Source organism: Meles meles, chromosome 17, assembly GCF_922984935.1.
Source record: "Meles meles chromosome 17, mMelMel3.1 paternal haplotype, whole genome shotgun sequence".
Taxonomy (NCBI): Eukaryota; Metazoa; Chordata; class Mammalia; order Carnivora; family Mustelidae; genus Meles; species Meles meles.
Window position 1 is genome coordinate 20,373,188 of NC_060082.1, and position 72,089 is coordinate 20,445,276.

At 34.4% G+C, this 72,089-nt stretch overlaps 1 protein-coding gene across 1 annotated transcript; it reads left to right on the forward strand.

Annotated features, from left to right (window-relative positions):
* Positions 1 to 30,356: 30,356 nt before the first annotated feature.
* RGS18 (regulator of G protein signaling 18) lies at positions 30,357 to 49,650 on the forward strand. The gene is made up of 5 exons (XM_045981919.1): positions 30,357 to 30,650; positions 31,370 to 31,471; positions 32,543 to 32,604; positions 46,521 to 46,687; positions 48,189 to 49,650. Exons 1-5 carry the CDS (start codon positions 30,532 to 30,534, stop codon positions 48,444 to 48,446), a joined length of 708 nt encoding a protein of 235 aa, XP_045837875.1. The 5' UTR covers positions 30,357 to 30,531; the 3' UTR covers positions 48,447 to 49,650.
* Positions 49,651 to 72,089: the final 22,439 nt, after the last annotated feature.

Here is a 72,089-nt window from a genome sequence, read left to right on the forward strand (position 1 = left end):
TGAAATCGTATGGTATTTGTCTTTCTCTCTGACTTATTTCATTAGCATAATACACTTTAGTTCCATCCACATTGTTGCAAATGGCAAGATTTCATTCTTTTGATGACTGAGTAATATTCCATTGCATATACATGTAGTTATATACATATACTACCTCTTCTTTACCCATTCATCAGCTGATGGACATTTGAGCTCTTTCCGTAATTTGGCCATTGTTGATAGTGCTACCATAAACATAGGGGTGCATGTGACCCTTCAAATAGGCACTTTTGTGTCCCTTGGATAAACACTTAGTAGTGCAGTTGCTGGGTCATAGGGTAGCTCTATTTTTAACTTTTTGAGGAAACTCCATACTGCTTTCCAGAGTGGCTGCACCAGTTTGCATTACCACCAAAAGTGCAAAATTGTTCCCCTTTCTCCAATATCCACATATGTTGTTTCCCGAGATGTTAATTTTGGCTATTCTGACAGGTCTGAGTTGGTATCTCATTGTGGTTTTGACTTGTATTTCCTTGATGATGAGTGATGTTGAGCATTTTTTCATGTATCCCTAAGTCATTTGTATGTCTTCTTTGGGAAATTTCTGTTCATGTCTTCTGCCCATTTTTTAAATGGATTATTTATTTTGGGGGTATTGATTTTTATGAGTTCTTTATAGATTCTGGATACTATCCTTTATCAGATATGTCTTTGCAAATATCTTCTTCCCATTCCATCAGTTGGCTTTTGGTTTTGTTGATTGCTTATTTCCTTTTCTGTGCAGAAGTGTTTTATCTTGATGAGGTCCCAATCATTCATTTTTGCTTTTGTTTCCTTTGCCTCTGGAGATCAGTCTAGTAAGAAGTTACTGTGCCTGAGGTCAAAGAGGTTGCTGCCTGTTTTCTCCTCTAGGATTTTGGTGGTTTCCTGTCTTACATTTAGGTCTTTCATCCATTTTGAATTTATTTTTATGTATGGTGTAAGAAAGTGGTCCAGTTCCATTCTTCTGCATGTCACTGTCCAATTTCCCCAGCACCATTTGTTGAAGATACTATTTTCCATTGAATATTTTTTCCTGCTTTGTCAAAGATAAGTTGACCATATAGTTATGGGTCCATTTCTGGGTTCTATATTCTGTTTCATTGATCTATATATGTCTGTTTTTGTGCCAGTACCATACTGTCTTGATGATACAGCTTGAAGTCTGGAATTGTAATGCTTCCCACTTTGCTTTCCTTTTCAACATTCCTTTGGCTATAGGGGTCTTTCCTGGCTCCATACAAATTTTAGGATTGTTTGTCCTAGCTCTGGGAAGAATGCTGGTGTTGTTTTGATTGGAACTGCATTGAATGGGTTGATTGCTTTGGGTAGTGTAGACATTTTAACAATATTTTTTCTTCCAGTTCACGAGCACAGAATGTTTTTCCATTTCTTTGTGTCTTCTTCAATTTCTTTCAAAAGTATTCTATTGTTTTTAGCATACAAGTCTTTAATCTCTCTGGGTATGTTTATTCCTAGGTATCTTATGGTTTTTGGTGCAATTATAAGTGGGATTTGTTCCTTGATTTTTCTTTCTGTGGTTTCATTATTGACATAGAGAAATGCAACAGATTTCTACATGTTAGTTTTGTGTCCTGCAGTTTTATTAAATACATGTATCAGTTCTAGCAATTGCTTTTGGTGGAGACTTTAGGTTTTCTACATAGAATAACACATCATCTGTGAAGAGTGAAAATTTGACTTCTTCCTTGCTGATTTGGATACCTTTTATTTCTTTTTGTTGTCTGATTGCTGAGGCTAGGACTTACAGTTCTATGTTGAACAATAGTGGTGAGAGTGGACATCCTTGTCCTATTCCTGACCTTAGGGGAAAAGATCTGTTATTTCCACATTGAGGATGATATTTGCTGTGGGTCTTTCATATATGGCTTTTATGATTTTGAAGTATGTTCCTTCTATCCCCACTTTCTTGAGGGTTTTTATTAAGAAAAGATGCTGTGTTTTGTCAAATGCTTTTCTGCCTCTATTGAGAGGATCATATAGTTCTTATCTTTTCTTTTATCAACGTGATATACCACATTGATTGATTTGTGGATATTGAACCACCCCTGCAGTCCAGGAATAAATCCCACTTGATCATAGTGAATGATTCTTTTAAAGTACTGTTCAATTCAATTAGCTAATATCTTGTTAAGAATTTTTGCATTCATGTTCATTAAGGATATTGCTCTGTAATACTTCTTTTTATTGGATCCTTGTCTGCTTTTGGAATCAAGGTAATGCTGGTCTCATAGAATGAATTTGGAAGTTTTGCTTACATTTCTATTTTTTTGAAACAGTTTGAGAAGAACAGGTATTAACTCTTCCTTAAATGTTTGCAACATTTCCCCAGGGATGCTATCTGGCCATGGACTTTTGTTTGTTGGGAGATTTTTGATTGGCTGATTAAATTTCTTTGCTGGTTATGGATCTCTTCAAATTTATTTCTTACTGTTTCAGTTTTGGTATTTTATGTTTCTAGGAATTTATCCATTTCTTACAGATTGCCCAAGTTGTTGGCATATAATTGCTCATAATATTCTGTTAAAATTGCTTTTATTTTTGTGATGTTGGTTGTGATTTCTCCTCTTTCATTCATGGTTTTATTTCTTTGGGTGCTTTCTCTTTTTCTTAAATAAGTCTGGCTAGGGGTTTATCAGTTTTGTTAATTCTTTCAAAGAGCCAGATCCTAGTGTCTTTGCTCTGTTCTGTTCTGTTTTTGTTTTTATTTTTTTTTAATTTTTATATTATTTATTTCTCCTGTAATCTTAATTACTTCCCTTCTTCTGCTGGTTTTAGGCTTTATTTGCTTTCTTTTTCCAACTCCTTTAGGTATAAGGTTAGGTTGTGTATTTGAGACTTTCCTTATTTCTTGAGGAAAGCCCGTACTGCTGTATATTCCCCTCTTGTGACCACCTTTGCTGCATCCCAAAGGTTTTGGACTGTTGTGTTTTCATTTTCATTTACTTCCATGTATTTTTTTAAATGTCTTCTTTAATTTCCTGGTTAACCTATTCATTCTTTAGTAGGGTGTTTTCAACCTCCATGTATTTGTGGGTTTTTTTCCAAATTTTTTTTTCTGTGGTTGACTTCAAGTTGCATAGCATTATGGTCAAAATATGCATGGTAGGGGCGCCTGGGTGGCTCAGTGGTTTAAGCCGCTGCCTTCGGCTCAGGTCATGATCTCAGGGTCCTGGGATCGAGCCCCACATCGGGCTCTCTGCTCGGCAGGGAGCCTGCTTCCCTCTCACTCTCTGCCTGTCTCTCTGCCTACTTGTGATCTCTCTCTGTCCAATAAATAAATAAAAATCTAAAAAAAAAAAAAAAAAAAAAAAAAAAAAAAATGCATGGTATAATCTCAAGCTTTATTTTACTGATTGAGACCTGATTTGTGACCCAGTATGTGATTTATTCTGGAAAATGTTCCATGTGCACTCAAAAATAATGTGTATTCTGCTGCTTTTGGATCAAGTACTCTGAATATATCTCTTAAATCCATCTGGTCCAGTGTGTCATTAAAAGCCATTGTTTCCTTGTTGATCTGCTTAGATGATCTGTCCATCGCTGTTTGAAGAGTGTAAAGTCCCCTACTATTATTGTATTATTATCAATGAGATTCTTTAAGTCTGTTATTAACCAATTTAAATATGTGGGTGCTTCCAAGTTGGGGACATAAATATTTACAATTACTGATTTCTTGTTGGACAGACCCCTTTATTATGGTATAGTGCCCTTCTTCATCTTTTCTTATAGCCTTTGGTTTAAAATCTAGTTTGTCTGATATAAATATGGCTATTCCACCTTTCTTTTGATGTCCATTAACATGACAGATCATTCTCCATCCTCTCACTTTCAATCTGGAGATGTCTTTGAGTCTAAAATGAGTTGTGTAAGCAGGATATGGATGAGTCTTCTTTTTGTTGTTGTTGTTCATTCTGATACCCTATGTCTTTTGATTGGAGCATTTAGTCCATTTACTTCTAGAGTGATTATTGATAGATATGACTTTAGTGCTATTGTATCACTTGTAAAGTCACTCTGTTCCCTTCTGCTATTTATTGATTTTGGTTTTTCTTCCCCACTCAAAAGGTCCCCTTTAATATTTCTGGCAGAGCTGGTTTAGTGTTCACAAACTCCTTTAGTTTTTGCTTGTCTTGGAAACTCTCTCTCCTTCTATTTTAAATGACAACCTGGCTGGGTATAGTATTCTTGACTGCATATTCTTCCCATTTAGCACGTGGAATATATTCTGCCACTCTTGTCTGGCCTGCCAAATTTCTATGGACAGGTCTTCTGCTAAACTTATATGTCTACCCTTGTAGGTTAAGGACATTTTTCTCTAGCTGCTTTCAGAACTCTCTGTATCTTTGTATTTTGATAGTTTCACTATGCTATGTCTTGCTGTTGACCTGTTTTTGTTGATTTTTAAGGGAGTTCTCTGTACCTCTTGACATGAGTGTCTGTCTCCTTTCTCAGATTAAGGATGTTCTCAGCTATAATTTGTTCAAATAATCCTTCTATCCCTTTTTCCTGCTCTTCCTCTGGGATTCCTATGATAATGATATCATTGTGCTTTGTGGAATTGCTGAGTTCCCTAAGTCTAAATTTGTGACCTAATAGGTTTTTTTCTTCCTTCTCTTCAGCTTCATTATAGTCCATAATTTTATCTTCCATATCACTTATTCATTCCTCTGCTTCTTCTATCCTTCTGTGATTACATCAGATCGATTTTGCATCTAAGTTATAGTATTTTTTATTTCAGCCTGACCCGGTTTTAGGTCTTTTATCTCTGCAGCCAGGGTTTCCCTGGTGTCTTCTATGTGTCTTTCAACCCCACCTAGTATCCTTATGACTGTTGTTCTAAATTCTACGTACTGCTTATATCTGTTTTGAGGAAATCCCTGCCTGTGATTTCTTGATCTTTCTTTTGGGCAGAATTCCTCCGTCTTGCTATTATGTCTAGCTTTCTGTCTTTTGTGTGTTATGAAAATTTGTTATATTTACTGCTCCTGAGAGTAATACTGTGTTACAAAGTGTTCATAACACTGTTCAGAGCCTGGCACTGCAGAAAGTGTTTCTGGTGTATGCTGTGTGCACTCTGCTGTTGTGTTTTGTCTGCTCTTTCTCCAGGTCAGGGTTCTGCAAATTTCCTCCTTGTTTGCAATGGGGAATGTTTGGCCTTTTACATGTGCTTTGATGTGTTTGTTAAGATAAATCTGATTTAAGCAAACAAACAAACAGATAAAAACCTGATCCAAGAAAAAAGGAAAAGGAACAAAAACAAAACAAAACAAACAAACAAACAAAAAACCCCCAAAAAACTATAAACCTGATTCCAAAGAAAAAGAAAGAGAGAATGAAAAAAGAAAAGAAAAGAAAAAAAGCAGTCTGATCTAAAAAACAAAAAAAGGAAACAAACCTACAAATGAATAAAAAACTATAGGCCTAAATCCAAATAAAAAAGAAAAAAATAAGAAAAAGAAAGAAAGAAGAAAAGAAAAGAAAAGGAAAAAGAAAAAGAATGACCAAGCCTGGTCCTATTTCCACCAAAACTGAAGCTGACACTTTGGAGCACTCTATGATCAGTAAATTTGTTATATTAAGGTGACCATGTTGTTCTTCTGGAGGAGGGTCCCACTCTAGTAGCTCACAGTCAGACCTGTCCTAGTAAAGATGCCCCTGCTGGGCACAAGAGAACTGGGTTTGGTGTGAGTGACTCAGCTTCCACTGGAGGCACTCTGTTTCTCTCTGAAGTCCAGCTGTAGAGGGGATATGCAAGATGGCATCATTCCACCTTCTCATCCCCTGAGAGGGGAATTTGTGGCTGTGCTATTCAGGAAGCCCACAAATAAAGGGACCATCTCCCCTCCTTTGTCTCAGGCTTTTGTCAGATCCTTCCCTTCAGCCTGTGTGTATCTAGGCCACTGGCATACCCAGCACCAGAGTTCTCCTATGTAATACCTCTGGCTGGCAGCTGGGATTCAAAATTCTAAATCTTAAAGGACCTGGCAAGGTGTGGACCCACTCCCCTCCCCCCAAGGAGAATCTTGAAGCACTGTGCCTGGCACTGTTCTGTCCCAGAAAAGCAGTTACATGCCCAGAATGTATGATGAAGGACAACAAAAAGCTGCTACTAGGTTATCTGTCTTCTGCATGTGCCTCTGTCCCCTGCTGTTGAATGGTCACTCCATCGCAGCTGACAGGCCTTTAGTCCTTGGAAAGGCAAAATACCCTCTTCCCAATGTACTCCAGAAGGGGGAAGTCATCTCCTATGTAATCTAGGGATTCCCCACACCACAGTGTCTTGTGTGAACACTACACACTACTCTTAGTCCCACTCTCTCCTTCTCCCTCCTACTTCTCTCCATGAAAAGAGGTCCCTCACCTCCACTGCAGTGTGACTTTTCTCTCCCTCATTCACATCTCTGATCCTTGCATCCACGACATTCTCTCCATCTAACTGTACAGATTGTTTTAATCCTCAGATCAATTTCCTAGTTGTTCAAAATGATTTGATGTTGACCTAGCTGTGTTCAAAGAATGAGGAAAGCCCAGGGTCCCCCTACTATTCCACCATCTTAACTTCATCCCCTAAAACATAATCTTTATAAGGATTTAACAGTGGAAGATGGTATTCCTTGCAAAAATGCTTTATTCCAACTCAACTACCATGATCTTTCCTTTATGTAAAGTTTCTAAAAATTATTTTTGACTTGAAACTTTTTGATGAGACAAACATAGGTTTTCTCTGGTGACAAATAAAATGATGTTATGTTGGTTCTTCATCACAATCATATCATCATAAAAGTGTTGGCACAATTAAGGTTTTTAGTAGAAGTAAACTTATAATGAATATTCATGTGAATTTTGATAAATTGCTGAAACATTTCCTATGAGTAGTAGACTTAATTCATAGGTAAATTCATTCAAAACATGTAATTTTAACTTTCAGCACTTCAACTTACATTGCAGTTAAAATGGAATATTTAAGCTAATCTTTCTTAACATTATAAATAGATCACTTACATCAACAAGCAGTGTCTATGTTAATTCTGGCACCACTGACTTCCCCTTTATTTAAATGTAATAATATTTAAGAGTTATTTCACTGTAGAACTTTTAACCAGATGATAACAATAATTTCTTGTGAAAACAAATTTAAGATGAAATATCAAAATTCCATTCTATCAAATTTTGAAGGATTTTGACTAATGAGTAGATCTCCTGACATCTTTCCCTATATGATATGTTTGGGAAATGACTGAGACTTCATTTTTGTTTCTCTCAGGATGGATAAGGTTATGTTATGGTAACAAGTAATTCTCAAATCTCAGTGACTGAAGCCTAAAATGATAGTTTTAGCTTGCCCTACATATCTATCAAGTGGCGTAATACGTGACTTAGCTTATCACTATCATCCTAAGTCTCATACCAATTGAGCCATCTCCATCACAACTAGTCATAGTATCTGGGAATATTGCTTGACCACTGTCCACTTATCTCCTTCAAATATCCCTTCCCCTGAAGTGAATTTTTTTTTGGCAATTTTTTTATTGGTTTTTTTTTTTCCTCCCTCATTCCCAGTCTTTCTTCCTGTTTCTAACTTTATAGTTCCGTCATCCCCGATTTAGAATTTTCTGATTTACTTGTGATCTTTCCTTTCAGAAGTTTCCAGTTGTTACTGAGAATAGAAATATTCCATATTTATATCTGAATCTGGAAGGATACAGAGAGTTCTGAATTTGTTTTTGCCATCAAATTCTCACTCCTAGAATGACATATGTCACTTCTATCTGTGATTCTTTGGCCATAACTAGTTATATGACTGCATATAGCAACAGTGACTTAAGACATAGAATACTATTGTAAAACTGGAATGAAGAGAGAAAGAAATTTTTAGTGAACAGCATTAATGCAAGACAGTCCACTCTCCAGTCATTTACTTGGTTCATTTTTGCTTCCAAGGCAAAAGACACTCTCTCCCTTCCAAAAGGAAGTAACTCTAAAGTCCCATAATGTAAAGACCCAGACCTCAAACTCTAAGAACTCTGATGAGCAGTAATCACTACAGCAGGTCTAGTTATGATCTTCTCTTGATTCATAGATATACTAGAAAACTGCATCCCCACCTCCAAAAAATCTACACTGATTAAACAAAAATAGAACTATCAAAATAAGCACTCCCATCACAATGGTAACAAAGGAAAGTACACAGATGTTAATGGTCCACAACAATTCTGATATCCCATGGGAAAAAGCTAGGAGAAGACCCTACACTATTTGTGGCAAGTATGTCAATTAGGCCCTGATTCCAATGAAGTTCTGTTCTTTGGCCTCTTTGATTTTTATTTCTGCCTCCAAAGATATCTTCTATCTTCTATTATTCTGGCACATCTGAAGTAGATATTGAGTATTCTGATGTCTTTAGGGGACAAGAAAACATAGTTTTCTTAATCTACTTCTTATTTGTAGAAAATTGGAGACTTAAAAATTAAGTTTCAAATAGTCACAGATGTTTTTAGCCTAGGCTCCGTGGTTCCTTGGCAAGGTAACTCTCTCAAGAAGTTAGCTTCAATTCTACTTGATTCTAGCCAATCCCATGAGCCATGAACTATATCCAGAGTTAATTTTGAAATATGTCTCTCTCTTGATCTAAGGAGATGTTATGAACCTCAAGTCTTTCAGGCTTAGTGGAAGAGTCATATTCTTAACTCTTTTCCCTGAACCATTTTGTCCATTCAAATGGATATACCTCCTATCACCTTAATCCATGATGTTTTAACAATGGATGTGACAGCCAAACCTTTGATTGCATTCTTTCTGCATGGCTGAGTTTTAATTAACCTTTGTTGTTCAAGGAATTTCTCAATAGTATCTTTTACTGGTCAGGATTGAGAAGCAATTGTTTTTTCCAATCCGATAATTCCTTACATTTTTGGACTCTCTCTATGTTCTCTCATTTGTGCTTACAAAACAGCCAATTATTTTTTAATGCATTTCTTCATCTCTGTGTTTCTAAAATGCAGCCAATGATAGCTAACATACATTACTAACATATATTTTCCAAACTCATTCCCTAAAGTTACAAGGTCAGAAGAAAAATTATTTGTATTACACGTTTTACTTATTTATCTCCATGTATTTCTTCATTACATAACATGGATAAATATCTTTCTAATCTCTAAAAATAGTTTCCTTACCATCTAGACAAATTTCTTAATATAAAATATGTTATTTTGTTATTATAGACCTTGGCTTCCAGTGCCAAATTTTCATCCATTAAGATAGACTATTTTAGGATGTGAAGAACAAAAGATGGGTGGAAGGAAGGAAGAAAGAAATTAGGGAAGAGAGGAAGGACGGGAGGGAGGGAGGGAGAAAGGGAGAAAAACTCCCAAATATCAATACTTTAAGAAAATAAAGTTTTAGTTTTGTTCTCATTATATGTGCACTGTGGTTTGGCAAGAGTACTGTATATGTAATCTTAATTCAGGGAACTAATCTGTCAAAACAATCTCTTAAATATTGCCGCTTATGTTTTAATCTTGTATTGCTTTGTAAAAAATTACCATAAACTCAGTAATCTAAAGTAACATTTTAAAACAATGTACATTTATTATCTTATGGTTTTTATGTGACAGAGAAATAGCACAAGTAAGTAGAGCAGCAGGCAGAGGGAGAGAGAGAAGCAGGCTCACTGCTGAGCAGGGAGCCTGATGTGGGACTCAATCCCAGGATCCTGGAATCATGACCTGAGCCAAAGGCAGCAGCTTAACCAACTGAGCCACCCAGGCGCCCCGCAATTTTACTTCTTAAGCTTCTTTTTATTTATTGGTAAATTGTCACATTACTTCCTCCGCATACCTCACTCTCAGCTGATGACCCAACACACTCATTGACGTTTTGAGCTTACTGTTCAGTCTGCATGGGTGATTTTCTCCCCATATGTGCATGGCTGGTTTCTTCTTGGGACCTATCCACAGAGCCAGTTAAGAATAGGAGTCTGAGCAAGGTGGAGTCACAGTTGAGTGAAGCATGACCAAAAGCCAAAATGGTATACATCCAAACAAACCCCCTGAAGTTAAAAAGCAACACAACAGCTTCCTTACAAAGTAAACAATAGTTGAATAGGCAATGCTAGAACTAAAGATAAGGCATAATAACACCTTTGTCAGAAGATTGAGAATGACTGAGAAGAAAGTTGGCCAAAGTTCTTATTCTCCAGCAACAGAGATGAGCTATGTGAATCCCACCTCAACAATAATGATCTGCAATGCAAATGTTAGTAATATATAACTATATTTATTGATCTAGAAAAATGTCCCTGATAGGTTTTCAATGAAAAAGGCTTCTAGAAATCTGTATAGTATACTCTCCTTTTTTAAATGCTAGAAAAACAGTGGAGGTCCATATCCCATATTAAGTTTTCACATACAAAAGCTTAATAATTTGGAGTAGAAAATTATGAGTAGTTTATTCATTTTTCATTCTGGAATTTCATATTTTGCTTTAGACCAAATCTATTAATTATGTAATAAGTAATAGAGAACCACCAGTTTGTAATAAACCATTCAAATAATCCATATACATCCTGGCATATGAAAAATATACATTGGGATACAGCAGATGAGAAGGACAAATCAAGATCAAGAGTCATAATCCTCATTGTATACATCAGATATCTCTGATAGAAAATAATATCCATGTGGCCAGCCTGAAGCATAAGAAAATAACATGTTCATTTTGTACAGAATCCTAGAAAGTTCCACCAATATAGTAACAATAACAACAAAAAAGGCATTTTCCTAAAGGCATTCAATGCCCATCGTTTTTATAAGTATTAATGCTCAAAATAAGCTTGATAGATCTTATAGACAGATAACTAATCTGACAAATTAGTGTTTGTTTCAGTTCTTCATACTACCAATTCTGAGAGTTTACTTAGTTTAGGGTATGTTTCAGGGATGCTTTCAAAACCTAAAAAATGGGGGCGCCTGGGTGGCTCAGTGGGTTGGGCTTCTGCCTTCAACAGAAGTCGTGATCTCAGGGTCCTGGGATCAAGCCCTGCATTGGGCTCTCTGTTCAGCAGAGAGCCTGCTTACCCTTCTCTCTATCTGCCTGCCTCTCTGCCTACTTGTGATCTCACTCTCTCTCTCTCTGTCAAAAATCTTTAAAAAATTAATTTAAAAAACCTTAAAAAATTATATTAGAATTATGTATTAATTAATGTAATTTTATTTGTAGACATAATTTATATACTACCTGTTTTTTTCAATATAACTATTTACAGGATGCTTGGAATATAAGCTAATACTAGAGAGTGTTGTGACAAGGAGCTAAAATTTTATAGCCAGGGCTAGTTCCTTGGGAATGTGACCTATGCAGTGACACAGGGTCCAGTGCTCAGAAGATCCCCACACTTGGTTTAATGCTCTGATGTTTTCATCTTGAAATTCTTAATAATTTTTGAGAAAGAAACATTTAATTTTATTTTTCTCTGGGCTCCACAAATTATAATATCTGATCCTCCTTATAGTATCTTATAATTTGTGATCTACGTTGTTCTGGAATGAAATGGGAGAAGTCACACAATCAAACACAAAAGATTAATTCATTGGACATCAAATATACAGATGTTAGAAATAACCAAATGAGGGGTGCCTGGGTGGCTCAGTGGGTTAGGGCCTCTTCCTTTGGCTCGGGTCATGATCCCAGGGTCCTGGGATTGAGCCCCACATCTGGTTCTCTGCTCAGCGGGGAGCCTGCTTCCCCCTCTCTCTCTCTCTGCCTGCCTCTCTGCCTACTTGTGATCTGTCTGTCAAATTAAAAAAAAGAAAAAAAATAACCAAATGACTATTTGGGTATTGACCAAATTTTCTTTTGAAATTGCTTCAATTATTTCCTGATATAAAAGAATTTTTATTCCAAGATCCTATTTATTTATTTGACAGAGAGAACGAGAACATAAACAGGGGGAGCAGCAGGCAGAGGGAGAAGCAGGATTCCCACTGAGCAGGAAGCCTGACACAGAGCTGGATCCCAGGATACTGGGATCATGACCTGAGCCAAGGCAAATGCTTAACTGACTGAGCCACTCAGGTGCCCCTGAAGGAATTATTTCATGAAGAATTTAAGGTAACAGAATCAGGAAATAAAGTAGAATTTCTAGAATTGGTTGGATTATTTGAGCATGACTTTGTCTATGTCAGGACCTGTTACCATCAGAAGCTGTCAACTATAAGCAACCCCTGGATCTTTGAGTGGTAAGAAGCAATTAAACTTTTACAAAGTCTTTGAAAAGGCAGGACATAAGCTGACCAGGGTGGTCTTTAAGGAGAGCTGTGTGAGCGTGCGTGTGTGTGTGTAGAAGGTGGAGGAGAAGAGATTTTGTTTTTCTAATAAACAAGCGCACAGCTTGGTGAAGATGATACCTTCTCATAAGCCCATAAAGAACCTAAGTTTATGCAATTTTAAAATACCTCAGGAAATGTTCATGAATATCTTTTAATTCCAAGTCATTTAACTTGCATTTAAACATGCTAGCCTAGCAAAATCATATTGGTAATTTCATTGGTACAAATGAAATAGATCTGAATGGAGTGGGATTTGGGGAAAAGAAAGAAAATTAAAATTATTGCCTTTAGGAAATAACACTTTTATAACATAAGAAAATTTTAATAACTTTAAGTTTACCTACCTAAAAAAATCTTTTTAAAGAGTTTGAATCCAAGCAATTAGCTGAGCTGGAGAGACTATTGTGAAAATCCTCACTCCTTTACTGAAGAGCTGACCTGGGGTATGTAACATAACCTTTCTCAGGAGCACATCATTCATGTAATTTTAATACTTTTTTTAATGTTATTTGGAGATTAAATGTGAAAATATATGCAAAATGATTGGCATATTTGGCACAAAAGATGCAACTTCTAGATCTCAATTTTTATTTAATAAAATAATATAATCATATGCCACATGTATAAACATTTGCCTATCAGTTTATTATCCATCTACTTAGTTGGCATAAATGAGAACACAAGGTCCATCTCTCTCTCTCTCTTCTCATCTCCCCTCTTAACTCCTCCAGCCTTCCCCCAGGATCTGACTTGTTCTTTTTCTCAGTCTCTGCCCTATGTCATTTAGTCCTGTCAGGTACTGGAATGATATGAAGGACTTAAGTAATTCCAGGTGAGAGGGAAAGGAAAAAAAAATTTTTTTCCCAATCCAACTTTAAAATGAAACAACTAGTAGGCAAACATATTTTAACACACCTAAGATTGTCTACCACTTAGCATTAACTTACTATGCTAAAAAGAGTCCCTGTTTTTCTTTTCCAGCCATCGTAGAGGCTCTCTTCTGTTCTCCCAGATTGATTAGGCCATACCTAGAAGATACTGTGGTGGTACCCTGCTTTGAGAAGGGGATAATCCTGGGAGTCAGGAATTCTAGAACATAAGCATATAGAGAAAGGTGTATATTTAACATAGAGTATATTTTATATAATCAATTAGTTGGTAAGTGAAACACATTTTGAGCATTTAAGGATAAATGCACTATTCTGAGGAGGTTGGATAGTTTTACTACAGGAAGATGAACAAAGAAAAGTGAGCTTTATAAATATTGATCTCAGTGGAAGCAGACACAGACTCCACACTATTTAAATCTTCATAGGGTCCAAACTTCCCACCAAAAATACAAAGTATTTATATTAGAATATCAGACTAAAAGCAGTAAGACTTCTTAAAAAAATGAATAGGAAAGCCTGAATGAGTCAAAGAAAATAGCAGTGTAAAATAATAATTGATTGTATGGCAGGTTTCCTCTTTGAATCTAAGCATGTAAGCACTAAGGAATATATTAGGAAAAACTGCTCCATACAAAATTTTCATTTGCCCAAAAATGACAAAGAAGAGACAAGCAGTTACAGAGTTTTAAAGAATTGCTTGAACAGTTTAAGGGAGGGTATTTCAGGATGCTTTCGTTTGTCATTAGGACAGCACAGTTTGGATCATAAATTACATGCCTGAGAAATGCTATGGTTTAGAGGGATTAATTCTTTTAATATCACACAATGCATTGACATTACAAACTGCATTTGTGTTTGTGTGTTGTTTGTGTAACAGCGGCCTTTACTTTACTTTACATATACGTTATATAGAGAAACTATGATTGAACTTTGTGTGGTTAATTGCCCTGATATATTTGAAGGAAGAATCTCTATAAGGAATCTCTCTTTCCTTCCCAGGAATGGAACATTAGGTAAACTCTCCCGCGGTCCCAACATTTAGAAAGCTCTCCATTCCATCTTAGCAATATATAGTGCCTCTAAGTTGGCAGATACTGATAGCAGCTTCTCTTCCACATTATGGGAATTTAGGAAATGTTTGTCTTTCCTGGTCAAAGTCTAGTATTTAATTGGTTCTCAACAATAAATCAATGAAAATAATACTGACATAGAATTTTTTAAAACTATGAGAAATATCCAAGAAGCAATATATCTTCCCATGTAATAACAGTACGTATATCTCCATAGATACACATAATATACACATTAACATAATCCAAGATACATACATATACACACAACACTCACACATATAAGTGATAAAACATTTTTTTCTAGGAAATCAACTATTTTAGATATTAAATATAACATAATCAAATATACAAGTGGTCTGGTATAGCTAAATATGTTTCAGTACACATATTGAGTCTTATTCTAATTGATTTATGTATGAATTCCTCATGTAAGTTATTTCTACCCTAAGAAATTATTCAGTGTGGTTAATATTTATGGTAAAAAATGCTGATGGGAAATACAGAGAAAGTAATCTCTTACTCTGTCAAAGGATTTGCATTTAAGATTAGAAAGCAATAAATAGAACTTTTATAAGATAGCCAGAAAATAGCATTATTACAGGAATTGTCAACTGAAGTTCAAAATACTAAATTAAACTAACTTGGTCACAGTCTTTACAAATTATCCCTCTTTTAAAATATTTTTAAAGTAATTGTTCATTAATTTTATAAAATTATTGGCATAAATCAATATTAAATCCTGTAACTGATGCTATACCATCTAGAAATAACTAATTTATGCTTTTTTTTCTCATTCATATCTATGTAGTGTCTCCACTGATTGGGAACAAATGAATATGTTCACCTAGAATTTTATTATGAAACTGTCTGATCCTAATGCTTGCATCTAAAATAGCATATGGTTACGATCCAGCAATCCTACTTCTAAGTATATATCCAAAGAAAATGAAATCAGTATCTCAAAGAGATATCTGCACTTCCATATTCATTACAGCATTATTCACAATAGCCAAGATATGGAAACAACCTAAGTGTCTATGAATGAATGAATGGATAAAGATTTATATATATAAAAGGTAATGTTATTCAGCCAAGAGAAAAAAGAAATCCTGCCATTTGCTACACATAGATGGGCCCTGAGAGCTTCATGCTAAGTAAGATCAGTCACATAGACAGACACTGTGTAATATCAGTTAACTGTGGAATATATAGAAGTCCAACTCATAGAAACAGAGTAGCATGGTGGATCCCAGGGGCTGGGTGTTGGAGGAAATGGGGAAATGTTGGTTAAAGGGTACAAATTTTCGATTGTAAAAATAAGTTGTGGGTATTTAATGTACAACATGGTGATTATAGTTAGTAAAACTATACTATGTACTTAAAAGCTGCTAGGAGAGAAGATTTTAAATGTTCTCACCCCAAAAAAGAAATGGTAATTTTGTGAGGTGACAGAGGTTTTAGTTAATGCTATGGTGGTAGTCATTTTACAGTATATAAGTGAATCAAATCAACACGTACATCTTACACTTATACAAAGATTTGTGTTACTTATATCTCAATAAAACTGGAAAAATAAAATAACATGGTTAATAAAAATTTAAAATGCAGATTGCTTGCATTCATCAGTTATTATGCATAACATGTGGCCTTAAAAGCACTCATTTATTAATGTAGGTGGTGCATCTTTGCATTCTTATTCAGCATATGACATCATGAGAGAATGATAAAATTCCATTAAATGTAAAATTATGCAAATTTTACTTCATGCTATAAAAATAGTGTGATTTACTTAGCCTTTCAAGAATATAAAATATGTTGAAAAGTAAGTTTTCTTTGAATTAAACTATAATTCAAAATCTAATTCTTTTTTTTTTCTTGGCTAAAACCTAGATCTCCATGTAAGCCAAGACCAATTTTTAAATTACATTAAAAAAATAGCTAAATTTGTGTTATTTCCTAGTTAAGAATGATCTCTACAATATAATACAATTATCCAAAATGGAAATTGAAAATTTTATATGCTATTATATTAAACCATTTTAAATGACTTTCTTAAGAATAATACAAGATAAATTGCAAGCATTGACATGGTATGTAAGATGTTCAGTGATTTTTCCTCTCCATTCTTCTCCATCCTTATCTCAAGTCTCCACTTAGCCCCTGTCTCATTCTTTATATCAGGGTCCACAGAGACAACAGTCTTCAGAGATTCAACAGCTTACCTTAATGTGTGCCCACAGTTGGTTCCTCCTCCCTAACTCCTAAGTGCACCTCTAAATTTACCTGAAGCTGTATAAAAACAGTTTTTGGCATGTTGATAGTATTTCACTCTACACACAGCGTTTCTCTCCTTCACTACATGAGCATTAACTATAACCCCATGAAAGTTAACTACTGACTGGTAAGTTCTTTGAGAGCAGGAGCCACAACTTATTCTCAAAGGGAAATAATGCCAGGCACTGGTATGAACTCAACACTTATAATAATAAATAAATGAATGCTGCTTTTTTTTTCCAAAAAAGTTCTTAGATGTGAGGCAATGCTTTAAGTGTTTTCCTATATTAACTCATTTAATCCTGAAGACAATCTCTTGAGGTATGTACTACTATTACTAGTATTTTTAAAATGACGAAGTTGAAACAGAGTGAGGCTAATTGACTTGCAATCATACAGCTAGCAATTTTTGAGCTCAGGACAGCTGAAACTCAAATCTATGTTATTCACAGCTCTCTGTCAATGTTCCTCTTAAGTATCAAATCATAACATCTAACCAATATAGAACATCATTTCCTATAATTCTTAAAAGATCTCAATATCTAATCTGCGTTAACCCCTATTCTGCCTCTACCTCTTTTTCAAAAGAAGCTAAAATTCTCTCTCAAATTAAATAATATTATTTACAAATGTACTAGTAAGAAAATATTTGAAATGCAACATTCCTAAACATCATATGATTTGTAAGTGATCAGAGTAGATTTCCTTTTGTACCAGAAATTTACTTTAAAAATTTATTTAACATCTCATGAAAAATAAGATGCTCTGTGTAGGTGTTACTGGTTTTTAGAGGTCTCTATTCCTTTGAGAAAGCATTCAATGATTATTTCTGAAAAGCGAATGATAAACTGTCAATTCTCAATGCATTGTTTAGATATGTAAATAAAACCAAAATGTTAGGCTCCTACTACAGATACTGTTAATGGCAGTAGTCTTGGTAAATTTCAGAAAACAAGCCTCAAGTGACACTGCAAGTCCTGTTTCACTCTGTGTGCATCCTGTTTCCTGTCGACAATGGTTATAACGGGCACATAAACTAAAATTCACACGCTATTTAATCTGCAAATGTTCTGTGTCCTTAGCCCTTAGCAATGGAAATATGCCAGTCTCTTTTTCTTATATAACACCCTGTTTCTATCAGATTTGAGACAATTTTATCGATCATGAAATTATAAATTGTTATTGCCTTTTCAGCATTAATATGTTCCTAATAATCTTTTTTTAAGATTTTATTTATTTATTTGACGGACAGAGATTCTAAGCAGGCAGAGAGGCAGTCAGAGAGAGAGAGGAGGAAGCAGGCTCCCTGCTGAGCAGAGACCCAGATGTGGGGCTTGACCCCAGGACCCTGAGATCATGACCTGAGCCAAAGGCAGAGGCTTAATGCACTGAGCCACCCAGGTGCCCCTGTTCCTAATAATCTTAAATCTAGATAAAGAGTTAAAGTAAAATTATACCACAGTCATCTGATCAGAAAAGCCTACAGTACATATCTAAAATATATTCCATTAAAAAAAGCTACATTATATGTTTATAAAAAAAAAAAAAAAGAAAGAGAAGAAAGGAGAATACCCAACTTTTGTTGCAACATGGACGGGACTGGAAGTGAGTTAACTGGGAATGTGAGTATGACAGTTGCCAGGTTCCATGAGCAGAGTAAAACTAAGACCAAAGAAAGTTTTCATTCAAACTGTTTCTCAGAGGTCATTTCTTTCACACGCTTCCTAAGAATGATAACATATTCATCACCGAAAGAAACTTGGAGTCACAGGTAATCGCTGATAAATGTCAACACGTCCGTTCAAGACCACAAAGGAAATGTAGCAACATCATCAAACAGCGGCCATTTTTACTCTTAAAAATAGAGTGGTGTGAGTGAATGTATGCATGTGGAGTTGGGAGGGAATTTCATTATAAAAACACTCCAGGACTCTGTGTGAAATGTTCCTGAAATTAAAAATAACAAAATTATGTGGAACTGTCCAACCGAGATGCCTACAACTACAATATATATTTAGTCATTACTGGCCTCCTCTGATTGAGACACTCATCTATAGTAAATGTGAAAGAATCACCACAATCAAGCTAAAACACTTATCCTCCTCTCTAAATAGCTACCATTATGTGTGTGTCTGGGTGTGTGTGTGTGCACAGAAGATTTAAGATCTATCCTCTTAGCATATTTAAAGCATACAATGCAGTTTTGTTAACTATTATCGCCATGCCGTTCTTTAGATCTCCAGAACTCATTCATCTTGTATAACTGAAAAGTTGTACTTTTTGGAGGTCTAATGCAAGTAACTGAATTATAGACTTCGTTTAGATTTACCCAATATTTCCATAAATACCTCTATTAGTTTGTTTGATTTTCCCTTATCCAATGATTAAGACTTAGCATAGCTTCATATATTTATGTCCCACTTGCATTGACAGCTTCCATTTTTCCCTCGAGTTTTGGTCTTACTCTTTTTGATTTTTAGGAGCTCTTCAAATATTAGGTTACTTTTATTAGATATTAATTTTCTCTACTCTTTAAGTCTACTTCTAAACCTCGGATTTTTTTCTCTCAGTCTATCAAATAATGCAGCAATTGCATTTTTTAAACTGAAAACTTTATAATTTGTTAAGTATAGTCTTCTTCCCTTTGTTATGTGACTTTCTTAGTCATTGATTTTTTTTTTTTGTCTGTGTCATTGTTTAAATTAATTAGTCTAGCGCTAGATTGGTGGGCAGGTGCACTGTTTGTATCTTACTGAGCTTTTATTAAGACTGTGTCTAATCTTTAAACTAAAAGTAAAGTCTATTTGTATTTCACGAGTGTTTTAAAGTTTTGCCCCGGATGCATTTAACATATTTTTTTTAATTATTTTATGCTACATTTCAAAAGGGGAATAAGGTCTAGGATATTTTTCTTGCAAATCAACTATAAATGAGAATGTTAGAATTTGTATCACAGTAGTAAAACATATATAAATACTACATATCAAAAATGAATTATTTAAAAAATAAGGGCCAAGGATAATAATGTGTGGCAAAACATTGCTAATTTTGAAATTGAGGATTAAGGTACATAGGAAATTATGATATTCTGTCTACTTTCAAATGACGGTGAACATTGTATGTTTCTTTCCAAGATTTTTTTTTAAGATTTTATTTATTTATTTGACAGAGAGAGAGATCACAAGTAGTAGGAGAGGCAGGCAGAGAGAGAGGAGGAAGCAGGTTCCCTGCCAAGAAGAGAGCCCGATGCAGGGCTCGATCCCAGGACCCTGAGATCATGACCGGAGCCGAAGGCAGAGGCTTTAACCCACTGAGCCACCCAGGCGCCCCTCCAAGATTTTTTTTATCGGCAAAAAAATTTCAGTAATTTAAAAGTTTCTTTTCAATATTCGTTGACATCTAACAATTTTTGCTTCCCATAATGATAGTTGAGAAATTAAGTGCATTTTCCTTCTTAAAAAGCTTGCAACCAGCAGCTAATTTGAATGAGCTATCAACTAATTCAAATGAGTACCAATGACAAAAGCTAGATCTATTGTACATCAAAAAAAAAAAAAAATACTGTGGTTACCACACAATAAGAAAAATATAAATATACATGAGCTTATACTGATAGAATAAGTTACTGAATAAATAAATGGCTGAGAAGAGATAATCTTCCTTACAAAAAAATTAGAAATAATTTCTGTAGATACTCCCTCCTCCAGGAGGTAGAACTTAATTCTGTGCCCTCCCACTGGAGTGTGGGCTAAACTTAGTGACTTGCTTCCTAAGATTAGAGCTTATAAAGGTTAGAAAAATAACTTTTCAGTGGAAAAATCTGACAAACCCTTATTCAGCCACGTGAACAAGGTTAGAATCACCAATGCAAGTTATACTGATAGTATGTACCCACAAATATGTTACAATGAATAGGCTTTCCACTTCTTTGGTATTCTTTTTCTAAACTCATCCTGTCTAGTCATGATAAAAAAACATCAGACAAACCCCAAATGAGAGATATTCTGCAAAATACCTTACCAGTGTTCCTCGAAACTTCCAAAGTCATGAAAAACAAGGAAAGACCGAGATACTGTCATGGACAGAGGCAACTAATCAGACATGACTAGTAAATGCGACATGGAAAAAATAAAATAAAAAAATAAGTGCAGTGTGGAATTCTCAACAGGATCTTGGAACAGAAAAAAAAAATGACATTAGTGGAAAAAAAGTGAAATCCAAATAAAGTCTAGTTTAGTTCATTGTATAGGAACCAACAGTGATTTCTTAGTTTTGACAAATATACTATGGTTATGTAAGATGTTAACAATAGTAGAAACTGGAGATAGAATATATGGGGAACTCCTATACTATCTTTGCAACATTTCTACAAATCTATAATTCTTTCAAAATAAAATGTTTATTAAAAAATAAATTAAATATTCAATCATATTAAAAAACTTACAACATATTACTTGAGTCCTAGTAAAATTAACAGTTAAGGATCAGAAATAAGCCCTTTATGGGTCTGCAGATGGGGAAGAACACCATCAAACTATGTAATAGTAGAACATACAAAGTGGGAGGCTTGTGGGAGAAACAAGGGCTAGATGAGAAGCAGACTAATGGTAGTTTTTTGTCTCTAGCTTTTTAAATCCAGTTTCAGGTTAAAGCTCCAGTGGAAGAGAAAAAGGAACCTTATTGGAGGCTAGTAAAGTCACAAGCAAAAAGGGATGCTGGACATGGGAAAAGAGTAGAGCATTTTCCAAGCCATATTCCAGTTTCAACTCTGTCAGTAATACGCTGACAGTGAGTGAGTTGTTAATTTTTTCTCATTCTTGGTTCTTTCAACTATGGGTTGAAATCCACCCATGGTTTTAATTGTATGAATTTACAAAAACAAGTTTTTCAATCCCTTTGGATATGTTACATGAAGTTTTGTATTTGAAAATGACATAAAAATTAAAATATGTTGCAATCCTGAAAGGAAAAAAATAGATTCATTCAGTCTATAAAAGTTTAAATGCTTATTTTGGCAAGTCCTTGGACATGGTACAAGCTAATTTATCATACAATTACAGTGCCGGCAGTTTTGACCATAGATAGTTATGCTTTTAATTCCTGAAGTATTCATCATGTTTGCTATAATAATACCTGAAAGTATCATTCATAAGCAGAATATGTTGAACTGCACCATGAATGTGCAATCAGCAGGATTCAGATGGTAGGGAAAATTATAGCTCAGTTTTTCAACAGATAAATTGTAAGGAAAAGAAGGGGATTGATGAGGTACCTAGTAAAAAAGACTTAGAAGTCATAGTAAGTTGAAAAAGGGAGAGGATAAATATAATATCATAGGATACATATCTAAGTTATAAAGTTAAAAATAAAGCGATCTTTTTGAAATTCAGGAAAATAGTTACCCATGAGAAGAGAGAGGATTGGTAATTGTGGTGGGACACATGGGTGGGGCTTCTGGGTTCCTGGTGAAGTACTATTTTTTTTATCTGAATAGTGATTACAGGGGTGTTAACCTTTTGATAATTTTTATGACATGTATTTGCTTTGTGCGGTTTTCATCGTATTTTTCTGTGTATTACAATGTGTAATAAAATGTTTGTGTGTCACTAACAAAGTGCTATGTGCTACATTTACAAAAATAAGTAAGAAAATCTCCTATTGTCAGATGCTAGAATCAAGTAAAAAAAAATACAGAGTTCCTGGGTGGCTCAGTTGGTTAAGAGTCTGCCTTTGGCTCAGATCAAAATCCCAGGGCTCTGGGATCTAGTCCTGCTTAGCCAGGAGCCTGCTTCTCCCACTCTTTCTGTCCTTCCTTGCCTCTGCTCTTGCTCTCTGTCTCTGTCTCTCTCTCAAATAAATAAATAAAATTGTTTTTAAAAATGCAAGTGACAGAATCATGCGATTGCTATTATAAAATGATGTATTAGACACAGTGGAGCCTAATGAATGGGGTATTCAGTTTTGCTGGCAAAGTTATGAAAGCTTTGAAGAAGAAATAATACGATGCTTAAACTTAACACTTAAAGATTAATCACTTGGTTAATGAACAAGAGGCTGGAGCCATCTAGAAGAAGAGGCTGAATATTCTGTTGAAAGATATTTTCAAAAAGGTGAAGTCATGATTCTTATATAAATGTAAAATAAATATATATGTAAGATTTTATTTAACTCACTATTTAATAAGGGAATCAGTAAAATGGTGTGGAGGTTCAAAAGAAAATTCAAAACACACACATATCCTGGTCATGAGGAATGCTAAAATGAATTTACACATAGGTACAAAATTCATCAGTATCTGCAGGGCAATAATAATAATAGGTCTAATCTGCATTTATGTGAGCATAAATCACAGCATTACTATCAGGGTTGAACAATTTATAGAATTATACTTCAAAGACAATGAAAAGGGATGATAACTCTGAAGGTTGAACTGGAGAGGCCACTCAGAAATCTTTTCTTTATTTTAAAGTCTTTAACTATTTTACCTGACAATATAAAGACAAGGTATTGCACAACAGCATGATTTAATATAAGAATGGCAATAGTGCACTATATCTGGGGCTAAAAGGACAAAAGGGATGGGATAAGGAGTGAGGTTGGAAAGATGGGCAAGGCCCCTATAATGAAGCTAAATGACACCTTTTATTTTATTTGGCATTGGGGATAGGCAGAGAGAAATGTGGATGGCCCTGGTGGTCATTTCCTCTTTTTCTTTAGTTTAGGAGTAATTTAGCATTGCCGTTGTGAGTTAGTTCAATAGAAGAGTGTAGTAAACTATGGAGATTCTCTTCTTTTTTTAAAAAAATTTTTATTTATTTCTTATTTTTTAATAAACATATAATGTGTTTTTATCCCCAGGGGTACAGGTCTGTGAATCACCAGGTTTACACCCTTCACAGCACTCACCATAGCACATACCCTCCGCAATATCCATAACCCCCCTCCCCCTCTCACCCCCCCCCCAGCAACCCTCAGTTTGTTTTGTGAGATTAAGAGTCACTTATGGTTTGTCTCCCTCCCAATCCCATCTCATTTCATTTATTCTTCTCCTTCTAATAAGGGCATTTCCTCCATGGGTGCACTCCCACTGATACACAGATGCTCTCTGTCCTCCTTTCCTTATATATACTTTGAGTGATTGAGGTAAAGTCTCCATCTTGGAGCTCTTCCATGAAGTTGTCAAGTGCCGCTATGTCCATGGCAAGCTTGCTTTTAGGTGGAATAATGCAAGTGTGGAAGACCCCGTGCACTTTGCTGCTTCTCCGCCTATGAGTTTCCTCAATAAAACATAAATAATACTTTCACTGAGGATCTTAGGAATGTTTGTATCTTTTCCACCTTTGCATTAGGGGTAGCCAACAAATTTGTTTTCTGTTTGATTTTTTTATTGTTATTTCTAATAATAGAAATCTTTGGATTTTCCAGTTAGTAAAATCAAGTAGAATATTTGAAGACCTAATGTGATCCAGTTTTTATATTGAGCTGCTGGGTTGAAAAATCACCAAATTACTATGATTGTAATAGTTGGAGATAATTATGGAAAAGGAAATTTGATTAGTTTTCTGGTATGTAAATTTTCTTTGAGTTCCCTTACTTGGCGATATTTATACAATTTACTCTTAAAATGGCTAGTAATATAGTATGTCAATTTTTACTATTTGACTAGTAGTAACACATGGATTTTTTTAGGTAAAAATCAAACACTTAGACTTTCAGGTCGAATTCGTTAAGCAAATAGTCCTTTATTTGAGAGACATATTTGGCTTATAGATTGATATTTTTCAGTCAGAATTGTCCAGAGACAATTCTGTTTCCCACTTATTTCAATCTCCCATTTTTCCTTACAGTTTACCTGCTGAAAAACTGGGCTGCAGTATCTCCCAGTCTGGATCTCACTGACAGCACGTTCATGGTGCAGTTTACCATGTTCTCTCATTCCTGCTAGTTGGCATCTGGGTTCAGAGACTGGATCAAAATCTGATTTTATCTCTTTGGAAAACTAGAAGTAGAGTATGGAAAGGCTATAAGAAGTCCATAATGGGGGTGCCTGGGTGGCTCAGTGGTTTAAGCTGCTGCCTTCGGCTCAGGTCATGATCTCAGGGTCCTGGGATTGAGTCCCGCATCGGGCTCTCTGCTCGGCGGGGAGCCTGCTTCCCTCCCTCTCTCTCTGCCTGCCTCTCTGCCTGCTTGTGATCTCTCTCTGTCAAATAAATAAATAAATAAATAAGTCTTTAAAAAAAAAAAAAGAAGTCCATAATGTTTATCTCTTTATATGATTTTAGTAACCACTGAAGCATAATGCCTATATATAATTATTTGTTTAAAAGTTGAGATTTTGATGCTATTATTTCACTTTTCTTTGTTAGAATACTTTTAAAAAAAATACTTGCTTTTATCTACTGGTTGGTTACTTGTGGTAGAATTAATAAGAAGGGCAAAATAACTGCTCAATTCTTCCCTTTATTAGTAAGTTTTCATGATAAAGGGTTGATTTCTAAAATCTTCTGAACATAGACAATTTGTTTTAAATAACACTATGTATCCCACTGATATAAATAAGTTTGATCTGTTCAATCCATTCTAATTATTAAAATTATTGAAATTTGAATGATCTCATTTTGCTTAGTGGAAGACTTGCAATGTCAGCCCTTGAATATCTTTTGAATTGACTCCATTAGTCTTTGATAGCTTTCTTGCTAACTGATATGACAAGATGGACCAGGCTAGGCTTACACATCTCCTGTCTCAGACCTCAGCAATGTCTCCACTAAATTTGGGTGCTATTAGAGAAAAGTGACATTTCAAGACTATAATCTGGGTCTTATTGCTAATGGATTAATAATTGTATTGAGGTCTTTAAAGTATAAAGAGGTAAAAAATATTAACAGGTAGGAAAAATATATATCCTTTCTTTATAAAAGACTAGAAACTATGGACAACCCAGTATCAACTTGCTAAATTTATAGTGATACTTACAACCAAATTTCAAGACCACAGAAATTTTAATTAAACTCTTTCCAAATTCAACTGTGTGCCCCTTATTTCACCCTATGAATTCAGTTTCTCAATGAGACAGGGAATGATAAATTAGAACACCCACTAATTAACCATTTTAAAAATTATTCTCAAAATAATACTACCTCCACTGTGATTACTGAATTAAATAAAGCTAGAAAATCTTCCTTGAATCCAAGTTCATTCTAAAAGTACAAGAAAACTAATTTCACAACAGAAGTGTATCAAGAGAAAATAAACAAGAAATGTATCAAGCTTAAATTCCATATGAAGTTATAATAAGGAGAATAAGGAAAACAACTATGTTATATATTGTGTAAGTTCACAAAAGAGAAGTATGAAACCCAGCCTCATTTTATTTATTTCTATTTATTTACTTTTACAAGGTTTATTTATTTATTTATTTATTTACTTGAGAGAAAAGGAGAAAGAGAGAGAGAAAGCTTAAGTTGGAGGGTGGGCAAAGGGAGGGAATCTCAAGCAGACTTCCTGCTGAGCACAGAGCCAGAAGACAAGGAACTCAGTCTCACAAACCTGACTGAGATCATGACCTGAGCTAAAACCAAGAGTTGAGTGCTTAACCAACTGAGCCAACCAGGCAGTCCTGAAACTCAGCCTCATTTTAATGGGCCTTAATTTTTCCTAATGCAAAGGAAAAGAAGAGAAGAATTCCAACTGTCAACTTTTTATACCAAAGTTATAAACTAATATTAGACTGGAAAATAAATTAGAGCATAACAATTTAAAAAGGGTGGTTGAAACTAATAATATTTATAAAGAATCTTAAGAAAACTGATTTAAAAATCTGTGAATAATTCTATGAGCAATAATAGCAAAGTAGAATTCAATAAGATAACTGGACATATACATCTCAGGTAAAAGATGGCAATGATCATGGTGGATTAGCTATCAAACATGTTACTTTCTGCCATAACAGACTAGAAAACTGAATAAAAAAGTAATACAACTGTCTTAGGCACTGAAAAATCTGTAATCCATTAACAGATGAAAGAGAGATGAAGTGAGCCATAGAGCTTCAACCACTTTCTTAAAAGACTTCAGTGCAGGGAAGAAGTATCAGTCTTATTTAGAGACTGAGAGGTTTACAGGGTTTTCCTTAAACAGAGAAAAAAAGTACTATTTTAAGTTGAGGAAATAATGACAGCATGAGGACTGAAATTTGCAAGACAAAGTATTACAGTTTAAGAAATTTGTGCAAGGTTACCTTTGAGTCTGGCTTAATACCAAGCAGCTCACATGCAGGATAAAACTCCATGAGTATTGGCAAAGAATACTTACCATAAGATGTAAGTTAATAATTTTGGAGCTCACAGAGGGCTAAGGACATTCAATTTCTTAATATTTAAATATAGGAAAGTTTTAATGAAGACCCTGGTAATTCATTATAAATTAGGAGTCATCATACTTTAATAATTAATGCTAGTCTGTGTCCACGATATCAAAGTTTAAATAAAAGTCTTTAAACACAAAGTTGATACTTAAATAACTGCTGGTCAGTTTTAACTCCATCATCATTAAATGAAGACTAACAAAATCCTGATATTTCATATCATGAAATTCAAATGTCTGGCATCCAATAAATAGTTACTGGATATCTGATGGATTGGGAAAATGGGTTATCATCAGGAAGAAAATCCAAGATGAAAGCAGACCCAGAACACAGAGAAGAAATTTTCAGGAAAGAGCTTCAGCATAGGTATTTTAACTATGTTCGAGTAATACATAAAAAAGAAGATAAAAAAATTCAAATGATAAAAAAAATCAAATCTCTGAAGCTGAAATAAAAGCATTATTGGATAAACTTAAAACAAATAAGGCACTGTGGCAAGTAAATATCAGTGAATATTCTTGAAGACACTGCAATGAAAAATGTAAATAGAGAGAAAAGAGGCAAAAAAATGAATATTTCCTAAGTGACCAGTGAAGGAGTGTCAAGGGGTCAAACATATATGTAATTTGAGTCTCTGAAGATGAGATAAATGGCAACAAAGTGGAGAGTTAATACCCAAAAGTTTCTAACTTTGACAAGACCTATAAACCCACAAATCCAAAAAAATCAATAAATCCCAAGTAGAATTAACACCTTTCATATATTAACTAAATCTTTAAAAATCAAAGCTAAAGAAGAAATCTGAAAAGTGGTCACACTCTTACAGTAAAATGTAAGTCTATTAAACAAATTACCAGGGACTTCTCAACAGGAGAAATGGCGGCCAGAAGACAACAATGCAACATCTTTAAAATTGCTGAAGGTTAAAAAAAAAAAAAAAAAAAGCAACTGTCAATCTAGAATTCTATCCTGTGAAAATGTCCTTCAAACTGAAGAGGAAAAAAAATTTAAAGAAATACTTTCAGAATATCAAGAGCTAAGCAATTTGTTTTCAGCAGACCTTAATTTCAGAAAATGTTGGAAGGTCATAAAGCTAAAGGACAATATTCCAGATGGACTTGTGCACTTCTGCACAAAGTGAAGAAAGCTGGAAATGTTAAATATGTCGGTAAATTTAAAAGATAATTTGTTCTCATTTAAAATATGTATTTAAGAGATAATTGCCCCCAAGAGTGATTATTAGCTGGTCACCCTGTAGCATCCACTCGTTTTCTTCTCCTGTTTCCACCTCTTTGCATACACAAAGAATAAATACACCTTCTAATTATTTTTTACATCTTTATACAGGCCTTTATTGCAGTTTCCTTGCATCCATATTTTCACAATATCTCTCTCCATAGTTCTATCAGCTTGCAGGTAGCACATCTTTCACAAAATTTCAACAAATCTTGTGAAAAGCATCACTCAGTTTCTGTCTCTCCTCTGGATATGGTACTTCAAATATAGTATTTTTACAGTCAATTTTCAGCTAAGGTGAATTTTAAAATGTTCAAAGTGAAAGTTATAAAATCAGGAGTGAGTGTGTATAAATATATACTAAATATTCTTTAATAATAATTCTGCAAATGTTTTGAGCTTCTAGGTGGTATCCCTTCAACTACTTTCTTGAAAAGTGTCTTGAAACTACTTTCTTGAAAATCAATAACTTGAACAAGCTAAAAATAAAACAGATTTCTTTTACATTTGTTAACTTGTTTTTTAATATATACAATTTTAGAGGAATTGAAGTATTCACTACTAGAGATCAAAGTTATCTTAGAATGACTAAATCACATGCTCTGGTTATCAAAAGCTCTGATAATTCCAGATATTCTATTCCACTGACCTCTGGGACTTTGCAAGAATAAACCACTTAATATCTATCATTCTTGGTTTCCTTTCCTATAATATGTGAATTGTGGACTCATCAGTATTTCTTAGATATTAGAGTTGTCATGAAACAGTAAAAGAAGCAGAGGCTGAACCAAATTCAGGTTGCCATTTCTTTTTTAATAAGGACATAAAATAACAAACATACAAACTGCTATCTCTAGTTACAATCTTTCATCATAAAGAACATTGTAACAATAAAAAAGATAGGCAAATTCAAAATAATTAATTCCTTCATATAAATATATTTGTAGTTTAAGAAAAAAAATTTACAGGGCACCTGGGTGGCTCAGTCAGTTGAGTGTCTGACTCTAGATTTCAGCTCAGGTCTTAATCTCAGTGTCCTGGGATAGAGCCCCAGAATGGGTCTGCATTTGAGCAGGGAGTCTGTTTGAGGATTCTCTCTCTCCCTCTCATTCTGATCCTACCCCCACTCACATGCACTCTCTCTCTCTCTCCCTCTCAAATAAATAAATCCTTAAAAAAAAAAAGAGAGAAAAGAAAAAAAATTACATATTATAATTTTTCCCCCATTTTCACCATGGACTGATAAAAATTTCTTAAATGTCTAAAATCATTCCATGACCCTGTGCTTAAAAATTATTGGATGAGGGGCACCTGGGTGGCTCAGTGGGGTAAGCCTCTGCCTTCAGCTCAGGTCATGATCTCAGGGTTCTGGGATCAAGCCCCACATCGGGCTCTCTGCTCAGCAGGGAGCCTGCTTCCTCCTCTCTCTCTGCCTGCCTCTCTGCTTACTCGTGATCTCTCTCTGTCAAATAAATCTTTAAAAAAAAATTATCGAATGAAATGATTTCTACTGTCTCTTTCAACTATAAAACTCCATCATCTATATCCTTACTTTGATACAATATGTTAAGCAAATGTAACTTAAATTACATTGCATTGTGTCAATGAAATGTAACTTACTTAATTCATTGTAATTAAAATAAGTTTAAAAAATTTAAGAACAAGGGAAAATATCTCCTAGTGTTCAATGGAATATTTCACCACAACATATTTTAATGCATACTATACACATTTAAGAACTTTTTAGGGGTGGGCGGGTGAGTGGCTCAGTTGGTTAAGCGTCTGCCTTCAGCTCAGGTCAGGCTCCTAGGGTCCTGGGATAGAGCTGTGCATTAGGCTTCCTGATAAGTAGAGAGCCTGCTTCACTCTCTCCTTCTGCCCCTCTGCCTTCTCATGCTTGCTCTCTCTGTGTCTCTTTGTCAAATAAATAAATAAAATCTTTAAAAAAAATTTTTTTTTAAGTTCCTGTGGGAAATGACAGTGTCCTTTGGGTCTATTAAATCATCATTCTGGTTGCACTAACTAGAAAGAGAAGTTGCACTGTGGTAATACCCGTCTTTATCTTAGAGACCAAGAGTCATTTTGCAAATTTGTAGTATCATTTCCCTAAACAACTTGGGACCAAATTGTACTTCTGTTCCTCAGTTCTACTTTTTGTGGAGAGAGAAACACAGCTCTTGACACCATTTTTACTTTATTTTTTTTAAAGCACTGCTGACAGAGTTAAGATAACTTTTTATTATACCATGTATAATTATGAAATAGCATTAACAGGGGAAGGATGTAATAAATTAGACATCTCTTCATTTTAGAGAGAGAAGATGGAAACATCATTGGTTTTCTTTCCTCAGTTAAATATGTGTGAATCAAAAGAAAAAGCTTTTTTCAAGTTAATACATGGTTCAGGAAAAGAAGAAACAAGCAAAGAAGCCAAAATCAGGTAAAAATCGTAATTTTTAAAATCAGTTTTATACTTTTAAAAACATGATTGATGTTGAGTATTTGTTAGTACTTGTTTTTAAAGTATGTGGTTGGAAATATGTTGAATGTAGTGTTACAACTGGGTAAAAAGTCTCTTTGTTTATTAGGAGTAAACATCTGTTAAGTCTAAAATGTTGTTTGTTTGTTTTTTAAGATTTTATTTATTTATTTGATGGAAAGAGAGAGAGAGAGAGAGAGCATGACCAGGGATAAGGGCAGAAGGAGGGGCAGAGGGAAAAATAGATCCTCCCCAACCCCCCACCAAGCAGGGATCCTGATGTAAGTCTAGAGCCTATGACATCCGGATCATGACCTGAGCCCAAGACAGATGATAAACCAACTAAGCCATCTAGGCTCCCCTAAAATGTTTTTATTTTTGAAAAAGTGCAACAATTTTAACCACACAGAACAACTAGTGACAATCTTAATTGAAATATAATCTCAAATACTTTACAATCACTGAGGGGAAAAAAACAAAATATATTTCACATACGCTAACCTAATTCCTCTGCAAATTGAATGAAATTCACTAGGAAAACCATTGTGAGTGTGGGGGGGGGTGAATGTGGGTGAGAAGGGGTGTGCAGGTGATTACCAATCCCAAGTTTGTTTGACAGTTAGAAGGAAAGATTTTAATTGTCAGCCAATGTCCTGAAGCTAACACTTTTTCATTTTCAGAGCTAAGGAAAAAAGAAATAGGTTAAGTCTTCTTGTGCAGAAACCTGAGTTTCATGAAGAAACCAAATCCAGCAGATCTGGGCACTTGGCCAAAGAAACAAGGTGAATAACTTTTAATTATTTGAGGGAAGATTTTGCTGATTGTATCATTAAAGCTCTAAGAAAGAGGAAATTAGGGATTTCCATTTTATTGGAAATTACACAGTAATATAAGGAAGGTTAGAGATCTCATTTCAAAAAACTAGGAATATTCCATAAAATTAAACCACTTTAATGGCTTAAATTAAATAACCTTATAAAAATTTAAAGGTGTGCTTTTAAAATTATATACCTGTCAATTTTAGATGATATATTTTACTCCTTATAAACTGATGAAATACTCATTAATTTAAGAATTTCACAATGTAATATTGTCATAGAGGAGAGCTATTCATTTCCTCCTGCAGTAGTTTGAAAACTTCCTCTAAGTATAAAAGCAAAAAAGGATGAAAAGGAATGTTTTGTCATTTTTAGCCATTCAAACAGAAAATGAAGTGGCCTTATATACTTATATACTAAAATAAATTTTTTCCAAAAATGAAATATGACCAGTAAAAGATCCAAGACAAATATATTCAACCTTTTAAATTGTAACTATAAAATATTTGTCGTATTGCAACTTTTTAAATGTATTTCTTATCCCTTTAGAACCTCATTAGTCAAACTTCCTGTATCTGTTTAAAAAAAAAAAAAATTGTCGCATGTTGTGGTAAGAGCTTCAAGGAAATTGCAGTTAAAAAAAAAGGTTTGGCTAAAAGTTACTGTTAGTTTAGGTTCTTCTATTTGCTGAATTAAACTGGATATGCAGAGAAGAATAAAGAAAAAAATAAAAAGATAATTGACGTGATTTCTTTTTCTTTGCTCTTAACCTAACACAAGATCAATTTTAAATAAAATAATTTATACACTCACAAGAAAATATTTAATGTTATTTTAACATATTGTTTGATAGGCAAAATCAATAAAAAAGTTGACAAATGTTTTTGAGGTTTCCAATGTAAATACAGTTTTCATTACGTAGTAATAAAAGAAGAAACCCTATGACTGAAAAGAGCAGTGTTAAACAGTGTGTTAGAGCAGATACAGAAACAGACTTTCTGCATACTCCATTACAAACATTTGTTTCTTGAACAGAGTCTCCCCTGAAGAAGCAGTGATATGGGGTGAATCTTTTGACAAACTGCTTTCCCATAAAGGTTAGTGGTGTTTTTCCCCAAATGCTTTACATTTTAATGGATAATTATGCAAAGTGTGCACATAACTATACAAAACAGGCTGTCATAAAAATGTAGTCTGATTAGTAATTTACAGCAATCTGAATTTCTGATGAAGAGAAATAACTAAATAATAGAAAACAAATGGAAATTTTTAAAAAAATATTCTGATTTTACTAAAATACTTACTGTAGTTGAAATATTACCTCTTTGTGTTGTGATTAATAATTTCAAATTTTTTAATTTATTGATTCCTTTAATGAGATCCTTCATTTTAAAATACCTGATTACACATGTTAATTTTATTGATCTAAAATTTAAAGTAGTTCTTTCATTGGAAATTCAGGTAACCATAACGAAAATACTTTTTCTTTCAAATTTTGTAAATACTTCACTCTTCATATTAATCATCTATTTTTAAAGCAGAATTTTGTAGAAATTCTGAGCTAAGAATCAGATGGGTATTTAAGATGAACTTTTTAGGTGAGGTGGAAGATGAGAACAAATATTGAGTCCTTATTTGACTGTTCAACACTGATAGGCCATGATTCAGGACAGGCTTCCTAGATTGTTTCTCTCCCCCCCCCCTTTTTTTTTTATTAATTTGACGGTTTATTATAAGGAAGCAAATGTCTTTTCATCTCTGAAGGCTCAAACCCATCACATCACCGGATAAATATTAAGTGTTTAAATAATATAAATAAATTTATTTCTAGGAAAAGTTTAGCCCACTGTTCCTTTGAGATCTGAGCTCTGATTCTCTTGTACTACATAATGGTTGCATAATCTTAGTTAGTTTTCCTACTTTCTCTGACTTTCAGCTTTTTCAACTGTAAATGGAGATAACAATGTCTTTAGTTCCAATAGGAATGGATTTCTCTCAGGATTAAGTGAGATGATGAATAAGAAACCAACAACCGACCCTACACGAGTGTAAATTATTACTTCTATTATGAAAAATAATTATCAGCAATAAATTTATTTTTTTGAAGATTTTATTTATTTATTTGACAGAGAGAGCACAAGTAGGCTGAGCCGGCAGGCAGAGGGAGAGGGAGAAACAGGCTCTTCACTGAGAGGGAGCCTGATCCAGGACTCTATCCCAGGACCGTGAGATCAGGACCTGAGCCGAAGGCAACCCCTTAACCAACTGAGCTACCCAGGCACCCCTCAACAATAAATTTAATAATCTTTTCCTATTATCCAGTTTATTCCCAACTGGGTAAAATCACTTACAAGGTAAAATTTCAATTAAAAGAAAGATATAAGCTGTATTTATTTATTGAACTTAATAAATTGGTACATAATAATTTCATCTTACTCTCATGACCCATACAGAGAGAAGAAAGATTCAGCGAGGGTAATTAGCCCTACAGAAAAATTTCCCCCGGCATTCTGTAATCATTCTGTATTACAAGTAGTCAGAACTGAATGGAAAAAATTAAATCTGCTTCTCTCTCTCTTTTCTCTGCTGGTGGAAATATTAAAGAACTATAAAATAGCAACAATTTGAATCATGAGGGTTGAGCATGATAATGAAAGTCAGCTCTGACCCACTTGGACATTATTTTCATTGCTCTTGATCAAATTGCTAATTAAATTATAGTGAATTCACAGAAAAATTATGTTACTAGTATCCTTTTAATCAATCCCCCCAAATCCAATTATTTTTAATTGCAAAGCTTATTGTAATATTAAATTATAAAGCATAAAATAATCAGTTAAAAATGTCTTTTGGTTGCAATGGTTAAATTCAGCTCATTTCTACTGTCTTGACTCCAGGCAAACAAAAAAAGGAAGGAAAGATCTTATACTCATTAACACACACACACACACACACATATGCACTTCAAGAAAGACTTTATCAAATTTTACAAAATTCCCCTGTGGTTAAATGAGTAAGTTTCTTAAATTCTGTATGTCATGTCTATATAAAGGAAAAGGAAATTGTATTAAATTTAGCCAAATGGGAAATGCAGTGATAAATCAAACTAAATACAAATCAAAATACAATAGAAATTTGATTATTATTTTGACAAAAATGGCTGATATTAAAAGCAATCTATGCTAATTATTAGCAACTTTAGAAATGGAACCACAGAAGACATGGTTCTTACTCTAGATTTTAGGGGATTTAATCAAAATTCACTAGCTGGACAAGGAGAGAGACCATCCAAGTGCAGAACCAACATAAGCATGGGAATTAACCAGTGCAACTTATTTAGGGAATTAAAAATAGAGTAATTTCTTTGTTGTGAAACAATTTGAAAAAGAAAGGGAAGCTTAGGGTGACAGACAGTAGACAGATGAGACTAAAATAGAAAGAGCGTGGTTTTAGGTAAATTCCACAGAAGTGACAGAATCCATGAGTGTTTTGATAATCTGGCTATTTTATCCAAACTTCATCCTTCAAATGTAGTTTAGCTCTTTTAAAAATTAAAAAAAAAAAAAACACAGAAGATAAAATCCAAGAAAATATAAACAAAGTATGGACTTTAGTTAATAAAAGCGTATCAGTATTTGTTTATCAATTATAACACGTACTTTGCCAATATGAGATGTTGTTAATAGGAGGAAACTTGGTTGTGGGGTATAAGGAAACTGCACTGTCTTCATAACATTTCCATAAATCTAAGTCTATTCTAAGACTGTTCCTCTTGTTTCTATACAGATATGAACATACATCCTTATTTATTGACAAATTTTTCTGAAATTGTGAAATGAATCATAAAAATTTATAATTTAACTACACATATGAAATCAATGATTTCTAAATGCTATATCAGATTATATATGATTCATAATCACCAATTTCAAATTTAGTTATCAGTCTTCTTATTAATTGACCTTATAAAAGTAAATGTTACCAATATAAAGTTAGCAAATCAACTCTAATGGTATTATATGTATTGTATATTGTGTGTTTGTATACATATATGTATATGTTTCCACATTAGATAGCTTTGAAAGTAAAATAATTCTGCTAATATATGTTTGAAAATAATTAGCTAAATAGTTTTAAAAATGCTTTTTAACTTGCAATGTATCATGTAACCTTTTAAAAATTATTAAAAGAGATTATATGGGTGATTTTCAGGATTTCAACAGGCAGAAGAAAAAATAACTCCTGAGCTGAGAAAAAGGCAGGAAAATGGCTAGAGAAATAAGAGATTTTGATATAACTTGGAAAATGAACCAGTTCACTTTCACTGACGCAGACTAGTGAACAAACACATTGGAAAGTCAAGTTGGGGAAAAGTTCAGAAAGTTTGTTAGAAAACTGATGGACAGAAAAGTAGAATTCTATACATGTAATATGGACTACCTACAAGATTGTTACAATATAAAAACTAACCTCAAAGTAAGGGCTATTTTGGAAAGAAAACGGATGAACTTGGTGACTGAATGTGTGTGTGTGTGTTGTGAAGTGAGATGATGAAGAGATGAAGAAAAAGGATGAGCCAAAAATCTCTAGATTTTATTCCATATTAATAGGAAGATGACAGTGCCTTTTACAGATGAGAAAAAGAAGTGGGAGCACAAGATTTGTGAGAAGATAACAGGTCAGAGTTTGAACTTATTTAGTTGCTGGTAAACTTTATTGAAAGTTTTGCAGGGTTTTATAGGCACACACCTAGAATATTTAAGAGCACTTGATTATAAATAGAGATTTTCTAACCATCACATCTTCAATCAGTTAACTGAAGATGTATGAAAGAGGATGTTATTTCCTGCAGGGAGTCTCGGTCCAGCTACTACATAACTGTATATTTTCTGGTCATTGCAAATAATTCCAATTTTTTTTTACCTTTTCATTAATGAATATTTGCTTGGACTGTTTTGCAACCTGTATTGTGGTTCTACAAAACTTGATTCTGAGAATAATTCATAATGATGAGAGAAGTAGGATATGTAAGTTATGGCTCCCCCTTGCTTTAAAAATATAAATCGATTGTACTGTGGAAAATACTTACTACTGACTTTGAATAAAGCCTGCAAGGAAATGAGTACTTCACTTTTGCAGAAGGAAATGAGTACTTCTCCTTACACGTTTTACCTTGTGGCTTTTCAGCTTGCTCTTCCCAATTTTCAGTTACTGATTTTCTGCAAGATAAAGGATTCCAGTGTTCTGCAAAGTTAAATTTCTGAATCAGGCTGGCCCATAACAAACACTCAATTTCTTAATCTGTCTCAGGATAAAAGCAAGTAAAATCCAGTCTAAATTATAAATGGATCACATAAATACATCATTATTGCAAAAGTAACCACAACATCCTGTGTCAGGTCAGGAGCTATGATGCTAAATATTTAAGGGGGAAACATGCAACCTAGTAATACTGTACTTGGGTTGCCAACCTGAGAGTTTCTTGACTTTTTGTTTCATTTGATTTCTTGGCATCAGAAAAATTCTCCAACAGATGCCAGAGTTTCAATTTAGAAACATGCAATCACAAGCATTTCATATTTGTATGACACATTGAGCCAGCTTCTTCCAGTGTGAATTCTAATCCCAGGTTCCATCAAGCACTTTTGGCAGCTGCATTCACCACTGCTGCCTTCTAAAGGACTGTTTGGTAAGTTACTCCTTCTGTGTGCAAATGGTTCCGTTGTGACCTGACTTAATGTAGCTGCCTGAAGTGAGTAAGAGAAACAGGAAGTAACTAAGGTGCTGGAATAATCTTGCACAACATTGCATGTTACTTTTTAAAAAAGTAATTTACTTAAACTTTTAAATAAATGAACTACTTTCTCCTTCATTATTAATTCATTTCTTGAATCAGTATTTATTCTTCCTTATTATATTCATATTTTGCCAACAGAACCCATTCACTTCGATTAACCCATTATCAGCACTTTCAGCACATAGCACTTTTCCCACTGTTAGTTCTGTGACTTCATTCTGAACGTCTATATGAAACTCAAGACTAATCATGTAACAAAGGTCTTACGCATATTCCAGAGCACAGTGGCTGGCACATAGTTGACACTTATATTTTGTGAATTAGTAAAGGGCCATATATTAAGAAACATTTATTTTATTTTTTTGAAAGTTTCTATTTGGATTACATGCAAATTGATTTTCCTCTGTGGCTCCAAACAGAATAACCCCCACAAATGTCCTTCATTAATCCTTGGGTTATAAATGCCTGTCTTTCCCACCCATTGACTTTCATATTCCTCAGCAGCAGGGAGTTTGTTGTTTGATGGCAGCTTATAACTTTGAACAAAAAACATCTGGGTTCTAGCTTCTGCACTGTATTTTACCAGCTGTAAATTTAGGGGAACTTAACTCTTTTATTTTTTTTTTTAATTTTCTTTTGCTTTTTTCAGTATGCAACTTAACTCTTTGTACCTCAACTTCTTCTCTGTAAAAATGGGTTGCTCCAGTAGGGTTGACATGAAAATTAAATGGAGCTGGGCCAATAAAAGGCATATAGCAATGTGTCAAGACCTTAACCACCACCTAAAATGTCTAATTAATATTACTGCATTTCAGTATATAATACAGTCCTCATGTTCATACTAGGTGTTTTATAAATAAAAGGTGAAGAAAGTTATTTTTAATACGTAACAATTTCAGTTGCCTGGCATATGGATGATTCCTTTTAGATGTTTAGTGCAAAACACTTTATTATAATTGAGATCTATTAATAGGAAAAGTAATGGTCATATTCTCCCCAAATTATAACATTTATTAACTCACTTTAGGAATAATTTGGCATTTAAAAACTGATCAACCATACTTATACATGACATATGGATAGCATAAGTTGAAATCAGCAAAGTTTTTTCCTTCACTTAGGTCAATGTGACTTTCTTTACAGTCCCAATAATGCTTATACTTACTGTCCTCTTTCCAAACTAGGTTTAATCTGGGACAGACTATTGTCTCATTGTAAGATTGCAGGCATTTTATTTTGACCCTGAAACATATACATATTTAGGTATTTGAGGAAAATCTTCTATGTATCAAAATACTTCAAAGAATTTTACCCATTTATATTTCCCTTCTATATTTGGAGAAAAGCACACTACATAGCATTAAGAAATAAATCTTGAAAATCAAGCACAAACTAAAAAATAAGAAAAGTTGTTAAATATCCTATATTGATCATTCTTGCTTATTCTCAGTGATTAGAGTTTGTAAACTCATTCAGGAATTGCTTAGCACCAAGACCTCTTTAAAAGGGTGGTGCTTAACAAGTTCTGACTTGCTTGTCCATCTTAAATGATAGCTTCTCAAATTCTTGTAGCGTCTTCCTAGTTTCTTCACAAATGTTTAACTAGCACCTGGTGCTCTGGATTAATTTATAGAGAAAAAAAAAATCTCCCCTTATTCCAGTGAAAACACCAATGGAAGGAACAGTGGGATAGAGCTGCATGATTCTTTTGTCATGGTAGTGGTTGAAATCATCTCAAATTCAATACTTTGGAAGTGTCTATGGTTTGTCATGTCATTTTCTGTTCCTGTATCTCTATAACATATTTTAAAAATTGCTTATAACAGGGGCGCCTGGGTGGCTCAGTGGGTTAAGCCTCTGCCTTCAGCTCAGGTCATGATCTCAGGGCCCTTGGATCGAGCCCCACATCGGGCTCTCTGCTCAGCGGGGAGCCTGCTTCCTCCTCTCTCTCTCTGCCTTCCTCTCTGCCTGCTTATGATCTCTGTCAAATAAATAAATAAAATCTTAAAAAATTATTAAAAAAATGCTTATGACATAAAAAATGGTGCTTCATGACAAAGAGGACAAGTTCTATATATAGGGGAAATAAAAAATGTATTCGTGAAATATAAAAATATATATGGTGAAATAAAAAACATAGTTTGAAGATTGTATTAGTTTCCCCCTTGCTGCTATAACAAATTTCCCTAACTTTAGTGACTTAAAACAACACAAATATAGTATCTTACAGTTCTGTAGGTCAGAAGTACCGTATAGGTCTTATCAGGGAGAAAAAAAAAATCGAGGTGTGATTGTCTCCTGGAGGGTCTAGGGCAGAATCCCTTTCCAGGTTTTTAGTAGAATTCAGTTCTTTGCAGTTTTGGACCAAGGTCTCCATTATGTTGCTGGCTCTAAACTCATGACAATTCATACCCTCTAGAAGCCACATTTTTTTGGCTCATGACCATCTCCTTTCATCTTCAAGGTCAGTAACAATCCTTCTCATGTATCTCCCTGACTTACTCGTTTGCCTTCTTCTTCCACTTTTAAGGACTCATGAGCTCAGACTGGATTAGATTATCCACCTAGATAATGCAGGGTACTTTACCTATTTCATGGTCCCTAACCATACTCACAACTGCAAAGCTCCTTTTTCCTATGTAAGGTAACATGTTCGCAGGTTTTGGGAATTAGGGCATGAACATCTATGGAGGGCTGTTACTGTACCTACCACAGAAAATGTTGCCTTCCTTAGAAAGATACACTTCTACAACTTGTTTGTTTGTTTGTTTGAAAAGTGAGATCTGGGTAAGTTGAACTTATCTGAATCTCAGTCTCCTCATCTATGAAAATGAATATAAGGCATATTCCTAGCATCTGTTGTGAAGGTTAAATGTGATAGTGTATATAAGCAGCACTTAGCCCTCAGAACCACTGAGCCACCTAGGTGCCCCGATAATGTTAAATTTGATATAACCTTATTAATATTCTGTCTGCATGTTCTATAAATTTATAAGTGAACAGAATTAAAATCTACAGAATTAAAATTAAAATCTACTGTAATTGTAAATATTTCTTCTTCTTTCAGTTCTGCCAATTTGCTTCATGTATTTCAGAGCTCTGCAACTAAGTCCATGTATATTTAGGATTATTATTTGGTAGTAATAGTTGACCACTTTATAATTATGAAATGGAAATACTCTTTACTGTGAAGTCACTTTGTCAGGCCACATCAGATTGTTTTTACACAGATTTCTTATGATAAGCACCTATATTGTGTATCATTTTAATTTTTTTATTTCGCCTTAGTATTTTATTTTTAACATGTGTCTCTTGTAGCCAGTATATAATCTAGTTTTAATTTTTAATCTGTCTAATGATCTCTGACCTTTAATTGGAGTATATAGTCTATTTAAATGTAATATTATCATTGATATAGCTACCATCTTATTTTCTGGTTGTCCCATAATTTTGCTGTTGTTACTCTTTACCTCTTTACTTTTCCTCAGATTAAATAATTTCTATTCAGCTCTCTTCTACTTGACTCACCCTTTCTTACGTAGTCTTTAATTTGTTGTCATGTCCATTCAATGAATTTTTTACCCTAGTTTATTCCAGTTCTAGACTTTTCATTTAATTGTTTCTATAGTTTCAGTTTCTCTGCTGAGTTTTTGCATCTATTCACTCAGTATGTCTTTTTTAACATTTATGTTCTTCAACAAGTTAATAATAGCTTTTTTATTGTCTGTATGCTATTTCAAATATTTTGGATACCTTGTTGTCAGTTTCTATTGACTCCTTTTGTTATTAATAATGGGTCACATTAGGCATTTCTTTCATGCCTAATAAATTTTTATTGTATGTGAGCATAAAAGAAAATAGAGGAGTCTAGACTATGTTGCCTTCCTTTAAAGAGTTTTGGATTATTTTTCTGGCAGCCCATTATATCCCCCACAGATCCTCTTTATTTTTTATGGCCAATTTGATGCTCTGAAACCATCTCTTTGTGATTTGCCTCAATACTAGTATAAGGCCTGTGGCTCTTAGGGTAATGTTTGTAACAAAATCATGGTCCTTGTGGAGCCACAACTGCAAAGTTTGGTGGCAAATTAGACAAGAGTTTTCATCTCATGAATCTTAAAACGTAGTGTGAGAAACACAAGTGAACAAGCAACTATAGCACAATGTTTTAAGTACCTGAAGCTTAAAGTGTGAAAAAGATAGTGAAAAGAGATGAAAGGCACTACTGGAAAATATTAAAAAGTAAAGAAACATGATGAAGTCTGTATACAGAAATATACTATTGACTACAATGTCAATAATAACCTATGAGGGTGTGGGAACAAGAGTCACTAGAGTAAGGGTCACTAATTAGAAGGTTGTCAAAATAATCTATTTAAGAAATAATTCTGCTCTAAATGAAATAAATTTTTAAAAACCCACTTCTTTATGTTTTTCAATGGGTAATAAATAGTAGTATGTCATTATCTTACTTGTGATATTTTATTAGTGTTAATCCTTAAACAACTGAGGTTTGAACTATATAGGTCTAATTACTCTTGGATTTTGTAAGTAAATACAGGACAATAACTTAAATGTAGTTATGATTAGATTTTAATCTAACCTCTTCTCTTTCTTATGATTTTCTTATTAGTAGTTTCTTTTATCTGGCTTACTTTATTGTAAGAATACTGTATATCGTACACATAATATGCAAAATATATGTTAATTGACTGGTTATTTGTGACAGTTCTGGTCAATAGTAAACTATTAGCAGTTAAGTTTTTGAGGTGTCAAAAGTTATGTGGATTTTTGACTGCATGCAGTGGGGTTTGGCACTTCTAACCCTGTACTGTTCAATAATAACTGTATAGTTTTGCAAAAGGTACTTGGTGGAAACTGGATAAAGAGTACATAGGATGTCTATTCTCTCCTACATGTGAATTTATAATTTTCTCAAAATAAAGAAGTTTAATTTAAAAAAATGTGTATAAGCCAAAAGAAGTAGAATATCATAAAAACTTGAATGAGCACTAGTTTTAGTTTGTCTTAGGGATGAATTCTAATTCTGTCATATTCTAACTATGTAAACTTTACCTGACTGAGCCTTAAATAAAAGATAGTCATCAAGGCCATTAACATCATCATCATCAAAACACACAAAGTATAATACTATGTGCCAGTCACCATTTTAAGCACTTCGCATGTTTTATTTTTTTTTATTTTGATGGGTGTACAACTTTGTGAATATATTCAAAACTACTAAAAGCTTTATTTTTTTATTGTGTTATATTAGTCACCATACAGAACATCATTAGTTTTTGATGTAGTGTTCCAGGATTCATTGTTTGCGTACAACACCCAGTGCTCCATGTAATCTGAGCACTCCTTAATACCGATCACCAGGCTAACCCATCCCCCGACGCCCCTCCCCCCTAAAACCTTCAGTTTGTTTCTTGGAGTCCACAGTCTCTCATGATTCTTCTCCCCTTCCGATTTCTGCCCCTTCATTTTCCCCTTCTTTCTCCTAATGTCCTCCACATGCTATTCCTTATGTTCGACAAGTAAGTGAAACCATATGATAGTTGACTTTCTTTAATTGACTTACTTCCCTTACCATAATCTCCTCCAGCCCCATCCATGTTGGTGCAAGAGTTGGGTATTCATCATTTTTGATGGCTGAGTAATAGTCCATTGTATATATGGACCACATCTTCTTTATCCATTCGTCTATTGAAGGGCATCTCAGCTCTTTCCATGGTTTGACTATTATGGACTTTGCTACTATGAACATTGGGGTGCATATGGCCTTTCTTTTCACTACATCTGTGTCTTTGGGGCAAATACCCAGTAGTGTAATTGCAGGGTCATAGGGTAGCTCTATTTTTTAATTTTTTGTGGAACCTCCACACTGTTTTCCAAAGTGGCTGTACCAATTTGCATTCCCACCAGCAGTGTAAGAGGATTCCCCTTTTTCCACAACCTCTCCAACATTTGTTGTTTCTTGCCTTGTCAACTTTTGCGATTCTAACTGGTGTAAGGTGGTATATCAATGTGGTTTTGATTTGAATTTCCCTAATGGCTACTGATGATGAACACTTTTTCATCTGTCTGTTAGCCATTTGTATGTCTTATTTGGAGAAGTGTCTGCTCATGTCTTCTGCCCATTTTTTGACATGATTATTTGCTTTTTGGGTGTTGAGTTTGAGAAATTTTTTATAAATCTTGGATATCAACCCTTTGTCTGTAGTGTCATTTGCAAATATTTTCTCCCATTCTATGGGTTGTCTCTTTGTTTCATTGACTGTTTCCTTTGCTGAGCAGAAGCTTTTTATCTTGGTGAAGTCCCATAAGTTCATTTTCTCTTTCATTTCCCTTGTCTTTGGAGATGTGTCTTTAAAGAAGTTGCTGTGGCCAATGTCTAAGTGGTTTCCTCTAGGATTTTGATGGATTCCTGTCTCACATTGAGGTCATTCATCCATTTAGAGTTTATCTTTGTGTATTGTGTAAGAGAATGGTTGAGTTTCATTCTTCTGTAAAAAGCTATCCAATTTTCCCAGAATCACTTATACTTTGTATGTTTTAATACTTTTAATTCTCCCCTCTCTTGCTTTCTTCTCTCATGGTTTGTTTGCTTTCTTTAATGATATACTTGGATTCATTTGTCTTTATTTTTTGCCTATCTATTTTTTGTTTTGATTTGTGGTTACCATTAAGTTTTCATCTACTATATAATGTATATAATAGTCTATATTAAGTTGATGACTGCTTACATTTGAATGCATACTTTACTCCTCTCCCCCACCCTCCATGTTTTAGGTATTTGGTCTCATACTTTGTATCCATTTATTTTGTGAATCCCTTGACCAATTTTTATAGATATACTTAATTTTACTGTTTTTATGCTTTCTACTTTTCTTATTCCTACTTGTGGTCTTTCCTTTTAATTCAAAGAGCTCCTTTTAACATTTTTTTGTAGGAATGATTTAGTGGTCATGAATTCTTTTAATTTTTGTTTGTCTGAGAATCTCTTTTATCTCTCCTTTTCAGAATGATAACCTTGCTGCATAGAGTATTCTTGGTTGCCGGTTTTATTTTGTTTTGTTCCTTTTAGCACTTTGAATATATCATGCCAGCCTGCAAAGTTTCTGCTGAAAAAGGAATTGATAGACTTACAGGGTTTCCCTTGTATGTAATTGTTTTCTTGTCTCTTGCTGCTTTTAATATTCTCTCTTTATCTCTACTTTTTGCCATTTTAATGACTTTGTGTCTTGGTATGGACCTCCTTGGTTGATTTTATTGGGGGCTCTCTGTGCCCCCTAGATCTGGGTTTCTGTTTCCTTCTTGGATTTGGGAATTTTTTGGCTATCATTTCTCCAAATAAGTTTTCTGCCCCCCTTTCTCTTTTTCTTCTGGGATCCATATAATGAAAAAGTTATTACACTTGATAGTGCTGAGTTCTCTAAGTCTATTTTTCTGTTTTGTTCTGTTCTTTCATTTGAGATATATCCCCTGTCTCTTTATTTTGTCTAATGGTCTGTGTCTGTTTCTATGTTTTAGGAACGTCAACTACATCTGCTCTTGAAAGTGCTGGTCTTATGAAGAAATCCTATGGTTTCCTGTAGTGCAATGTTTCCTATTGCCGAGAACCTGGCACTTCAGGGGTGTCTCCTATGTGTGTTATGTGTTCTACTATTGTGGCTGAGCCTGGGGTGTCTGGCATGAGGATCTGTTTCTCTCCCCTCTCTGTCCCTGCAGTGTCCCTCCCTCCTGCAGACAGTCTTGTGGGTCTGCATTTAGCTGTGGGGAGTCTGTTCTGCCAGGCCTTATGTCATTCTCTGGGCTATTTATACTTTTATGGATGCTATCTAGTTGTATCTGTGGGAAAAGGTGAAGGTCTTCCTACTCCATCTTTCCCAGAAATCAATATTTTTAATTGTCTAAATAGCATGATCAGGTAAGTATCATCATTGTGTTCATTTTAAATAGTGAAAAACTGAGGCAACGAGAGAAATGTATTCCACTCAGGACTACATAGTAACTTGCTAAACATGAATTTGAACACTGGCCATCTTCCACAAGACTTGATACCAATGCCTAGTATTGATGGAGCTCAGAACAGAAGTAAAAATGGAGACCCCATATCTAAATGCTTAAGAGCAATAAGTCAAGCTAACAAACTGTTAAAAATACATATTTCATTCTATTATTTTTATAAATGTACTGTGTAACCATTAGGCTTAAATATAAAATTCTCAGACTTTTCACAGTTCTATTAGCAACATGCTTACCTTCCTTCTCTTTCTACTCATGTTTCAATTCCATACTGTGAAAGGCCTCTTTGCATATTTGGGTAGACACCTCAATCTTCAAATTCAAGTCTTATCCTAAGGGTACACATACTTTTGAGTCTGTGTGCCTTTAGTCAATGAACTTAGGGAAGAGGACTGTACAAACCTTGGTAACATAGAGTTCTTAGATAGGGAATTCCAGGGTCCTGAGTCTGGAAGTGGGGGTAGGGGGTAAGAGGAGAATGGGCTTCAGGGGGAATAGTTTCTTGGCTCTGTAGAATAGCCCCCAGATCCCTGAGGAAGGCACTGAGGAACCTGAAAGAGACCCAAAGCAATGTCCAGAGTAAGGGTTTGTCCCTCTTCCTCAGGTCTATGTATGATAATCAGCCTCATTTCAACCGGATTAATACTTTTATAATTGTGAAGATTGCAGCTAATTTATATGAGGTCTCTCACATATATTGTGCACATGTGTGTTTCTTCACTGCATTAGAGGGAAGACATAGCTATTCTGTTAATATTTGCAGTTATACTTTAATATCAAGTAGTACAATACAGAAGGAGAGGTGGGTTGAGGGATGTGTTGGTATTAAAATGGGGACTTGTGATGAACACTAGATGTTGTATGTAAGTGATGAATGACTAAATTCTACTTCTGGAAACCAATGATGATTCTGTTAATATTTGCAGTTATACTTTAATATCAAGTAGTACAATACAGAAGGAGAGGTGGGTGGAGGGATGTGTTGGTATTAAAATGGGGACTTGTGATGAACACTAGATGTTGTATGTAAGTGATGAATCACTAAATTCTTCTTCTGGAAACCAGTATCACACTGCATGTTACTAACTGGAATTTATACATATTTGGAGGGGAAAAATCACATAGCCAATTCCTCAGCATTAATATTGTATAGTTAAAATATATCACTTCTTTTCCTGGTAGATGGACTGAAGACTTTTACCACATTCCTTAAAACTGAATTCAGTGAGGAAAACATTGAATTTTGGATAGCCTGTGAAGATTTCAAGAAAAGTAAAGACCCTCAACAAATTATCATTAAAGCAAAAGCAATATATGAGAAATTTATACAGAATGATGCTCCACAAGAGGTACAGTAAAGATAATTGTAAAAATTTAAAACTGCTTGAAAATTTTTTGAGAGAATCTGTCTTTATCAAATCAGTATCCTCATATATTCTATCAGAAAGGTCAAGATTTTATTGAAGCAAATTCAGATATTTATATAAATTCCTACATACAAACAAAATGCATTGTAAGGCTTCGCCATGAAAGTTAAAGTATAATTGAAGTCATTCCTTGGGGTTATTTTTATTCTAGACTAAGAGTAAATACAATTACTTGCAGCCTTTAAATTCATTCACTTAACCATATTAATCACCTAAGCATAGGCAATGTCTTATCAAAACAATTTCTATAAGTGAGGAAGGCAAGACAAATTAAAAAGGTTGTATAATGTACCATTTTAGTGTGAGCTCATCTACCTATGTGAAGTTTTGATTGTCCCAAAATAATTATTCCTCCATTTTAAGATAGACTAAAAGAAAATTTCATAATTGATAGATGAGCAAAACCTAATTTGACAATGGTTCAAGTGAAAAAATAGTCGTGATTTTGGCTGCGAGCACAATGTGAGATAATTGTGTGATACAACTGCATAAACTATAGCAATAAAACTATACAACTAGCAAATATTACCTGACTGCCCTCAAAAATAATTTAAATAGACTTTCTATATTTTTATTATGTGTTCAATAAATAGTGTTTCTTTGCTGAAATGGTAAGACTGGTAATATATCACTGTTAAGAGTTCTGTTTCACTATAAATTAATATGTCCATGAGGTAGCATTGTTTATGTGGATATCATTTCACATGGAAGGATGATTGTTTTTCTTGTATCAATATGTCTCAATCTGTTCTGTGTTTCAGTGCATTATTCTGTTTTTCCCAGGGCCAATTTTATAAACAATTTTTTAAAAAGCAGCTAGTTGTATAGTGTTACCCCTGAGGGAAAAGGAAGGAACCCTAAATGAAAACTTAACATCTATCAGAATCAGATATAGCAGTAGTTCTCTGATAAAAAACCATTAAAGGATTTTTTTTGTCTTTAAAAGATATCCATTTTTAGCATACTCTTGCCTGTGAGAAGGCATCATAATAAAATGAAAAGAGCACGGGGATAAAACAAAAGCCCTGCATGGAAATCCCATATATGCCCCCAAGTCACCCTTTGCCCTCATTCAAAATAATTTAATTTCTATGAAGTTTCATTTCCATGTTGAAAATGGGTTAACCTGATGGTCTTTATGATATTTACAATGTTTCATTATTCTGAATTAGCAGAGAGTGAGAAGGACCAGGAGCAAAGGAAGAGAAGAGCCAGATGAAATGTCACCCCAGAGTAAATCACTGGATCCCTAGACTTATAACAAAAAACAAAAAACAAAACAAACAAACAAAAAATTCACAAAAGCAACCAAGTGCCTTATGCCCACTCCAACATTGGATCAGTCCCGCACTGTTTGTTTTTCAAAAGTGTTTACTTAAGTAGATTGACCATAATCATACTTTTTGTTATTATTATCATCCAGGTTAACCTTGATTTTCACACCAAAGAAGTCATTACCAAGAGCATCACTCAACCTACCCTACACAGTTTTGATGCTGCGCAAAGCAGAGTGTATCAGCTTATGGAACAAGACAGTTACACACGTTTTCTGAAATCTGACATGTATTTAGACTTGACAGAAGGAAGACCTCAGAGACCAACAAATCTTAGAAGACGATCACGCTCATTCACCTGTACAGAGTTCCAAGATGTAAAGTCAGATGTTGCCATTTGGTTATAAAGAAAATTGTGTTCATTTTGATGGCAAACTTGTAATCTGCTTTTAAGATATAGCATGTTTATTTCTAACAAATGAGTATGTTTTAAAATAAAATGCATTGTCAAAGGATTTTAAAAATGTAAATCAAAACCTACATTATAACAACACATACTATATCTGCCAATATATTCTGTAAAGCCTCCATTTGACTTAATTCCATTCATAATCAGAAAAACATATTACTTAATGGAAAGAAAGTAAAGAAGTAATAAGAATGTGTTATAAGACCGTAAAGTTGAGCTAAAGTTAAGCTTTTGCAAAATTGTCTATACTTAGACCAAATATCTACTTTGGATATTTTTTCTACATGTAAAAAAAGTTAATGTTCAGATATCCATACATACAGAACACATTTTCCATAATGACGAAGACTCTTTCACTCTCAGTCACAGAGAGTAGAGGTGATCTGGTTCTTACAATAGGAGAGGACAATCATTGTTCTTGGGTTACTAACTCTGGTTCAAGAATAAACAATGTATCACTTCTAGTTATAAGCCAGAAACAGGAACTTTGGGGAAGACACATTCACCTCTGTAGAACTTCCAGGTTAAACATGACCCACATTGATAACTGAAAATGGGATCCACATTTGGGCTCATCCTTAAATGAACAGAGGCTTACCCAGTAAACAGAGCAGATTTCTAGTAGTCGTAGAAACCTGACCATATTATATATAGCTCCAAGGTTGGGGCTAGGAGCATCTTCTCATCTGCTAGCAGAAATTGCTACTAAAGTAGTGGGCAATTAGTAGTTTGAATGAGGCCCAGAGGAGGTTTATCCCAGAAGTAGTTAGGTTTCTTTTTTGGACTTTTAGGACTGGGATAAGAATTAGAAATGAGAGGAAGTAAAGAAGCAAGGAGTCCAAGACCCTAGAGACTCGTGCATCTGCTACATTGGCTCCTGTAAATAAAGTACTTCCCCATTGATTGCTTTTCTTCCAAATCTCATTGAGTCATTTAATGCGATATTATTCAAATAAGAGTATGTAATAAGTATATATGTCTCTGCTTTAGGGAAATATTTTATTTTAAATGTGTGTTACATGTAAATGTCTGTATTTAAAGATGCCATACATTTGGCTGTGGCAAATGTTATTTTAGTTGAAATGTAAAATATAAAAACTCAGATCACCTATAGTAATAAATATTTTTAATTTCTTCATTCATACAGTTAATGTTTATTTGGTCACTAAATGCTCTTGCTGATTGTTGATTATCCTTTCTGTCATCAAACTACACACAGACATATTTTCTTATTTTAGAATGATATTGGGATAGAAAGTATTAAAGTGTTTCGTCACTGATCTTAATGCTAATTCAATTCTTTATACTGTTATAAATATGAAAACAAGGTATCATGTATTTCAAAAAACAACTAAGAAAGTGATTTTTAATTTTTCTTTGGCTGCTTTGTATTTTCTTTTTCTGTAGAAGTGTCTTTTCAAAGAATCTGATTGCTTCATGCACAGTTAAGACTTGATACACAAGCTTTCTGATCTCACTGGAAAAATAATGGGCTGATTATAACAGCATTGTTCTAGGACCACAAATAAATATATGCAGCTTTTTCATTTGTAATACTTTTCCAATATCTTGTTTAAAGAATTCAGTGGGACCCTTCAAAAACATAGAAGGACATTTTGATGAACTTAATGCCTGAGTTCAAAGAACTTATATCCATGGAAGGAAAACATGGTCCCAAACAGGAAACAAAATAAACAATTAGAGAAGTGAAAACGCCAAGTAAAAGTGTGCAGACGATACTGAGCACTGGCTGAAGGCATTACAGAAATACCATGGAAGCTGGAGAACTTGAGAACCTCAATGCTTGGACGACCTAAACAGATGTGTGTGCTTCAGAAATTCATTTACTTTTGAACATCTTTACCTTACACATTTTTTTTTAAATATAAAGGCTCAGCGTTTCTGATTCTAATCCTCTATCTTCTATGGTCTCTACATTTTGGTCTCTAAGTAGACCACCTGATATTCTCCGAAGCACCTTTTGATTGACGTCCAAGCAAGGAAAAGTATGGCAAATAAGTATGTTAATGAAGGAAAACTTCAGAGTAAAAATTAGTATGAGATACTGATCTAATAGTAAAGTGTAATTTTGTAGAAAACTTAGACATAAGTGAAAGGAAAGAAACAACAGGAAATGTAGCTTACATTTTTTTTAACCAATCTCTTTAAATGGATTGAAGATAATTTGGAGTATCTTGAAGCTCACAGACAAAAGTCAGTACCCATGCTCTCATATTTTATACATGATAGAAGTCCAATAAATGACTATGGAATCAAATGGAAGCACAAGGAAGCATTATGAGGAAAGCTCACATTTCAGGAAAGAGTAAAGGCATACTTTTATCTGAGTGTGGCATATATTTATTTAAATCTTGGCTCTGCCACTTATCAAGTGTAGTATGTTGGTAATCTTCCTAAGTATTTTGAATTTCAACTTCTCATTTATAATACTGAAGTAAAACATTTACAGTGTTCTTAAGATGATTAAATTTAAAATGTTTGTAAAGTATCAAGTATATATTAATTGACTTTAGTGTGTGAACAAATATGGGAATTATTCTTGGAATTTAAATATCATATTTTAATTATAAATTTTCCTAATTTTTATGTTAAAATCAAATAAATGTCCTTTGAGAATAATGAGCTTTTCTTGGATAAATAGGGGGATAACTCTTGCTCTCACCAAGTCTTTTATCATTTTACCCCACATAGAAAATTAAATAATGATATTTAGCCACATAAAAATATATTGGAGAATTATAAACTTAAATATTCTTTTAAAGACAAAGCTGAAAAAAATCTTTTTAATTATGTGCAATGTTGCCTGGAGAAAAAAAAACAAAAACAGGACAAAGCATATTCAAGATATATACTCCCCAAAATGCTCAGACTTAACCATAACATCAACTAAAATTTAAACACATTAAATTTATTTTCACTGTGTGACACCTACTGTATTTAATTTCCTTGCTTTTTCATTATCATTGGTCAATAAAAGAGGAAGCAAACACAAAAATACTTACCATTTTAACCACAGGTTTACTCATTTACATTACCTGAAGTAATAATGAAAGGTAATATAGCATAGCCAACCCACCTTCTGTAGCACATTGTATGTATGAACAAATATTTATTGAACACTTTGTGTTTGGTTGGTACTGTTAGCACTGGACATTCAGAGGTGAATTAAAGAGTGAAAGGGAGAGTGAGAAACTTTCTTCATGGTACATTATCTGACAAAATTTGCATAGTACAATATTCAGCTGAAAGCTATGCTTTATATAAAACTACATTTAGGTAGTGTGGTATTTGGCTTTTATACTGAGGATATGTGCCATATATTATATGTTAATCTCTTAAATTCATTTTTAAATAGAAGCTACCTTAATTTTTGAATATTTGGTTGAATCATTTTAATAAAATTTAATTGGAGCCACTGATTTATTATTATGTTTTATAAAAAATCTCATTGCTTCTTTCATACTTTATATGTGCTACATATAAATACTAGAATGAGTAACAGATTTTATATCATTAAAGTTAATGATATAAAAAATGAACATTTAAATTATGTTTTTTTTTAATATTTTATTTATTTAACAGACAGAAATCACAACTAGGCAGAGAGACAGGCAGAGAGAGAGGAGGAAGCAGGCCCCCCGCAGGGCAGAGAGCCCAACGTGGGGCTCGATCCCAGGACTCTGGGTTATAAGGCTAAGTCTTTAGCAAAGATATGGGTTGTTTGCTCAAGTCTTTTCAAAGGATATGTGATAATTCAGACCAGATTTTACATCAATGAGAAAAAAAAAAAGGGTTCTGAAATTAAATGTAAAATCACAATTATACATTTGAAAGTTTTTGATGAATATACTCTCTTTAAGACCTCTAATTTTGCCACATAAATTAAAGGATCATTTAACATCCTAGTAAAATAATGAATCATACAGAAGTAAATGTAGGCTCTGACAAAATGGGAGGGAGGAAAAGGGAGGTTGGAGAAACAGAAAATAAGTATCTATGAAAAATTCCTCAAATGAGAAAGAGTTTTGTGTATTTATTAGTGTTACATGTAACTGAGTATAGAATTTACTAAACAAAATTAAAATTCCTGAAAAAGAAATTGGGTCTCTTGATTTTATAGAGCTGGTTATTCTATCTCTCAGGCTTCATCTTCCTAAACTAAGTAATAATTTATCAAGATTATTCTAAAATCTATATACTCTTGTCTTTATAGGTGTGTTACTTTGAAGCCTGGCATACAAAAAAACTTTCTTGGTGTGAAAATAAATACCAATGTTTCTATTTTTGATTCCATGCATGATGTTACATTAAAAAACACTCTAATATGAAAATTGAATCATGATATTTAGATAAAGGAAGTAAAGCCCACGTAATATGATTTCAGAGTGTTGAAAATAAGATGTAATGTGAATTTAAAATAAACAGTGCACAGGAAACCAAAGTTTTTCTCCTTCTTCAGTATACAGGACATCAGTGCCACCAGGCATCAGAAGGTTACATATGTAAAATTTAGGAGGCAGCTGAGATTTTGTGAATAGGAAATACCTAACCTGTATTTTTCTTTTCCTCGGAAATCATCAGAGATTAAAATCTGTTCTGAGGGAGCACCTGGGTGACTCAGTCAGTTAAGCGTCTGACTTGGTTTCAGCTCAGGTCATGGTCTCACAGTACTGAGATGGTGCCTGCCCTCACCTGTGGGCTCTGAACTTGACTGCAGGAAGTCTGCCTGTCCCTTTCCCCACTCTTGTATTCTCTCTCTCAAATAAATAAAATCTTAAAAAAAAAAAAACTGTTCTGAAAGCACTCTCAGATAAAACAGAAAATAGTTTATTGTGTAGTAACATACAAAATTTTGCTTCTTGGTATTTAAGGCATTTTTATTGCTTAATATAAGAATATATTATTGGAAGTACAAATATGGGATTTTCAGATATTTACAGAACTGAAATGTCTTTGTTTCAGTGTGTGTTTCATCAGTTTTCAAGCAGTCTGAGAAAATGTCAGAAAGGCCAGTGTATGGTTAGAAAATCATCTTAGGGGCGCCTGGGTGGCTCAGTGGGTTAAGCCACTGCCTTCAGCTCGGGTCATGATCTCGGGGTCCTGGGATCGAGTCCCACATTGGGCTCTCTGCTCAGCGGAGAGCCTGCTTCCCTTCCTCTCTCTCTGCCTGCCTCTCTTGTGATTTCTCTCTGTCAAATAAATAAATCTTTAAAAAAAAAGAAAATCATCTTAAAATCCTGAAAATATTAAGAGCTAATTTTTGTATTACTTTTTTCTTTTCTACCATATTCCAATATTTTAAACATTGTTATTTCATTTTCATCCTGAGACAAACAAAATATTTTAATTCTCTATCAATTAACTAGATTTTTCATTTCATTATATAATAGGATTTATGACTTGGAATGCTAAAGGCTTCTGTTGAACCTCAACAACATAGGGGAAGAGACATTTTTTGAAAAAGATTTTCCTAAGCATATTCATTTTACAATTTAATTTCCTTCAATAAGGTAAAGGTCAGTGTGAGGCTATAAGAAAGTTAATTTGCATGAGGCATGCATGTGGAATATGAAAATAATATAATATGAAATATTCATAATTCAAGCTTTAAAAACTAACCTCAGGGCTAAAAAAGCAATTATTATAGGAAATGGCTTAACAATTACAACAAAGTTTTTGTGATGATGTCAACTAACATACTTTCATTCTGAAAGACATGAAGAGACAATCCTGTAGAATAATGACAAAGTCTGAGCATTAGCAATTGTTTTTCAATATGTTTATCAAAGCTAAGTTGGTCAACCACTAACATAATTCTCTATGCAATTCTACTAATCAAGTAATTCTTTTTTTTGTTTTTAAAGATTTTATTTATGTATTTGACAGAGAGACAGAGAGATCACAAGTAGGCAGAGAAGCAGGCATAGAGAGAGGGGAAAGCAGGCTCCCCACTGAACCGAGAGCCCGATGTGGGGCTTGATCCCAGGACACTGAGATCATGACCTGGGCCGAAGGCAGAGGCCTAACCCACTGAGCCACCCAGGCGCCCTTACTAATCAAGTAATTCTATGTCAATTTTATATTTATTCTGATTGTCTCTTTGCCTCTCATCAAACTTATATTAGTATTTTTTTGACCATGGCAACAAAACACACATGCCTTTATTGACTATGCGCCATGTTTATCAATTTGAACAAGATTAAAATTGCGTTCTTATTCACAGAAGTGTGGCAGATGTCTGTTGATCTGTTTCTTCTTTATCTTAAAATCAAATTATTTAAAAAAAAAGTATCATAGAATTACAGTGTTTCCCTGGGTCATTCAATTGATTCCTTCCTTCCCTTTAAATCAGAATAACTAATAATAACTAATAAAGAAGTCTGATTTTCATGATTCTTACTGAGCAGGTGGAAGTGTTCCTTGAAATTATATAAAGCATCCTATAAAATATTAATTCATAAATATGATCCCATTTCTCTGTTGCTCATAATTGGCATAATGCCTAAAAAAGCACATTTCATGACATGTCTTGTTCTCAGTTTTTTCCCTATAGCATTTAGGTCTTGTTATTAAACTTCTTATATTGCCTCTTCGCCTCCCGTAACTTCCTCTATCCTTCCATAGCCGCCACCACCTGCTAGAGCAAACCTGAGTAGAGTCTGATTCTTAGTGACTTGTTGGGCTTTGGAGTGTTTGCACAGATGGTGGGGAAAAAAGTGAATTGGAGGGACAATCGATATTGGGGGCAGGGCATATGGTAATAAGAGATGAGGAAAAACCACATTACTGTTGCTACCTAAAATCAGCAGTTGGGAACTGGAGAGGACATTGTTCAAATTTCTGTTGGAACAGCCAAAATCAAGCTTTGAGAGAAACAAAGCATCTTCTTACATGATTTTAGTTAGCTTCTTTACAATGGGGTCAAAGGTAGGTTACGCTACTAAAGGAAGTCTGTGTTAAATGGTTTTCATTCACTTCTGATAATGAATGGAGATCTTATCTTGTGGTGGTTTACTTCTGTTTGAATTTTATGGTCATTTTAAGCTTTTGTCTCCCCCGATCGCCCTCCTCCGGGATCCCTAGGTCATTGAGAAGTTGAGCAGGACTGGAACAATCACTGCTAAACCAAAGATACTCTGAATTAAAAGTTCTTTCCTGGGGTGCCTGGGTGGCTCAGTGGATTAAGCCGCTCCCTTCGGCTCAGGTCATGATCTCAGGGTCCTGGGATCCAGCCCCGCATCGGGCTCTCTGCTCCGCAGGGAGCCTGCTTCCTCCTCTCTCTCTGCCTGCCTCTCTGCCTACTTGTGATCTCTCTCTGTCCAATAAATAAATAAAATCTTAAAAAAAAAAAGTTCTTTCCCAATTTGAGTTTTTTTTTAATGATTTTATTTATTTATTTGAGAGAGACAGAAAGAAAGAGCATGAGTGGAGAGGGAGGGGCAGAGGCAGAGGGAGAAGCTGTCTTCCCACTGAGCAGAGAGCCTGACACGGAGCTTGATCCCAGGACCCTGGGATCATGACCTGAGCCAAAGACAAGACAATTAGCTGACTGAGTCACCCAGACATGTCCCCCCAACCCCCAGCCCCCACAATTTGATTTTATTCTCCTCTGGGATGCATCCTATCCTAGAGCAGTCCTAATATAAAACAACAACAGCGCTAGTTAAGTGAATATGTATATTTGTGTCCTTTTGGTTTTTCTATACTGTTTCCTTTTCTAAAAATTCTACACAATAATGAAATTAATAACTATTCACTGAATATACAATATGTACTAAACATTGTATCCTACCTATCATTGCCGCTTACCAGTGTTTTGACTAATGATATCTTTGTACCTGTTGTCTATTATAAAAAATTGGTAATAATGTTACCTTGATTACAGAGTTTCTGGAAGGTTAAATGAACTAATGTATCTAAAAAATTTAGGTTAGTGTCTGGCACATATTAATCACTCAATACAAGTTAGCTAGTATTCTAAGAAACAAGTCAATTTCGAAGAGCTGAACTACAGGTGGAAAAGAATCACTGATCATTTTTCCTTCTCTCTATTCCTAAAAAGAGATACAGTAAAAAAATGGTAGTAATATTTAAATGAAGGATCTCTTTGATTTTGCCTCAGGGTGTGTGTGTGTCTGTGTCTGTGTCTCTGTGTGTGTCTGTGTGTGTGTACATACTTATTTATTATGATGGGCAGAATTCCAAGATGGCCCCCAAGGGGCTCAAGATTCTTGCTCCCCAGTGTACAGGCCTCATATAATCATCTACACTTGAATGTGCATCTAACCTAACACTCACTCCCTTGGTAGTTTTTATATGTTGCGAACTATGATGGGATAATCCCTCCCATAGTTATATAACCCTGGCCAATTCCTTGATTTCAGCCTGGTGAGATCCTGAGAAGAGAACCCAGTTAAATCTAAGCCAGAATCCTGACCCACTGCTACATTTGTGGTAGTGTGTTATGAAATAATAAAAACAAGAATACATTTCTTTAAACTTCCAAACCCTTTATGTATACACCTTTTGTGGCATTTACATAATCATCATCTGATATTAATTCAGGTACTCGTATTTATTGAACAACAATTACATATCATAGGCATATATAAGAAATGCCTGGGATACATGAACTGATAAATTAGAAATGATCAATTACTCCTTTTTAAAATATTACACCTAAAATTGATCAAATACATCAGATGATTTCAGACCAGTGCAAAGTTCAATGGGACCATTGATCTGACTGTACACTTTGAGGCAGACAAAGGGAGCAATAGATTTTCAGGGGCTATTTATTCAATGTTAGGTCATTTATTCCCATAGAGAAAATTCTTTTTACAATGACATTTTTAAAGAGATGTTTCATTTTTCACAGAGTGAAGCAGTACGAAGATATTTAAAAAGCACTTCCAGCCTCTTGAAAGAAGCACACTTTGTAAATGCAAAAGATTACTATCAACAAAAGACATTTTAGTTATCTTATTTATAGTCATCCTTATCCAAATATTTTGGATACATAGTGTCCTATTTATTTAAGAACAGACTTAATTTTTAGTGATTTCATCAAGTCAAATATCTTCCTCCATCTTTTAAAATGTTAGGCAATGATTAGTGCTAGAAATGAATGTTAAATTACATTTTTACCAGCATAATTTTATTTTTAGTTTCAACAGACATCAGACTCAGTTGATTATGGTTTTAGAATTTCAAGTAGTATAGTAAATTAAAATACAACCTTATATTTAATACTAGCATTAGTAGTCACATTTAGAATTCCTGAGATAAACATCAGGCTGGAATATTGTCTAACCTAATCACTTTATTATTGTTTTTCCAATTCCTTTAGGTCTCCAAAAAAGACAATTTACATTGAAATTCTAAAGTCCAATTGCCTGCTGCCATACTTAATGACCATAGGAAGTAAAACCTTTGAGTCAGGTTGCAACTAGAGATGGAAAAAATGAGCACTACAAAAGATCAGACATTTTTTTCTCCCTAAAAAGTCCAAAGAAACCTATTTGAAAAAGAATATTGGTTAAAAAAAATACTTGCTTTTCATATCATGATATATACACACCTATCTGTCTTTAGCTTGCAGTGCAATAGTAAAATGCTAATCAGAGGACACTACTGTTGTTATGGAGATATACTTCATATGGAGAGTAAATCTCCATAACAGAAATCAGTAGACATTTCTAGAAACATCTATTGTAATTGTGGTTTGGATACTGATGCATAGTAAAAAACTGTTTTATAAGCAGCTTGCTTGGTACTACATATTTGAACTTCTGAAGAATGATTTAATGTATGTTAGAATTACTAACATTTAAAATAATTTTACGACCACTGAAGACAAATATACGAAATAAAAGGCATGAATTTAGGTAGTAAATATCTTTCATGTAATGGCCTATGCTTTTTCTAGGTTTTTTGAGCATTTTCCCCTCTTTATCTTGTAACCAAATTTTGTCTTATTCACTGGGAAAAAGATTGCAAGAGGATGAGAGTAGGGTTTGCAAGTTGTAGGAAGGCAACGGAATTATTCCAAGATTAGCTCCCCAAAATCTAGGATGCTGTCAAAAGAATCATAAGTGCTTATGAAACTCTGCTTATAACAATAATACCTTGGCCTTTGTGACTTTGTCTTTCCATGAAATCTAAGAATTCCTTAAATGATATCAACACGGTTTGGCAAAATAGAAAAACATACTGGTGTTGGAGTGCTCAGCCCCATGTTTTGTGCTAACTTTTCCTCTTCTGCCTGTGTAGTTTTATTAGTCAGAAGCTAACAGCAGCTTAAAGAAAAAGTAACCGCCTCATTTTTCTCATGTAATAAGCATGCCAGCTCTGTCTGTTGGCTCAATCTGACATCTCTGAGCTAGGTTCCTTTTATTTTTTTGCTCTATTGTTCTTTTTGAATGCCTTTTGTCTTAGTGATTGCAGTGTGCTGCAGCAATGTAGGCCTGAGGTCTCTGCTTGTCCAACAGAGAGAAGAGAGAGATGAAGGAAGAATGCAAGGGGTTTCCTCTCCGTGCAGCCACCTCTGCTGTCTAAAAGGACACCCTCCCAAGGGACGTCTGCCTAACCCCATAGGTCAGAATTATGTTTCATGGATGCAGGTGGATTAGGAACACTGAAATTTCAATTTTCTGATTTTAATATGGGCGACAATTAAATGATATATATGAAAAACTTACCATAGCACCTGACTCATGCTGATACCAACACAAAATAAATATCAATTACATAAATAAAAACAGAGAATATGTTTATTTAGAAATAAAAATATTTGCAGAAATACTGTTGTTTTCTTCTTCTTCTTCTTCTTCTTTTTTTCCCTGTGGTGAAAGTGGGGTGTCAGGATAGGGTATGGTGGTTCGTATTTCAGTATTTCATTAGTAAGCTGAGTTTTTAGAACTCAAAATAGATTTTCCCAATCACACAGTTCAATGAGTAGCCTATTTAACTCAAAATATGCACATTTCTATTTAACCTAAAATATAGTTGAACTATGTCTGCTGGATTATGTACATGTTGTTCTGAGTCATTGCTAGCTGAGTTAAAATGAACCACATCTGGATGTAGGCTGTAGGAGGGGTATCTTGGAATGTATATACTGAGATACTTGCACATTTGTTTATAGAAACACTTGTATAATTTTATAATATTTTATATATGGTATAATTTTATGTGTTTATATGTATTTAACTATTTAAATGGCAGTATCTCAGGTTTTTATATAAAATGTAATTCCATTCATCTTAAATTACTCTTATATTATCTTTTGAAAGTCATGATTTATACCTCGTAGATGGATTTTAATGGATCAGTTAAGGATAGATTGAACAGACCAGATAAGGAGAACTCTTTACAGAATAACCCAAACTTTTATTTCTATATAAATTAACTCACTTAATGAAGATACTCTGAATTTGAGGATAACAATTTTGGCTATTCTAGCATTATTTACAGTAACCAAATTATGGAAGCAGCCTAAGTGTCCATTGATAGATGTGTGGATAAAGATGTGATATATATATCGCATCTTTATATTAATAATAATAATAATATATTAATAATAGTCTATACAGACTATTATTGAGCCATTAAAAAAAATGAAATCTTGCGACTTGTAACAACATGGATGGAGTTCCAGAGTAAATGCTAAGTGAAATACTCAGAGAAAGACAAACACTTTATGGTTTCAGTCATATGTAGAATTTAAGAAAAAAGCACACGAACAAAGGGAGAAAGAGAGAGAGAGAGAGATCAAGAAACAGACTCAAGGGGCGCCTGGGTGGCTCAGTGGATTAAGCCGCTGCCTTCGGCTCGGGTCATGATCTCAGGGTCATGGGATCGAGCCCCGCATCGGGCTCTCTGCTCCGCAGGGAGCCTGCTTCCTCCTCTCTCTGCCTACCTCTCTGCCTACTTGTGATCTCTCTCTCTGTCAAATTAAAAAAAAAAAAAGAAAGAAAGAAACAGACTCAACTATAGCGAAAAAATCAGAAGGAAGGTGCATGGGGGGATGTGTGAAAGAGGTGAGGAGGAGTCAGAGCACACTTACCATGATGAACCCTGAGTAATCTATGGAAATGCTGGATCACTATACTGTACACCTGGAACTAGTATAACACTGTATGCTAATTACACTGGAATTAAAATAAAAACTTAATCTATAAAAGCAATTTTGGCTGTTCTAAGAATAGTAAACCTATCTAGCTTACTACAGAGCTTAACTATAAGCATCAGGTGGAATACGGCCTCAGGTCAGTGAGTTACCAGCCCCACATTAAATCATCCTTGTGGTAGATCTGAAAATGACTCTGGAATATCATCAGCCTGAAATGATTTCTCTGCCAGTTCTTTAGTGACAGGTGCAGATTTGGGTCTGTAAGTACTATGGTATTTGAGTTCCCTTCCCAGGGTACATAGGAATTTACAGCGGTTAGAAGCGTAGATACGGAAATATAATGAAGCCACATTTAAATTTCTGTTCTAAAACTTAATTGTTGTATAGATCTGCCCCAGCTGCGAATGGCTCTTTACTCCTAAATTTTCTCATCTATAAAATGAAAATAATTATTCCTACTTCATTTGTTTGGAGAACTAAGTGAGGTAATATATTGTCCAATTAATTGTTCAATATCCACAATGTTCAAGGTTCATATTACCTACTTAATATAGGAAAGCGCTTTTAGTTTATCATCAGTAATTTTTTGTTATCTGAGCAGTCAATGTCTCTTGATTTTGTTTTTTTGCCGTGTACTGGTCAAAGCTCCATATTCTTTCAAGCCTTATACAACATTTTGATGCAATTATCCTCTACACATATTTATGGTTATTTCTATTATGTCCCTCTCATCCTCCCTATATGGAAGGCTCATTGAAGATTCTAACTATGGTTTATTCATCTTTGCATCACCACAGTGTCTCACATATAGTAGAAATTGAAATAAGTTTGAATCAACAAATAAATGGGCTAAAAAAGCAGAAACAAATTTTCCAATACTTTATACTAAACATTTTAAATATCCACCCCTGTTTTAAATGCTTTAAGATGCTAGTGTTTGGGGGCGCCTGGGTGGCTCAGCGGGTTAAAGCCTCTGCCTTCAGCTCAGGTCATGATCCCGGGGTGCTGGGATCGAGCCCCGCATCGGGCTCTTTGCTTAGCTGGGAGCCTGCTTCCTCCTCTCTCTCTGCCTGCCTCTCTGCCTACTTGTAATCTCTATCTGTCAAATAAATAAATCTTTAAAAAAAAAAAAAAAAAGATGCTAGTGTTTGGAATGGAATTAGAAGTCAAATCCCAGGGGGCACTTGGGTGGCTCAGTTGGTTCAATATCTGCTTTTGGCTCAGGTCAGGATCCCAGGGTCCTGGGATGAAGGCCTGCATTGGGCTCCCTGCTCCATGGTGAGTCTGCTTCTTCCTCTCTCATTTGTCCCTCCCCTCCCTTCCCCCATGCTCTCAGTCTCTCTCTCAAATAAATAAATAAATAAAATCTTTTTTAAAAAGTCAGATTCCAACTCAAATCCCATGACAATATTCCTCCCTATTACTTTCCTAATCAATAAATGAGATGCAAAAAGATGGAAACATTTAAAGCTACAATTATACCATTGATGAAAGGGCTTATTTAGGGTTCAAAACCAAATTAATTTTATATAGAATATTTTTAGTCTTGTATTAAATTAAAACTACAGAAAAAAATAACTAGAACCTTTTTAAAAAGGGGGGGAAATAATAGGTAATTCTATATGTATTGTCACACACCAGACCCAGCATATTTTGTTTTTGAGACTTTTGTAATGTGGAGGTGTCTGATATTCTTGTTCCTATTCTGCCTAAACAGCTGCCATTCACCACCTGCTGTGCAAATCCCACGCATATTTTTAAAAGCCTCTAGAATTATGTAAAAAAAACTCTTCTTCCAAACCAGTTAACCATACTTCAAATGTCACCCACACCTTTGCTTGGCAGTCAAGAAAAGTATCAAAGTGAGAAGGTAAATAACACTAAGATCTACTTCTTACTCTCATCCAAACCCACAAAACCTTTCACATGCTAGCATAATTTACTTTGAATTACTCTGAAGAGTTAGAGAGTGATAGGGGCACCAGAGAAAAATGTGTACAAGAAGCCACCTATATCTTTATAGTCATGTCTACCTGGAAACCACGTTGTTAATCTCCAGAAGACATTAATGGATCCTAATTTTAGGACTGATGCCAGCTCTGAGGAAGAGACTCTTGTATCTATCCGCTTTACAATGCTTGTACTACTGAAGTCAAGCTTATATTTATTTTCAGGTAAATGCCTGGATACTTCTACAACATCAGCTTCTCAGGGACAATCCAGACACTTCCACCAACATCTCCAAGCTGGAGTAGGCATGGGTTATGTGGGTTCTGGGTTCAGCTGAGGTACTCTATCCCAAAATGAATAATACATGTTTTTAGGAACATAAAAGGATTCCTTTCTTTTTCACAGTTATGACATTGCTATTTCTTCGAGAGCCTTCACATGTCTGGGAGACAAAGAGGGGCAAGATGTGGTCAGCTCAAGAAGACTTGGTGTAGAAAAGGCAATGGCAGTTTATTATTTTTTTTAAAAGACTTTATTTATTGGGACACCTGGGTGGCTCAGTTGGTTAAGCGGCTGCCTTCAGCTCAGGTCATGATCCCAGCGTTCTGGGATCGAGTCCCACATCGGGCTCCTTGCTCAGCAGGGAGTCTGCTTCTCCCTCTGCCTCTGCCTGCCTCTCTGTCTGCCTGTGTTCGCTCACTCTCTCTCCCTCTCTCTCTCTCTGACAATAAATAAAATCTTTAAAAAAAAAAAGATTTTATTTATTTGACAGAGAGATCACAAGGTAGGTAGGAAGGAGGCAGAGAGAGAGGGGGGAAGCAGGCTCCCCACCGAGCAGAGAGCCCCATGTGGGGCTCGATCCCAGGACTCTGGGATCATGACCCGAGCTGAAGGCAGAGGCTTTCACCCACTGAGCCACCCAGGTGCCCCGTGGCAGTTTATTTTAATGGATACCACATGTACACACAAATCCATATAAATATGATGTTTTTATAAGGATAAAGTTTATATTGTTTGCTCAGTTTCCCAGGACAGGTTGTAGCAGGGGAAAGGAAGATGGCCCAGGACACAGTAGCTGCTGTGATACATCTTTTCTTTACTAAAAATATATCAGTATTATTCTGTCACTGTCCCATACACATGCTATCTTACTTGCAGTTTAGAAAACTAGTAGAAAACCACTTCCTTTCACACTACAGAATTGTAACACTATATGAATAAGGATGATAATTTAAGAGGAAGGTTTTTCCTAGTATTTCAATTTTCAGAAATTCAGATATCCATTCCCATAAATTTCCAAAGTTTTACCTGTGCAATGTTGAATCATCCCACCGTAGAGTTTTTATGTGGTTGCCAAAAGTATTGGAAGCCCATTAAACTGGAGAAGTCCTGCCAAAGGGAAAAATAATAACCATAAACAGAGTTAATTCTGAAAAGTAATTTCCTAGCAAGTAATCTAATTACCTTTTATAATATCAAATGAAAGGATACACAGTTTTCTTTCAGTTCAAATTTGTTAATAGGCACAAACTGCTGAAAAAAACTAAAGATTTAGTGCTCTTTCAGTCAAAGAAGATTTATTCTTAACCTAATAGGAAGTTATTTTAGTCATAAAATATGATAGGAATGATAAAGAATGAATAAAACATAAACACTGTATACTCACAAAGTTGTTGTGATTAGTAAATTCACTAAATATGCCCAATATATTGAGTCATGTATGTAAAAAAGTTGGACCACATCTTCCCTCAGAATTTGCGAGGTGACAGTTTACGCCTTGCTTCTGCTTTCTTTTATCTGTGGACTATCTTTTATCTATGGACTGTATCATTCTTTGTTCTTACTGCTTACTATGTGCACTCAGAACAATTACATTTTATTTCTGCTATAAAAGTTTCAATAATTCAAAACCAGGTGAAAGTGGAAAACCATTATAAATTAAAGCTATCAAGAAGATGGCGCCTGGGTGGCTCAGTGGGTGGGGCCACTGCCTTCGGCTCGGGTCGTGGTCTCGGGGTCCTGGGATCGAGTCCCGCATCGGGCTCTCTGCTCAGCAGGGAGCCTGCTTCCTCCTCTCTCTCTGCCTGCCTCTCTACTTGTGATCTCTCTCTGTCAAGTAAATAAATAAAATCTTTAAAAAAAAAAGAAGATAGTAGGATGCACAACAGAAGAGAGTCAAGGAAAACTGATGAAAGCAGGTGACCACCTTCTGTTTTAGCTGGTTATTATGGATAAAGGTTTTGTAAACACAACAAAAAATAAAGGTACAAGTTGTCACTGGACAGATGTAGATTATTGTTACATTGCCTGCCTTCTTTATTCTAAATTCACAATATCTGCAGTCAGAGTCTCTCTTTAGTATGGTAATCACAACTAATCCTTTGGCACAGTAACACAAAAATGCTCTGTAAGATGCTTGTTAAAAAGTGTGTTTTTATACTTATCTTGAACAGTCTATTGATATTACAGTATAGACATCAATGTCATCATTACTTGAATACTGGAAGGATAAGAAATTTTCAAGACTGTTTCAAAACCAAAGTGGTATTTGGACACATCTTGGATAATGGGTGGAATTGCACAGATATTTCAGGTGTGTGAGGAAAAGATAGCCCAACTCCAGACATTTGCAAATGCTTATCATTTTCTTTTTTTTTTTTTTTAAGATTTTATTGACTTATTTGACAGAGAGAGAGATCACAGGCAGGCAGAGAGGCAGACAGAGAGAGAGGAGGAAGCAGACTCCCTGCTGAGCAGAGAGCCTGATGTGGGGCTCGATCCCAGGACCCTGATATCATGACCTGAGCCGAAGGCAGAAGCTTAACCCACTGAGCCACCCAGGTGCCACAGTGCTTATCACTTTCTAAGAATGCCTACAACTGGATCATAATTGCACATGAGGCAGGAGGAGGGGAGTTTTGTGGATGGTGCAGCTGCAAAGAGACAGAGACTATCTCTTTTGTCAAGGGATTCAATGGTTGTTGAGTTTTAGAAAACATGAAAGATATTGGAGTCTGGTTTTTATTCTCTCTGTCATTTAGAAAATATTTTGGGCATCTCTTAAGTGTTAAACACTGTTTCAGATGTTCAGATCCAGCAATTAAAAAAAAAAAAAAGCCATAGTGTTTCTCCGAGGCTAGAATGTGATTGTAATGACAGCAATTGGGCTATTAATTATAATAAATTTTGATAAATATGTGTGCCATGCCAGTCAGCAATATAAAGACAAGGTGTCAAGAACAAAGTCTTGACATTTAACATTTAAACTAAGAATTGAAGGATGAATCATGGTCCTCTGGAAAAGGAAGAAGGAGGCTAGCATGAAAGGAGGTAGGATTCCAGGGAAAAAAAATAACCTATTGTAAAGACAAAAAATAGTAAGTACTGGTGAGGATGTGGAGTAATTGGAATCCTTATACACTGCTGGTGGAAATGTAAAATGGAACAGTGGCTTTGGAAAACTGCCTGGTAGTTTCTTAAAAGGTGAAACATAAAAGTTACCACATGACTCAACAGTTTTATGAAAATGATACATCCAAGAAAACTGAAAACATATGTCCACACAAAAACATATGCACAAATGTTCATAGCAGCACTATTTATAACAGCAAAAAGTGGAAACAACCCCAAACCCATCAACTGAGAAACAAATAAAGTGTAGTAATATCCATACAATGGCATGTTATTTGACAACGAAAAGAAATGAAATTACTTATTCATGCTACAAAATAGATGAATTTGAAACCATTATGTTAAGTGAAGGAACACTGACACAAATCATACTTGTCTGATTCTATATGTGACATGTCCACAATTTGCAAGTCTAAATAGACAGAAAGTAAATTAGTGGTTGTCTGTGTTGCATGGGGGAGTATGAAGAGGAGGGGAGTCAAAGGAGATGAGGAATGATTGCTAATGGCTCTGGGGTTGCTTTTGGAAGTGATGCAAATGTTTTAAAATTGGTTGTGTTGATCGTACAATTCTGTGAATACACTTAAAAGCCATGAATTGTACACTTTAAGTGGGTGAATTGCATGGTATGTGAATATTATCTCAATACAGCTACTGAAACTATTGCAAAGCTCAGGATGAGGGAAAAGCATAAGTCCTTCAAGAAACAGAAAATTCCAGTATAGTTAAAACTAGAGTATATGCTAGGTAGTGACACTAGAGATGTGAGCAAGGGTCAAGATATTTCTGGACTTATGAGGCATGTTAAGAAGTTTGGATTTTATTCTAACGCTCAAAGAAAACAATTAAGTTTTATGAACTAGAAGAATAATATAATCGAAAAAATTTTTGAGAGAGGTCATTAGGGCTGCCATTAAAAAAAATAGATTGGAAAAAAATAAGACAAGAGGCAAAGACACCATTAAAATGTTGTAGCAATAATCCAGGAAAAATGATGGCAAAGTGGTCGAAATATATTGGCAGTGGAGACATAAGGAAATGGATGGGTTGAAGAGCAATTTAGACTCACGCATAATAGACTTGGTAATTCCTTAGAGGGTACAGTGAGGAACACAAAACAGTTACAGACTATGCCTTGGTTGCTGGCTTGACTATTTGGGTAGATATTAATGTAATTCAAGGAAATTAAAAATTAAAGAGATTAGGTCTTGTGATGTTACATAATAGAAGGCTACACTATTACACATACTAACTTTCAAACACCCATAAATAACAAAGCATATAGGTGAAATAAGAAAATAGTCAGATGGCTCCAGAGCCCATTGATTAGAGACGCATTACACCTATAAAATACTCACAAAAAAATCACATCTTTTTTTTTTTTTAATTTATTTGACAGAGAGAGATCACAAGTAGGCAGAGGCAGGCAGAGAGAGAGACAGGGGGAAGCAGGCTCCCCGCTGAGCAGAGAACCCGATGCGGGGCTCGATCCCAGGGCCCTGGGATCATGACCTGAGCCGTAGGCAGAGGCTTTAACCCACTGAGCCACCCAGGCGCCCCAAAAATCACATCTTTATGATTTTACTCTTCACAAGAACACTTGCATTAAATTTTTCTTTTATATTTCTCAATAGCATTTTGTGTTATTCTTTACAAATAAGTCATAGAATCTGTAAAACTTTTCCTTCCATTTTGAAAGCATATTGTAAATGTGATTTTTTTAGGTCTATTGTAGATCATATCACAGGTTGACATCAACATGTACAAACAAGGCAGTAAATTAAATATTCAGCATTTGAAATCTGTATGCATTTTTAATACCATTTGTTTTTCTATAAACCTAACATATATCTATCAAGCTTTTAGCAGTTTGAAACAATATAAAAACCTCGCTTATTTTTACTTATTCAAATAAAATATTGAGTATAGGATTTTACTGAGGCATAGTGACAAAATGCAGTCACATTAAGATTTTGGTCAATTTCATAAATAACAAAATAATAGTGGAAGATGTTTTCCAAGTCTAAATTTAAATCAGTAAATTGTACTTAATCTCTGAACCAATGTATTTGATATGAAAATATTGATTCTACTCTCCTGATGAATATGGATAATCACTATATAATATGGTTTCTCAGAAAAGAATGTTTAAATAAATATAAAGAATGAGTCTCTTCTCTTGGATGATTGATAAACAAATGAAATCATAAACATAACTATATTTTAAAAACAAGGATAATTGTAAATATTAGATGATAGTGATTTGCCTAATGGCAACATGAAATTAAGTGCTAAGTAAGTACTACTACAATCGTAGTAATAATAATAGTAGTAATAGGATCATTTGAGCATCTATTATGTACCAGGAATTAAATCACACAACTTACGTATATATATTCCTGACCCTCCAAAAACTCTAAAAGAAATGTACATTTTACACTTGAGAAAGCTGCATTAGGAGAGAACAGCAGAAGACTCAGATATCTAAGAAAAGTAATTGGGTCACAATATCAATATTTACTCATTCCTCCTCATCTCAAATTCCAGAAGACCACATCTCCCTACATTGCATGATAATGTTTCTTGAAAAAAGTGGAGTGGATTCTTTTTTATTTAATGCAAAATAGTGAGCACAGTTATATCTCTGTTGTTGAATTTATTTACTATAAAATTAAAATCATGTACTTCAAAGTCTTTTAGAGCTTTAAATTATAGTAATTTTAATATCTTAAGTGATGCTTAGTATTCATATTTAAATTGCAGACTTACCAAACCTAATGCACATTTTGTCTATCTTTTAACTGTTAAAATTTCTTTGTACTTGGCTTTGGGTATATATGTGTATGTGTAAGCACAAGTGTAAAGATGGTTTTCTATCCAAACCAATCTTGAGAATCTTTGTTTTATAATAGTGAAGTATAATGTAAAATAATATTTTTTATCCTGATTACTATTTGAATAGCCCCATTTCAATTTTTTCTAATTGTGTTTTACCTATAATACAAGTCTTCTACAATATGGAAAGTGATCTATTTTCTATGCAAAAAGAATTGGATAAGTAGATATCATTTAATTTCTCATTTTTTTCCTTTCAAATAATTGTATTTTAAGGTTTAAATTTTTTTCTTTTAAAATTTTATAAGCATATTTACATTTATTTGATCTTGTATTAAATTCTATGAGATGTTAAAATATGCTAGACTTTAATCTTGTGAAAGAGAACTCTGAGGCCAGACTCATTTTTACTTTTTTTTTTTAAGATTTTATTTATTTACTTGAGAGAGAGAGGAGAAGGTCAGAGGGAGAAATAGACTCCCTGTGGAGCTGGAAGCCCGATGTGGGACTTGATTCGGGACTCCAGAATCATGACCTGAGCCAAAAACAGTTGCTTAACCAACTGAGCCACCAAGCGCCCTCAGTTTCACTTTTTGAATTTTTTTTTCTTTTTGCTTTTTTACCTCTGGAATTTTTAAAAATTATTCTTAGAAACCAGGATATGTCCACTGTACAATAAAAGTGGACTAGGCAATTCATAAAACTTCTGAAAACATTTAGAAAAGATAGAAGTATAGAAAACATCTTCCTGCTTCCCCGCCCTCTCTGCCTGCCTCTCTGCCTACATGTGATCTCTGTCAAATAAACAAACAAATAAATAAATAAATAAAATCTTTAAAATAAATAAATCACTTATAAATAATAGTTCATCCTTATTTATTTGAATAATAATAAAAAAAATAGAGCTACTGGACAAAAATACAGTGGAATATTCTCATGGCCTTGGGTTAGGAAAATATTTTTTAAATATGGCAAAAAAGATTAACTGTAATAAATATTGATGTATTTGTGAACATTAAAATTAAGATCCTGTTACTCATAATACTCCTAAGAGAGTGAAAAGGCAAGTCGCAGGAAAGGGAAAAGACTTTTGATACATAAAGGATAAAGAGCAACATCCAGAATACATGTTTCTCAAAAGAAAAGAAAGTCTATCACTTCGTAAGACTGAAAACCCAATACAAAAAGGGAAAGCATCATGAAGATACAAACACAATAGATAGTAGTCAAATAGAAATAGATGTAAAAACTTGTTTAGATCATTGGTCATCAGCAAAATGAAAATTTAGAATACAATGGCATATATGCGCAACACATGTGTGTGTGTGTGTGTGTCTGTGTGTGTCCATGCATGTTTTCATCCATGAGAAAGATGGCTAAAAATGAAAACTGGTGAAAATATATAGGTAAAAAGCAATGGAAGCCTTCACATGGTGGTGATAAAAGTATAAATTTTTAAATGTAGTCTTTTAACAAATGCTGAAAGAGAGGTGCTCTTGGATAGAAAAGCACTATTTCAGGAAGAAGTTTTCATGGAGAAATTGATATGGCTTATTAAATGTTGTTTAGTGTAGCATTCATTTCAGCCAGGCCAGATCCTAGAGGGCTGGATGTTGGTCTCCAATGGTGGATGTTCCATTAGGATGTTTTATTTCAGATAGGCAGAAAACATAATGACTACCATTTATACTCCTACTTCTATGCCAGAGAGCTTTGCTCCAGGAATAGTTGTTCCTGGTTTCTACTTCATAGATATTTTATTCTTTGTTTTCAGTATATTTGAAAGTCTTCTATCCTTTATCTTTCCTTTTGTGAGTTTCTTTTTCTCCATTATAAAACTCCCTTTGTGCATCATATACTATTTGGAAAAAAGTCATCAAGTTGCCTTAGCTTGTTCACAATAGCTTAACACATAGGTTACCAAAACACATTTCAAAAAACCATATTTTATTATGTTTTAAAATCCCTTGAAACCCATGAAAACATGAAGTGGATAGATAACATCTCTGGTGTACTTTCCTTCAGTAGTGAAAGCTGGAATGCTTCATGTACTGCACATCCTATATTTTCCCACTTGTTAGGAAGCTGCTTAAATTAAAAAAAAAAAAGTTTTGACTCTATCAAAATAATGGCCATGCACACTAATCATACCAGTAGGTAAGTATAATTAGTTGTATTTCATTCCAGATTATTTCTTTTTAGCTTGAAAAGTTTATAGAGTGGTATCTAACTAACATCACACGCTCCTTTAAACAGGTTAAAATAATTATTCTTTTGAGAACTTTTAGAACTTCATTTATAGAGACATAAATTCCGTCTAAGCCAAAAAATATGATAAATGAAAAAATCTATTGGAAAAACAAGTAGGTAGTGTTTTTACACTGTAGAAATCGCCTTTACATTAAAATTGCAACTTCATAACTTTATTGATCTTCCCTTTCGGTAGGATATATATGGAACAATACTCAGTTGTCAGATGGAGGTGAAAAGAATGTGATATATAGAAATAGCGAGGTCTGTGCCTGGTCCTCAAGGAACTGAAGCAAAGAGGAGAAAAACGTTCACAGTGTCAAACACTGCAACTACAATGAATGGCATTTAAGACAAAAGAATAGTCAAGGTGTGTTTGGAGAATATGAACAGTAGGGCAATGCATGAAACATGTTCTGAGAAAGACTAAACTGCTTATAGGATCTTCACAATTCGTTCAGAAAATTCCCCAAACAACCTGGGCTGAATAAACTTATTTTTTCTCATTCAGATATTTTTACATGTTTCTTTTCATTATGGCATATATTTTTAAAATTTTATTTATAGTTATATAAATCATCTCTTGTGTTATTTTTTTCTAAAGAAAAATTTCCCACATACAGCTATTAGCTTCTCCCTATTGGAAGGTTATATGCCAGTTCCCTGGTTGATTTTACTCTCCTCTTTCAATTTCTAAAACAGTGATCGTATTTACAGATGCAGAGGGGAATTCATTGGACGCAGACTGTCATCCTTAAAGATGATGTAAGTGAAAGAAATGCTAGCATCAAGCATGATAAAATTTACAATTGTTTTGACATTCTATTTTACATCAAGAAAATATAAAATCTAAATACATATTTTTCTCTTATTTTGCTCAAAAACCCAATTCATTCATCTACTTGCTATTGTTACTCTAAAAAGTATACAAAATATGGAAAAGTGCAATAAATTGAAGACTATTTTTATGAAGTAAATTGT

Excerpts from the sequence above, each read along its gene's own strand:
- RGS18 (XM_045981919.1), top strand. The coding sequence starts at position 30,532 with ATGGAAACATCATTGGTTTTCTTTCCTCAGTTAAATATGTGTGAATCA. Across the intron at positions 31,472-32,542 it reads CACTTGGCCAAAGAAACAAG|AGTCTCCCCTGAAGAAGCAG; the intron begins GTGAATAACTTT and ends TTTCTTGAACAG. Across the intron at positions 46,688-48,188 it reads AGAATGATGCTCCACAAGAG|GTTAACCTTGATTTTCACAC; the intron begins GTACAGTAAAGA and ends ATTATCATCCAG.